The 72089-nt window shown below is 38.7% G+C and overlaps 1 protein-coding gene across 1 annotated transcript; it reads right to left on the bottom strand.

The window, feature by feature from the left end:
• Positions 1-44599: 44599 nt before the first annotated feature.
• Positions 44600-45786, bottom strand: LOC130463212 (uncharacterized). Its single transcript, XM_056832273.1, has 2 exons — positions 44883-45786; positions 44600-44799 (listed from the first exon to the last, which is right to left on the bottom strand). Exons 1-2 carry the CDS (start codon positions 45784-45786, stop codon positions 44600-44602), a joined length of 1104 nt encoding a protein of 367 aa, XP_056688251.1.
• Between the last annotated feature and the right edge of the window lie 26303 nt (positions 45787-72089).

Raw genomic sequence — 72089 nt, 5'->3', positions numbered from 1 at the left:
CCTCTCCCAATGACAAAGTTGCAATCATGCAGGAAGCCGGTCAAAAGTCGAACCCAGATGATGATGCTTTGTTTTCTGATGATCAACTGATCCATTCACCTTTGGTCCATCCATCTGCGGGTATGATTTCTCGCAAACTCCATAATAATATCCTTGAGTTTAATCGTGTTTTGGGTCTCCCTGGTCCTAGTTATGTATTTGCTCATTCCAATCCTAGCTTGGGTAGTAAGTCAGCTAAGGGGAATTCTGGGGTTCCTATTGTTGAACCTGAGATTATTGAGAAACCGATTGTGAAGGAAATAATGCCCTTGGTCCAAGTATGCATTCTATGTTAAGTCTAATAAATGCGGTTCAGTATTAATTAAACAAGTTAATAATTCAGTGAGATCAAGTGAGCTGAATGCCTAGCTAGAGGCCGCTTCAGTTCAAGTGGAATTAATGATATTAATCCACAGCTTACTCTTGACTGAACCCGTAGGGTCACACAAATAGTACGTAAACGGATCAAGTATTTAATGGCATTAAATACTCCATCTATGGATATTCGGAATCGACGGATCTTGGTTTCAGTGGGAGCTGAGATCGTCACAGGCAAGAAATGAATACTCCGGAAACGATGATATTGCCGGAAACGGAAATATGGATCGTATCGGAAATATAAATATTATCCAAGTCGTAGAAGTTGCCGGAAACGGAAACATGGTACGTATCGGAAAATATTATCGGAAATGGAAATATTGCCGGAATCGGAAATATTGCCGGAAACGGAAATATTGTCAGAATCGGAAATATTATCGGAATCGGAAAATAATTCCGGAAACGGAAATATTAAATATTTGTTCGAAACGGAAATTGATTCCGGAATCGGAAATGTTAAATATTGTTCGTATCGGAAATGAATTCCGGAACCGGGAATTTAATCGGAAGCGTATCGTACGAATAAGCATCGGACGAGGCCTGCCGGACGAGGGCCCAGCACAAAGCCAGGCCATCGCCCAGCAAGCCACACGCATCCAACAACACGCCAATGCCTCGACCAGGCCCAGCGCAAGGCTAGTCCCAGCCAAGGCTGGCGCGCGCGCACAAATGGGCTGCGGGCAGTGGGCCTGTGCGCCGTGCGCACATCGTGGGCCGCAAGGCTTGCGCATGGGCGTGCGATGCTCGTGCGGTGCGTGTGTACGTGCTATACGAATCCTAAAGCTATCGGAATTCGTGCATAGATTAAATCCTAATCCTGAAAGATTAAATTAATTATTTACAGTTCTAATAGGATTCTAATTAATTAATTAGTATTCTAACAGGATTCGAAATCCTTTCCAAGGTTCTATAAATACATGCCTAGGGTCATAAATTTATACACAAGTTTTCAAGTATTCAAAGCTAGGATTTTTAAGCAGAAAAATCAGCCATAACTCTTGCCTATTTAGCCGAAAATAAGTAGTACCTTAAGGGCGATTCTAGTTGGTCAATCTTAAGGCGGATCCGGACGTGCTGTGGACTATCTACGGAGGGACGACACTTGGAGTCCTAAAGACTTGTTCTTGTTCGGTTCGGGCCCTGCTAGGGAAGGCACGCAACAAAGAGTATGCATCTAAACTATGCTAAATAATTATGTGTAAATAATATGTTTTCCTGGCTTTATGGTTTCTCCGCATGATTTATGAATTGTCATATGTATCATAACCTAACAGTGGTATCACGAGCCTCTTATTATTTTCATAATCTAAATTGCATGAACATGTTTAAATATTACAAATTTGCAAGAATTAAAAGGGGTGATTAATTTTCGTAACTGTTAGTTAATTGCAAATTGCGTTTATTTAATTATACGTACGCAGTTTCTTCGTTACTCATCCAAATCGAGTGATTTTTGTGTCAATTCCGCATGTAAAAGGAATTCTAAAAGGCCGAACCCAGAATTCTCAAATTCGAAGCCTAACTATGACTTTTCGAAGGTTTTAGTTTTTCGAATGCAAAATTTCGAAAATTTAAGATGTTAAATTAAATATTTGCGATTCTTGTTGATAAATCTTGAATTTTTGATTAACCTACTGTATATGTTTAACAAGTTTGAATGCCTAGCCTTGTTAATTATGCAATCTAATTTGTAATTATGATTAATTTGTTGAAAATTGGAATAATTTGGAATTAATTTGATTTTCATAATTAGTTATAATTTAATTAGATACCTATGATTAAAAACCACCATAAAAATTGTAAATTTATGTTAAATTTTAAATTTTTATGACCTAGACTTGAATCCATGTTAATCGGAAATCAATTGAATAATAAATTTTCGATTTTTCGCCCTAAAATTAAGAAATTAATATTAATTATTAATTTGTCATTAATTTTGAATATAAATTTTAAATTTTTATGCGATTCGCTCATATAACTTGCACGCACAAAGCAATGGACGCTACGTGTTACCCTTAAGGGGTGTTGTATAGTGCGGGCATGTGACGACAAGCAAGGGAGCTCGTCGCCCATGCGGTACGAATGCAATGAGCAAGGCCATGGTGCACGAGCACAAGGCAGCAGCCCTGCCTTGTGTCGTGGGCTGTGTGCAATGGGCGAATGGGCGAGGGCGAGAGCAAGGCACGAGCAGTCGCGTGTGGGTAGCAAGCGAGCTGCGCCACAGCGCGCACTGCCTCGCGCAAGCGTGCGGAGCCTCGCGCGCAGCGAGCGTAAGCTCGCGTGCCACGAGTGCTGCGCCAAGCATCGATCGCTCGCGCGCAGCGAGCGCTATTGTGCTTGCGACGAGCGCTGCACCCAGCGATGGCGTGCGAGTGCTTGTTGTGCGTGCGACGAGCGCTGCGCCCAGCGATGGCGTGCGAGTGCGTGTTGCGACGTGCGACGAGCGCTGCGCCCAGCGATGGGCTGCGGCAGCATGCTCGTGCGTCGAGCGCTGGCGCGCGCAGCGAGCACTAGCTCGCGTGATGCTTTGCGATGGTGAGCAGCAGCGATGCGAGGCAGCGCATGGGCTGCGCGCACATGGCCAGCGATGGCTGTGTGCGTGTGGCCCATGGGCGTGCGATGCGTGGGGTTGTTGCGTTGCGAATAGATCGTTTTGAAATTTTAATTTAAAATTTTCAGTTTACGTAATTTTAATTAATTTTAAAATTGATAATTTAAATTATTTTCTTGGATTTTAATTTTGAATATTGTAATTATGATAAATTTTATTTATTCTAATTATTTTACTAAAATTAAAATCATGAATTAATTTAAATACGATTGAAATTAAATTAAACTTTTTGGATTCAATTATAAATTTATATGAGCTTTAAATTTTAATTAAATTTGTATGTTTCCGGTTAGACTAGAAATACATTTTTATGTTTAAAATTAGTAAAGCATATGAATTTATTGGTTTAAGTGGGAGCCCTTTTTAGTCATATACTCTTGATTAGGTCTACAAATCCTTAAGGTTAAAACAACTTGATTAGAATTAATAAGGACTGAATAATTTGTAGATTATTGGTGCCCTTGATTAATTGCTGCAAATGTTTATGTGATGCATAATGTGTTTTACTAACCAGCTATGTGGGCCATTCATGATAATGAATGGGTGAATGGTATATATTGTATATGTACTGTTTTACAGGTTATGAAGTGACTAGTATGGCCCAAATAGGATAGAAAATATGGTCTGCGTACCATTAATTTGAACGTAATTGGTCTAAAGTACCAAAGTTTTTTTTTCAATTCAAATATGGTCTGCGTACCATCAAATAGTTGTAATTAGTTTTAATTATAGCTTATCCTATTTGAAGAAAATGCTGCCTCCCACGGAGATTTTCAAGACGGACTTTGAAGTTGAAGCTTCAAGATGAAGTCGGGCCATACTAGATCACATTTATCTTATGCATGTTTTAAGTTATTTATTGCTTTTAAATATGTCTTAAAATGCATGAGATCAAAAGCTTGATTATGTTGCATGATTAAGGATTTTAGTTCACTTAAAATCTAACCAACATAGTAAGAGCCTTAAGTTCCAAACTTAAAAATTGAGTTAAAAGGTGCCATGCCAAAATATACACTTGCTTGGATATCCTTTACATCAATCTAGTAATAGTTTTCGCTCAGCGAGGTGTTACTTATTGGTCCTAAAGGGGCAAGGTACACAAATAATTGTGAGTACATGTTAGTTTTGGTGAAACTCAACGATATAAGTAAGGAGTCCTTTTATGTCGTGGCAAAATCGATAGGTTTACCTAATAAGTTCTTAGACGTACCTATCAACCAAAAATAGTTTCTAGACTATTAGCAAAAGGCTTTTGCTTACCTAAAATGTTTTAGAATTGAGTCGACAAACTGTGCTTAATTCTTCAATGGTTTTAGGATCTTGGAATCATTTTATTCGCACCTGCCGGAACAATAAATTCGAATAAAATGCTAATAACTTGTTTTAATTGCATGATTGCTTTATTTTTCAAGTTATTATTCATGATAAATGTTTAGACTTTGCATGCTTCAATGTATGTTTTAATTATTGTTTATAATTAAATATCTTGCACTGCGGTAAATCCTTTTAGAAAGGTAACAGTAAATTTCTTCGATTGGTAGTGAATCCAAGAAAGATTCACGGAAATGAGAGAAAATGAGCAATTTAAAATGTACGTTTCTTTTAGCGACTTCTATGGTTGTTTTCGAATATCAAAATCGAATGGCAAACCAATTGGTGCTTGTGAATTCAAAATACACTGTAGTTTTGAGATCATAAAGCATTGAGCTTAAACGCTCAGCTTTACCAATGGTTAACAACCTAATATCTTTGTCCATTTAATTCTCGAATGAGTCTAGTCCCTAGACATTCGAATAGATCGATGCTTAGAGAACTTTAGAAGCTTCTGGTAAGATCATCTAGTTGAAACAAAATATTCAACATAAAATAAAACGGTAAAGAACCTTGTTGGTGACATTGGACATGTCTAACAAAGTATAAAAGTCAACACTAAAGAATTCAATTCTTAAGAGTATAAGAAAGGGTACAAGAAATAGGAAAACAAAGGAACAAATGAAAGGAATTTATAATTCCGTTTCTACCTATAAGTTTATGTTTAAAGAGAAGTGACCTAGCAATCAAACTTCCTTGGTATCATATACCGCTTGAGGTTCTTACTTGGGTAATAACTCAAACAATGGAAGCTAGGCTACACTAATGACCTACAAGTGGGAAATGAAGCATGGCAATGCTACATTAGTTGTAGGGTCATCTAGTTTGTTTTAGGTCCTTTCAAAGGCTGGAACTTAATGGCTATTTTGTTCCATAATCAGCATACCTAAATTTCTATTTTTCAAACACAGAAAGACTCACATTCAAGAAAAACAAAAACAATGTTTGTTTGTTTATTTGAATCAAATGGTCAATTACAGGTTGAGTCAATATGCTTGATTAAAACAAACAACTCTTTAAAGAACTTTACTAGGTTCAAATCAACCCCTTAATTTGAGTTCCATTAATCTTTGGCATTGTTGCTTAGACCATATCAACAAGTTAACATTCACAAGCTCTATTTTAATGGACTTTTGAAAGTTGGTTGATTTCTAGATCAACTTAAGACAAGCTAGTCTTACTTGTTGAAAGTAACAAAGAATATGAACTATTGTTAGAACGCCTAGACGATAGAGTTCAAAGCTAAAGATAGGTTTTATGACTTTATTATTTCACACAGATTTGAGTGAATATAGGTTTATTTACTCAATGTGATATAAGTTTGAATCTGTTTGGCTAGTTCAAAGATTCAGAAGTATAAATCCCACTTGGTAAGAAATCATAAAGATCTAGGTTAGATCATGTTGATGATTACTTGAGACCAAATATGATCATCAATGATTGTGTGTTGTAATTTCACAATCTAGCTCCATAAGATATGGCATATCTATGTTGGAATAATCGAAGTCAATTAGTACTTGATTCGATCAATGATGAATCATAAAGACTTTTCCTATATCTTCTAAAACAAAATGCTCAACTACCACCAAACTAAACCAAATTGGTCAAAGCTATTGAAAAGTAATTTCAGAATATCTTTTCATAATATATCTAAAGAGTTCCTAAACTGAGTGGGAGCTTAGTGTTTTTTATTCAACAAACTAAGGCCCAATTATAGATATATGTTTCATTGTGATTTATTCAAATGAGACACAAGGGTATTGTTTCTACCACGAATTTTGAGAACATAATGTTTGTTTGCTCGAAATGATGTCCTTTTGGAGATTCGTTTCCAAAATGACAAGTGGGACAAAATAGACCTCGAAAGTTTTCGAGGCGAACAACAAACATAAACGGACATTCCGGAGGCTTTTCGAAGTGCTTCAGAAAAACCGAACTTATTCTTTAAGGACTTTAGAAGTGGCTTTAAAGAATAGACATCTCTTAGAAGACTTTACAAGTGCTTCAAGGAGAACAGAATATTCAAAGGACTTTCAAGTGGCTATTGATATTCTATTGTTTGATGTTCTATACCCAAGTAGGCATAGAGTTCAAGTCACTAAAACTATGAGATTCTTCTATTAGATAGTGAAAAAACATGGAGTTCAGGTCACTGAAACTATGCAATTCTTCTATTAGATAGTGAAGAAACCTACAACTTGCAGTCAAACTATTATCATGTAGATTAATGAGTTTATGACTTGTAAGAAAGCTATGACGAAACCCAGATTCCCTAAAATGGTTAGAGGCCATATATAGACTCAAATGTTTTAAATGGTTAGAGGCCATAAAACATACTCAATGTTTTGATGACAAAATTGAAATTTTGTTGATTTGCAAGAATAGTTTCACACCTATTGGTTGCGAATTGGTTTTAAGGATAAAAACCATCAAACATGAAATTGTGTTCACACACAAATCTAGATTGGTTGATAAAGGTTACAAGAAAATTCACGGCGTGGATTGTGTTGAAACCTCATGCAAAATCGTAATGCTCCAGTCTATAAATCAAGCAATCATTGCATATTCGTACATATGGCAATTGGATGACAAACATAAACGGACATTCCAGAGGCTTTTCGAAGTTCTTTAGAAAATCCGAACCTTTATTCTTTAAAGACTTTAGAAGTGGCTTTAAAGAATAGATATCTCTTAGAAGACTTTACAAGTGCTTCAAGGAGAACAGAATATTCAAAGGACTTTCAAGTGGCTATTGATACTCTATTGTTTGATGTTCTAAACCCAAGTAGGCATAGAGTTCAAGTCACAGAAATTATGATATTTTTCTATTAGATAGTGAAGAAACATAAAGTTCAGGTCATTGAAACTATGAGATTCTTTTATTAGATAGTGAAGAAACATAAAGTTCAGGTCATTGAAACTATGAGATTCTTTTATTAGATAGTGAAGAAACCTACAACTTGCAGCCAAACTATTATCATGTAGATTAATGAGTTTGTGACTTGTAAGAAAGCTTTGACGAAACCCAGATTCCCTAAAATGGTTAGAGGCCATATATAGACTCCGTGTTTGAAATGGTTAAAGGCCATAAAACATACTGAGTGTTTTGATGACAAAATTGAAATTTTGTTGATTTGCAAGAATAGTTTCACACCTATTGGTTGCGAATTGGTTTTAAGGATAAAAACCATCAAACATGAAATTGTGTTCACACACAAAGCTAGATTAGTTGCTAAAGGTTACAAGCAAATTCACGATGTGGATTGTGTTGAAACCTCATGCAAAATCGTAATGCTTAAGTCTATAATTCAAGCAATGATTGCATATTGGTACATATGGCAATTGGATGACAAAACATCTTCCTCAGTCAAATGTTGGAAGAAACTATGTACATGCTATGTCATAGGATTTGTGGATCCAAATAAATGCTTGAAAAGAAAAGCTAGTTTATAAAATCTAAGTACAGATTTAAGCAAGCAATTGGGAATTAGAAATGTATTTTAGTGAAGCTAATAAGTATTTTAGTTTCATAAAATGTACATGATTCTTATAGATATATAAGAAGTTTAGTGGGAGTACATAAAACTTAATTGGTCCTATGTGTATCACACACATATCTCTCTATTGTGAAATAACATTCAAATGCTAAATACTTAGATTTGAGATTATTCATCAATGATGGACCAAGGCGAAACTTAGTACATACTGGATACTAAGATCTATTTACAAAGATCTTATAATATTGTTTTGGATTAAGTAATGGCATTTACTAAATCAAACACGAAATACTCCATTGGAGATATTCGACCCATGTGAATAAATCTAAGTAAAAGGATGTTTGAACTATGTATAAGCATTTACTGAGTTAAACATCAAAGAGTCTAAATGAGATTCCTAACCTATATTATATATCAAAGAATTTAGCTGGATTCAGTACCTACTGAAATTAAATGAGCTAAAGTTACATGAATAGAATTCAATTGGGAATTATTCTGCAAAAGAATTTATCATGTATGATATAATATGAGGATCGCCAAAAACGTATCGTGTGACTTTGGGCCTGACGAACATACACCAATCTCTATTGATCTGAGTAAAGATCAACTAGATTGAGATCAAGAAAAACTTATGGTACTTGAAAAGGTACATAAGATTAGTTCTTGACTCAAGGAAATAAAGATATGCTAAACTTTGATGCTACACGCATAAACACTGGCAAAGGATCAAGCAAGATCCCTTTGGAGTTAACCATTGATAAGGAAGAGCTATAGAGCATAGTGTTTTGAAATGGCAACATGGATTGGAGACCATGAGTTGTTGCGTGGGAAATTAAATATTAATTTCTATGTTCTAAGATAAAACTGGAAAGTCTTCCACATATCTGTGAACTGCTTGGATAAGTAAATCCAAACAAAGCATCACTAGCAACCTAAACAGTTGAAGTAAAAGTACTTATTGCCTAAGAAGCAATAAAACAGGGTTGTTTGTTTATGTTAAAGAGTTCTTCACCGAACTTGGGTAGATCATATGTCTTCTGACTTGATGGTTCTTCATTGCAAAATGCGTAGAACTACTCTTGTAGCTAGAAGGAATAGATCACAAAATAAACACACTCAAAAGATCTTATCATCATATCTCGAAGAACATTCGATGAAAAGATATTAAGATTGGCAAAGCATGATAACTGAACCTATGCAACAAGTGAGAAACAACACTCACATTGTGGCACTGGAAATCAAGCATAGCTTTGAATTCCATGAACTGTTTTAAGGATGGGTTCGAGGCCCATGGCTGTAGAACATTAGGGTTGAACATTTATCATATATGAAATATATTTTCATATTCCATTTAATCTTGGTTTAGTATTAAATGATGAGTCCCTTCAATTTGACGATATATTCAAGATAGACTGTAAGGACCAGTCCTGTGACTAAGAAATGTCTATCAAGTGAACTTGAATGTCAAAGGTTGAAAATGGTCCCTAGTCGGAGTTTTCTATAAAATTGGACGCATAGAAAACGTTAGACGACTAGAATGCAAGATGACTAGTAGTTCTGTTTCTTGAACTATGTGGACATGGCAATGTCATAATCATTTGCATAGATACTTACTTTGGGAAGACTATTATCGGACAAGACCTATGAAACTTTACTGTAAGAGATGAAAATTTCATTAAAATTATTAGACACTAAATCCTCAATACCTGAGTGATTTGAGATTACTTGTTTGAGAACTGGTTACTTTGACGTTGACCAACTGTCGCACCGTAAAAGGAGGCTATAAAGGCAACGCTCAGGTAATTACCTATCAAACGAAGTCTAATCTCAAGATCGCAAGATTGGGATTGTCCTCCCATAAATCGGGATGAGATGCTTAAAAGTTGTACAAGGCCACTCGGAGAGCTAGAAACTGTGAAATGCATGGCCGTGCTCGGATGAATCATAGGCTATGATTATCTGTTTAATTATTTGATCAGTTGAACTCTGAAACCGAGGAACACCTCTGGACATAATAAGGATGACAACTCTTACCTTATGTTCAAGAGCAAGCATCGAGCGACAAAGGAATTAGGAAATGCACACTTGTCCCTAAGGACAAGTGGGAGACTGAAGGAAATAATTCCTTTGGTCCAAGTATGCATTCTATGTTAAGTCTAATAAATGCGGTTCAGTATTAATTAAACAAGTTAATAATTCAGTGAGATCAAGTGAGCTGAATGCCTAGCTAGATGCCGCTTCAGTTCAAGTGGAATTAATGATATTAATCCACAGCTTACTCTTGACTGAACCCGTAGGGTCACACAAATAGTACGTAAACGGATCAAGTATTTAATGGCATTAAATACTCCATCTATGGATATTCGGAATCGACGGATCTTGGTTTCAGTGGGAGCTGAGATCGTCACAGGCAAGAAATGAATACTCCGGAAACGATGATATTGCCGTAAACGGAAATATGGATCGTATCGGAAATATTATCGGAATCGGAAAATAATTCCGGAAACGGAAATATTAAATATTTGTTCGAAACGGAAATTGATTCCGGAATCGGAAATGTTAAATATTGTTCGTATCGGAAATGAATTCCGGAACCGGGAATTTAATCGGAAGCGTATCGTACGAATAAGCATCGGACGAGGCCTGCCGGATGAGGGCCCAGCACAAAGCCACGCCATCGCCCAGCAAGCCAAACGCATCCAACAACACGCCAATGCCTCGACCAGGCCCAGCGCAAGGCCAGTCCCAGCCAAGGCTGGCGCGCGCGCACAAATGGGCTGCGGGCAGTGGGCCTGTGCGCCGTGCGCACATCGTGGGCCGCAAGGCTTGCGCATGGGCGTGCGATGCTCGTGCGGTGCGTGTGTACATGCTATACGAATCCTAAAGCTATCGGAATTCGTGCATAGATTAAATCCTAATCCTAAAAGATTAAATTAATTATTTAGAGTTCTAATAAGATTCTAATTAATTAATTAGTATTCTAACAGGATTCGAAATCCTTTCCAATGTTCTATAAATATATGCCTAGGGTCATAAATTTATACACAAGTTTTCAAGTATTCAAAGCTAGGATTTTTAAGCAGAAAAATCAGCCATAACTCTTGCCTATTTAGCCGAAAATAAGTAGTACCTTAAGGGCGATTCTAGTTGGTCAATCTTAAGGCGGATCCGGACGTGCTGTGGACTATCTACGGAGGGACGACACTTGGAGTCCTAAAGACTTGTTCTTGTTCGGTTCGGGCGCAGCTAGGGAAGGCACGCAACAAAGAGTATGCATCTAAACTATGCTAAATGATTATGTGTAAATAATATGTTTTCCTGGCTTTATGGTTTTTCCGCATGATTTATGAATTGTCATATGTATCATAACCTAACAGATTGAACCTGTCAATAGGGGTTCACAATTGGGGTAAAATGGGGGTATCCGTACGGAGCCTTGGAAAAACTTGTTCACATGTTCAAAAATGGGGGCAAAAGGGGTACCATTGGGGTTTGTGACTCCTTTGGTGAAGGATGGGAAGAAGGTGGCACAGTTGCAGAGTTGTGAACTGGATAAGCTAATAGAAAAATTTCAGACCTCCATGGTCATGTTTGTGGTTGGAGAATCACCAACTATTGCTTTTGTGAGAAGGTTCATGAACTCAGAATGGCCATCAGTTTCCCAAGCAAAGGTGTTCTATCATGATGATGGGTATTTTATTCTGAAGTTTGATAGTGTTGAAGATAGAAATCACATTACTGCAGGAGGACCTTATTCTTTTTATGGGAAGCCAGTAATAATCAAACCATGGTCAGCATATTTCAATTTTTATGAGGAAGTGTTGAGAGTCATTCCTCTGTGGGTTAAGTTTCCCAACTTACCACTTCACTGTTGGGGTAGTGATTCATTAAGCAGGATCAGCAGTATTTTAGGGGTGCCTCTCTTTGCTGATGAATGTACCACCAACCAGGAGAGGGTGTCTTTTGCTAGAGTGTTGATAGAGATGGATATCACAAGTTTATTGCCTGATCATGTTTGGATTAAAAACTCTGATGGGAACATGTTCAAACAACCAGTTGTTTATGACTGGAAGCCAATGTACTGTAAGAAGTGTGGAACTGCAAGGCATGACTGCAATAAAATTATTAAGAATGTGGTGCAGCCAGTGGTGAAAAAGAAATGGGTGCCAAAGGTAACAAAAAACCAGGAGACTGTGAGGGCTTCTATTCCTTCAGTAGCTGTTCAAACACCACCTATGGTGGCCAATACTGTTGCATCAACTGACAATGCATGGAAAATTGTTACAAGGAGAGCCAAAGGGGTTACTAGACTGAGGACTATGAGCCCTAATAACCCATTTTCTAATGTTGTCTACTGATCTGGGGTTCAAGAAGATTACTGGTGAAGGGGTTACTAGATGTTGATTTTAGAGTTCTGATTGTTCCTGGACAATTTCTTCACTGTGAAGTTAGGGATAGTTCTGGCACAATCACTCTTTACATAACTTTGGTCTATGGTCTGCACACTACTGACACTAGGAAGCCTTTATGAAGCTCTTTGCTCACCCTGGTGCCTAGTGTTGTTATGGTTCCTTGGCTTATTTCTGGTGATTTCAACTCTCCTCTTTCTGATGGGGATGGAATTCATGGTACTCCTGTTTCTGTTGCTCAATATAAAGATTTTGAAGATTTCTTGAGCCAGGCTGGCTTATGCCCTTTAAGGAGTGTTGGACACTATTTTTCTTAGCATAAAGGGCATGGCATCAATAAGACTGCTAGTAGGATTGACTGGTGTTTAGGAAATGGTGAGTGGTTTCATAAATTCAGCAATGTTCCAGTTGAATATCTCAACCCTTCATTGTCTGATCATACTCCCCTTTTGATCAACTGTCTTCCTAACATGCATGAAGGTGGCAAACCCTTCAAGTTTTTGAATTACATAGCAGATCATAGTCAATTCATGCCCATTATTGAGAAAGTTCGGAGCAATGTGAATGTTTCAGACTCAGCTATGTTCAAGTTGTGGTGCAGACTGAAGGTTGTTAAAGGGGAGTTAAAAGCTCTTCATAAGAGAGGAGTTTGCTGGAATTGCTGGTAGGATTACTAAAGCTAGACTTGCTCTAGATAATGATCAAAAATCCTTGTTAGTCTCTTCTAATCACGACCTTCAGTTACATGAATCTCTGTGTGTTGAGAATTTGAGAAAGTGGTTGAAAATTGATGAAATTGCTATCAGACAGAAATCTAGAATTCAGTAGCTCCAGATTGGTGACTCCAATCATCAATATTTCTTCTCCTCAGTCAACGAAAGGAACAGAATAAATAGAATCACTATGTTGTTTGATGATAATGGTAACAAGCTTGTGGATATGGATCAAATCCAAGCTGAAATTATTGGCTTCTACAAGAAGTTGCTTGGTTCTGCTGCTGCATCTTTGCCTGCTGTTCACATTCCCACTTTGAGAAGTGGACCAAGACTTTCTCAAGAAGCTAGACACTTGCTTTGCCAAGATGTTACTGATGCAGAGGTGGACTCTGCCTTGAAAAGTATGGGTGATGATAAAGCTCCTGGTTTAGATGGGCTCAATGCTGTTTTTTTCAAGAAATCTTGGAAGAAAATCAATCCCAGTGTGTATGATGCTGTAAGGGAAGTGTTCGATTCTAACCAAATGCTGAAGCAGTACAACTGTACTACTGTTACTTTAGTTCCCAAAGTTCCTAACCCTTCCAAGGTAAAGGACTTCAGACCAATTGCCTGTTGCAATGTGGTATACAAACTGGTCTCTAAGATTTTAACTGCTAGAATGCAAGAGGTGATTGGTCAAGTAGTTAGGGAGTTCCAATCAGGGTTCATCCCTGGCAGACAGATTTCAGATTACATATTTCTAGCTACTGAACTCATCAAAGGTTACACTAGGGCTAATGTCTCTCCTAGGTGTATGCTGAAAGTTGACTTGAAAAAGGCCTATGACTCAATGGAATGGTCTTTCTTGATTAGTGTGATGACTGAGTTGGGTTTCCCAAAAAAGTTTGTTGGTTGGGTGTATTCTTGTATTTCTACTGTCTCCTACAGTATTCTTATCAATGGAAAGCCTACTGTGCCTTTTGGTGCTAAGAAGGGATTGAGACAAGGAGATCCCATGTCTCCTTTTCTCTTTGCAATTGGTATGGAGTACCTTACTAGGCACTTGCAGCAATTACATTCAGTTCTTGACTTCAACTTCCACCCAAAATGTGAAAAGCTTGCTCTCACACATATGATGTTTGCTGATGATCTCTTGATGTTCTGCAGAGCTGATCATGTGTCTATTTCCCTTTTATTAGATGCTTTGTACTTTCTCTAAAGCTTCTGGTTTGGAAGCTAATTTGGATAAAAGTAACATCTACATTGGAGGTGTCAAAGCAAATACTAAGAACTCTATCCGATCCTGAATGCAATTCATATTCCTTAAGGTTTGTTCCCCTTCAGGTATCTTGGAGTTCCTTTGCACACAAAAAAACTGGCTTACAACCAGTGCAAGACCTTGGTTGATAAAGTTGTTGCTAGAGACAAGTCATCGACTGCTAAACACCTTTCTTATGCTGGTAGATTGCAACTGGTGCAGACCATTCTGCTTAGCTTACAATCCTTTTGGTGCCAGATTTTTTTTTTGCCCAAGAGAGTAATAAGAGAAATTCAGAACTTCTGCAGGATTTTTCTGTGGACAGGCAACACTGACCCATCTAGGAAATCCTTGGTTGCTTGGCAAACTTTATGCCTTCCTAGGTGTGCTGGGGGTCTGAACCTGAAAGACATGATACTGTGGAATAAGGCACCTGTTGCTAAACTGCTTTGGGCTATTTCCCATAATAAAGATAAACTGTGGAGCAGATGGGTTCATAGTTACTATATCAAGGGTAGGAACATTGCTACTGCTCACTGGCCTGCTTCTATGTCTTGGTCACTAAGGAAGATTTTGGATTCTCATCAGGTAGTTAATGATGCTGGTGGTTGGAACTCTGTATGCAGAAATGGGAGTTTCTCTATTAAGAGTATGTACCAAAAGCTCTTGGAGTCCCATGAGAAACTTAATTGGAGAAGGGTAATTTGTAATAACAAGGCCACTCCCAAAAGCTTGTTTATTACTTGGCTCACTGTATGGGGTAGGTTTTCTACTCTATACAGATTGATCACTTGGAAAGTTGTGAGCACCAATGTTTTCCCTTTGTGTAGTAGTTCCCCTGAGTCTGTTCAGCACCTATTCTTTGAATGCTCTTACTCAACTGCTATTTGGCAACAGGTGTTAGTAACTCTAAACTTTACCAGGACCCCTAGCACCTTTGATCATGAGCTAAGGTGGATGATAACAGTTGCAAAGAGAACCAGTGCTAGATGCAAATTGCTGATGATGTTCTTTGCTGAGTGTATTTATGGAATATGGCTGCAACGCAATGCTAAAGTTTTCACTCAAGCCTGCATGAGCCCTACTGATGCCTTATAGGAGATCAAATTCAAAGTAGCTTGTAAAGCTACTGATGATCAGAAGCAACTACTTATGTCCTAGGCTAGTCTAGCTTTATTTGATTCTTTGTTGATGTTGTTCTGTTGGTTGGCCTGTTTGGTCTGTATTATTTTTTGCTAGCTTGCTAGCTTTCCTCTCTTTGGTAATAAAGAAATTTATTTGCCAAAAAAAAATATTATCGTCGTAGTTATAGTACTCAAAATCAACCCTTTTTACATGTTACTCATAGTCTAGACTTGTTAATTAGTAGTAGGAAGAACATTGTTTCCTTATCGATTCGATCCCGATTTTCCTTGCTATTTAGTTGGTGAATTTAGTTTATTTTTTATTAGGTGATCGACTTTAGCCTGTCAGATTTGGTCGTATGATATTGCCAAAGATACGTGGAACAAAAATAAAGATATTTGATATTTGATTTGAACCTTCTGAAGTTTGAATGTGAAGAGATTTGTTTGTTTATTAATCAATCATATACTCAACCCATAGATGACCATTTCATTCAAATAAAAGTTAAACGATTGTTTTTGTTTAATTTGAATGTGAGTCTTTTTGTTGCCCAAACAGAAATTTGTTTATGATGATTAATGGAACATAATTCCATTAAGTTCCAGCCTTTAGAAAGACTTTAAAACAAACAAGATGACCCTACAGCTAATGTAGCACAACTTTGCTTCATTTTCCACTTCTAGGTCAATATCCAGACTAAGCTCCCAGAATTTGAGTTCTTAACAAAAGTTAGAACCTCAAGCGATAATCTAATACCATAGGAGTCGTTTATTTGCTAAATCGTTTCTCTTTAACACAAATTTCATGTCTCTTGGAAATATTTCCCGTCCTTTGACAACGATCGCAAGACTTGACAAATGCCCAAGCATCCCGAAAAAGGGTGGGCCACCACAACATGCTTTGAAGGATCTTAGAAGCGGTTCGATCACCCCCCATATGCCCACCACAAGGGGAAGAGTGGCACATACGAAGAACACTAGGGAACTTCTCATCCGGAACACACCTCCTTAAAAGGCCATCCGGGCACCGTCTCAACAATGTGGGCTCATCCCAAATATAGCGCCTAGCATCATACTTCAACTTGCGGCGCTCTTAAGTTGTGAGATCTTCGGGGATCACCCCACAAGCCAAGTAATTCACTATGTCAACAAACCAAGGAAGAGAGGAACTCCCAACCATGTACAAGGTATCATCTCTCAAAGCATCTTCAATCGGGACATCATCCTTAGCCTCACCTCCAAGTTCTAGCCAAGAGAGATGATCGGCTACCACATTCTCGGCTCCCTTTTTATCACGAATTTCGATGTCGAATTCTTGGAGGAGAAGCACCCAACGAATGAGTCTAGGTTTGGCTTATTTCTTTCCCATAAGATATCGGATTGTCGCATGATCCGTGTACACAATAGTCTTCGACCCTACCAAGTAGGTTTGTAATTTCTCAAAGGCATGCACGATGGCGAGAAACTCCTTCTCGGTAGTAGTGTAGTTGGCTTGAGCTTGACTTAGAGTCTTAGACATATAATATATCACATGAAGCTTTTTGTCCTTTCGTTGACCTAGGACTCCTCCAACCGAGAAATCGCTGGCGTCACACATCAACTCGAATTGAAGAGACCAATCCGGAGCTTGAACAATGGGGGTAGAAATGAGTGCATTCTTGAGTGTGTCGGAGGCCTTGTGTAGACACCTACTTTTGTCCCCATTCCCGAAATGGAAGGTTCGATGATGAAAACGTAAATCTCCACTTGACAACGCATCTCCTATAAAATAACGAATCTCAATTCCCCTTTTCATTTCACCCAAAACCTGCTATTTATAGAAACCTGCTATTTATGGAAATCTGTTAAAAATAGTAACTGCCGTAATGGGTAGTTGTTAAAAGTGGCAAGTCATAAAAGATAGAAACCTGTCAGAATTAGGTGTTGCACTCCAACATAAATCCTAAATGAGATAGAAATTGCGAGAGAATCCTATTCCTAATATGATTCGAAAGTAAAATTCACGTATTAATTAAAATCCTAACGAGCCTAGAGTTCGTAACGGGCCCAGACGCATCCCGTCAAAAGGTTAATACACGCACTAAGAGACTCAATTAAATCTCAAATACTCTGGATTCTAGGAATCCGAATCTGACAAAGAAACGGCCCAAACAGCAATTTCAACGCCCAGCCCTGGGCGCTGAAATTGCCTGGATCCTATTTTCAACGCCCAGAGCTGGGCGCCGAAATCTTTGACGCCCAGCACTGGGCGCTGAAAATACCTGGTACGTGTTTTTTCCTAATTCCTCGTTGATTAGAGTTCTACAATTCTATCTTTTCACGAACTCTTTTCTATAAATAGGGCCTTAAGTTCGACGTGAAAAGAAAACACACAATTATTATTCTGAGTATTGACTCTACACCCCTAAGCCTAAGCCTCACGCTGTAAAACTGATCACGCGTTCTGTCGCAATCGATCCATAAATCGAACAAAACGTATCCTGTCCCATAATTTGAGATTCGTTAAATAAAAGGAGAAATAGCAAAGTCAAAGTGGTTAGTTTTCTGAGAACCGCGACGCACCTCTCAAGGGTGCGTCGTAATGTGTCCCTTTTCCATGGTTTAATTGCTTTCCTCGCCCTTTTATGAACTGTTAAACTAACTAAAATCTGATTGTTCGATCACGCTTAATAAATATGATATTTTTGGGAAATTGGATTATCATGCTAGGTCCCTTAAAATAATCTAAATCAGATAATCGCCCTCGATCTAGTACTATATGTTGCATATTGTTAAAATCAACTCAGATTAGTTTAATAGTTAACGCATGTCCCTTCAATTATTTATGCTGAGCTAGTAAGGATATCCTGCCTCAGGAGTTATCGAAGAGCGAGTACTCCTCTCGGTAGTTACAGTCCCCCGAACCCTCAATCTCTACCCTGCGGGTGTACGTTGAGCGATCCCCACCACCAGGGATCACAAGGGAACCTACGACCGTCGTGGTCAAACATAATTGCACTCCCTTTATGTTACGATAACCGGGTTTTGTCAGTTTTTCTCATTGTCGTTAAAAACTGAATGGCGACTCCTATATTACTAGTCAATTGGGTGTAAACTCACAGGAAATCCAATTACACTTGATTTGACAAAAAGAAGCGTCACACCCACGAGGGACGAGGTCACGCATTAGCCTCGTGCTTTTTCGACCCCCTCACAGTGGCGACTCCGCTGGGGATAGTGAAGGAAATACTCGTGCTTGTAGGTAATCAAAATAGCCGAAGGGTGAAACGATCCTACCCCGCGTTTATTTCCCCATCAAGTTGGGACGACCTGAAAATCAGCATATTAATGTGAACGGACAAAACGCATAACGAATCTCGGAGTTGGGACTAAGGATACCTTTTTTCGCCAATAGGGGGGTACACACGCCGTGCATGTTGCCCACTCGGTACTTGTGCAGGTAGTACACCTATCCCGAACCCAATCGCTCGCTCATTTGGTCCCTCTCGCCTGCATGCCCCCTTGGCTTGCACTTGCGGGTTGGCCTCTTGAGCGAAATTCGTTTGTTGAAGACACTACCTCGACCGGGGCATGTGTTGGATCTACGATAGAAGCGGTACCAAGCCAGGCGGAAATAACCACGCATAGAAGCCTTTCATAAACTACATGACATGTTATTATTGCCTCATGATGGAATGTTAGTTATGTGTAGCGAAATATATGATTGTGTGTGACAAACTATCCTAGAAAAATCAACGACCTTCAAAAATTGCCCAAACATTCATAAACCAATTTGCCAAAGAGTTATACCAAAATACGTGTTCCGCAAACCCGAACGATCGCCACAAAAATAAGCGACGCTCGGGATGGCCTGTAACGAATCCCACAATCGCTGCACAACGCGTAAAGGAAGTTATTAAGCAAGCACGCAAAATCGAAGTTGCATAAACAAAAGTAGACGCAAACAGAAAACGAGAACCAGCCAGGGACGCATTTACAACGCCCCTGGCTGGGCGCCAGAATTTCACACGCCCAACGCTGGGCGCTGAAGTTGTTGTTTGGCCTTCTGGTCAGGCGCAGCAGCCTCGGTGCCCACGAAAAAGAAAACACGTAGCAAAAAAAAACATTTCGTGAAAATTGCTGCAAGGGCTTATGAAAAGGCACTCGATTCTAAAAGCGACTAAAAAATAAAAATAAATAACTCTTTGTGTCGTTGTTAGGCCTCCTACGGCGACAATGCTCGGCACCAAAACCAAGCATGCTAATTAAACGACCTTGAATGTCACATGGGCGAAGTATTAAAAAAAAAAAAATGTTCGAATAAAGTCTTCAAGAGAAAAATAAATGTTCAAATAAAAAATAAATAAATCCGAGTCTAGACTAGGCTATGCCAAAGTACAGTCTAAATCCTAAGTCTTAGTTGTCTTATCCATAAAATCGGTCCTAATACTTGGTGTCGTTCTGCAAGTTAAAAGGTTAAACCATATTGAGTCTCCCTTCCTAACATTTAAATCAATAAGCACCCATATGTAATTGTCATCCCTGGCTAAGAATCCACGGCCTCAATACTCTCTCTCACCAATAAAAAGAATATATTATAGTATTTGCAAAATGGAAACGGTCACATTCTGAAAATCATTCCCCATAGTCGCACAACCCCAAAAGTGAACCTAAAGTGTCAATACCATAAGCAAAAGTTAATGGCCTCAAGGCTAATGATCACATGGGTCACGACTATCATAGTCCTCTCGAGCCACCCTCTCTTTTAAATACTCCTAAGTACGGACTAAAAGATTTTCCATGAATACAACATGGCCAACCATGAAAATACCCAGATCGGCATACCATAAGGATACCATTGGGGTAAAGCAATACACACTAAGAGAGAAGCCGCGCTAATGATTCTAGTCTTGCAAAAATAAAATTCGATCTCCCCAATTAACTACCTTGCCAACATTAACCAAAATGGCACATGACAAATGAACACCCAAGGGTTAAAATCTAAAGTGTCAACTAGCAGAAGTTATGGTCCAATTAGCCTAAGTCTGAGAGTCGCTTGGTCAAGTATTATAGGCTTATGCCACGTCATTATTTTGAGTCTAGGCCACCTCCCTGTGTTCATACACGGGTTATAATCAGAAAAACTAATGAAAGTTCGAGTCTAAATCACAACTTCCAATTAAATCCCAGACACTGGAGTCTGAAAAGAAACAAAAAAATTATTTTCGATGTCATTCTTTCGTTAAATTTCAATAAGGTAAAAACAACATTTTGAATCTACGCTATTTGCACATTTTAAAGAACGACCAAATACGCTTGCAAAGTAAGACAATCTAAAGGTCCACCCTAGGCCTACTAAAATTAGAGGTCCACTATAGGCCTACCAAACGAGGCTCATTCAGTCTCGCCTCGTGACTCAAAGACCACAACCATCTACCTTTTAGCCCAAATAAAAAAATTGATTGAAGGATTTATGTTGGGGAAAAATCCCGAGCAAAAAGAAAAATAGAGAGAGAAAAGGGAGAGCGAAAAGAGCGAGCCATGAAGTACTTAGCCCGTACCTCCCAAAGTACGAAATCTACCCAAGTAAAACGAAGGGAAAGAATTGAGTCAGCCCGTACCTCCCAAAGTGCGAAATTTACCCAAGTAAACGAAGGAAAAGACTTGAGTCAACCAATCCAAATCATAAAATTCTACGACGTCTACCCTTTCCAATCCTTATGTTCTTAGACTCCTTCGCTCTGGGGCCCCTGTTCAGCTCATTTAACCCATCCATGTTCTCATTGCCCTAACCCGAGAAACCATTACCTCGACTCTCGTTGTCAACCGCAAACCACGCACGGCCTTAACTCGTGCGTCATACTCATTATTCCCAAAGCCCAAACCTGCTCCTGCACCACCGTTAACATAATGACCATATAACTTGTTTGGATACATCCTGTTGATATACCCTCGAGCCGTCCCCATGCTATTCATTTCCCTCGGTTGATGTAATCCTCATGCTCGACTAATACCTATACACCTTATCCTATCTCATTCAACCCATCTTTCAAACCGTCTCGAGTCACAAATAAAAAAGAAAACAAATGAAAAGTACAAAAAATAATAAATAATAAAACAGCAAACTTTGCAAAGCGCCTCTAAAGTTAGTCTAAAAAGAAAAAGAAGCATTTAGCGCACCAAAAAAGATCCGCCGAGAAATAATTTTCAGCGCCCACAGCTGGGCGCCGAAATCTTTAGCGCCCCAGCCTGGGCGCTGATTCTCTCTGCTCACCAAATTTTTTCCAGAAGTGCTCGTCATTTTATCCGCACATGCACGGAAAAATAACGAACACTTGGAGGGGTATAGCACGTATTCATATATACGTACCACCGAAAAGTACATGTACTCAAAAAATATAAAACAAATTTTTGGCTTACGGCAAGGCAGCAGATTAAAATAATAATAAACTTCACTTATTCTACCGTTTCAAATAATATGTTTCCACCTCAGAACGTACTTGTTTAAAATCGGCATTCTAAAAAACCATTTTCTAGGCTAAGAACTACGCAAGACCTGATTCCAAATTAAATCTATTTAAGGCGGATACGTAGGCAATCCATGATTCGGTCCAACTAATTTGCAAAAATATTAAAGCCTGTAGAATAACAAGAATAAGAAATAGAGTCCCTTATTGAAATTTAATTACTTGCAATCCAAGTCTAAAGAAAAATTGAAAGCACGAAGAAGAATCCAAGTCATCAAGATGCCAAAACGAGCACACATCGAAAAATAATAAGGGCACGTACCCTTGCCAGAAGGAGCACTCACACTCCTAGGCACTTAGCCAAGACTCAAAAAGATCGCTTTGCCTCAATTAAATAGGGGGCTAGCGCAAGCGTCCATGACCTCTAAAGTACTCGACTTGACCCTCCCTAAAGCGAACTAACTCACTTAAAGACTTTCTTTCACCACTAGACATAGTTGTTCGCTTAAAGACCTTCTTTCACCACTAGACACAGTCATAATCGCCAACAAGTAGTAAAGGCAGTAAGCTTGCAATAAAGAGGATTGTTCTACGGCGTCGCCCCATCGTTCGTTCGAGCTCAAGGCACCCGTTCATGGTAACTCAAATGCTCGCGAATCCCCTTTTTAAAAAAAATCAGACATTGTCAATAGGACTTGGCACTTAACCAAGGCTCACTCTACTCAGACATCATTAATGGGAAGACATAACAGCAACTGGGGGCTAAAAAATTGAAATGAAAGAGCTAGGGAAAGAACTAAGTATACCTTGACCTTTTGTGCAGACATACACCAAGTAAATCTAAGTCAATTTGAAAACGGTTTATATTCCCGCAATTCTGGAAAAGATGGCCTTAAAAGCCTAAAGCATATGCCAAACGAGCACAAGTATATCTTGACGCCTGCACCCTGGCTTCCAGCAAATCCTTAGACAGCATTCCAAAAATCGTAACAGTATTTTGATTCATTCATGTAATCCTGTACGAACCCTTCTATAAATCAACTTACTTAGGACACCTCGGACTGTACACAGTAGGATTCTGATTTTAAATAATTTCCAAATAATTTTCAAAGACTTCTTCGAACATAATAAAGAGTCATTGGTTTAATCTAAGTATGCGTTTATCCCGATGTTGCAAGTGAGTCAAAAATATTTCTAAATATGATTATGGGTAAAGAAAGGCACCTAACTTTTGGTCAAGGCACACTTCCACATGTTCCTACCTTGACCATGGCGATGTCGCATAATAAGACATTTACAAGAGAAGTAGCAGGTCACTACTCGAACGTACCTCGCACTAAACGAGTCTGGTTCAAACTATTCATGATCCGTGTCACCATGAATGCATAAAAACGTATGCAAAGCATTATAGACCCAAGCCAATCCCGTAGCTACAATTGGGGGCTTGAGAAAAACACTCTAAAAATGCTCGGAATGACGATTTTATCGCAAATTCTCGACGCTAATGCTATACATACATCATACGGGCACAATCCTAAGATTTAATCGTGTAAAACGAACTTTAGAATGGCTACAACCCCTCCCAAATTCTAAAGCACTACTTAGAATATATAAAGTCACCCCACTAACAAGGGTAACTGAAAATCGCGAGTCACCAAAGCTCCGATCAAACTACTGCACATAACGCTCGCCCTACAAGCGCCCGTTACATAGTCTACCTAGTTCCAAAGCAAAAGGAAAAGAAATAAATCAAGGATAGGAACTGTCAAAATATACTCAGAAATCATTTTCAACGCCCAGAGCTGGGCGCCGATATCTTTAACGCCCCAGCGTGGGCGCTGAATCTTTCTGCTAGCCAAGTTTTGCCCAGATATAAAAATAAGAAAGAAACACCTACGAATCCTCGCATCGAACGAAGTAATAAGCCGTGCAAACCCACGCAGAAGGTGCCACACTTATTCAAGCACCTGAACAAGGCATGATGAAATACTCCAATGCAAATGATATCCCAACACCTGAAGGAATGTTCTAAGACACGTCGTTAGGCCGCACAAGCCTACGTCGCACCATAAGTTCAACCGTCCCACGGTACAAGTCTAAAAAAAAGAGTAAGGCATATTGCACTAATGTAGGCACGACCAAGAGCATGCGTAAAAGAGGCAAAAAACTACTTATCGCCCAAATTCAAAATGCAAGCCACACTACTTCTACATTAAGGATTAAAAGTGGCAAAACATTACCTACCACGGAAGGGATAGCTCGCACCTACGCGAGCGGAACCCCAAGGCATCTTTCTCAAAAGAACCTACAAAAATCGTACGCCAAAAGGAAGCATCCCAATGTGCATACTTGGGGGCTCCAAGCTACGAAACGACCATAGCAAAATAAAAAATCTCGAAGAAAATGTTTGAACGATCGAAAGAGCACGATGCTTGAGCCCACTTCATGAATGGGCCTGACCCCTATCAAGCTTCTAAGCAAACTAATAAAAATCAGTCATTTCTCAAAAAAAAATGATTCAAGCGAACTGATTAATGGACCGCACACAACGGCTATTCTATGAACGCTCGTTCGCACATACATATCATCATTCACGAACACGTTCAAAAAAATATAAGAGCGATCAAAGTCTTACACCTCATGGTATGTTCCTCGGGCCATATAGACTCGCCCGACTATTGCAATAACTGTACACCTTAAGAGCAACAGTTCCTTTAAATAATCGCCCCAAAGCGATAAACACCGTAGTCCACCAATCGGCTACGGCTTCTCGAGAAATCATCACGATCACTCAGCTCATTGTGATCTCTAATAAAATTCTACGTTTCACAAATAAAGAAAAACAAAAGAGAAGAGAATACGTAGAATCTCCAAGTGAAATAAGCGAACGGAAAAGAGGCAGATCTGCCCAATAATCAACTCCGACGCCAAAACCCACGCCTGACTTTGGGCGTTGAAGATTAATCCCACAATCGTTCTAAACTAAGAAATGGCGAACGAATAAGGAAATAATAAACACCGCTGGTCCACTATTAGGCTACGGTTTCTCGAGAAATAATTATTCACCAATCAATGGTGATCTCAAATGAACGGTTCGTTCCAAAAAAGAATCTCTAGACGAAAAAAAAAGAAAGCGAACGAACAAGAGGCCAACTATGTCACCAAGAAACCTCGCCAGAAATCATTTTCAGCGCCCAGGCATGGGCGCCGAAAATGAACCCAGGCTCAAAAAGGCCTTAACTTCTATTGGCCCCTGCCATATCCATTCGACTTGAAAATTGCCGACTTCTTTCCTGAAAGTCGCACCTCACGGCTTTGTAAAGAGTAGCACACCACTACAAAGATCGCTCGCACTTACGAGCACAATCCCAAACACAATCAAGGACATTAAAAAATGCGTATCCCCAAGGAACCTCTTTGACAAGAAATGACCGTCAAGCACGAGTGCTTAGGGGCTCGAAAGAAAATATATATTTCAAAAGAGAGTATGCAAAGTTAAAACAATATTCCCAGACTACGCTGTACGAAGTCCCGTGTTTGGATAACCTCAAAAGATAAAACCGGATTACGACCTCAAGACAAAGGTCGCCGTTGATGCTTATACATAGTCCCCTAATCAAGGACCCAGGTAGTGGCAAAATTGAGCCGTAAAGACTAGCTCAAAACCACGAAAGCAGACGGTCGCAAGACAAAGGTCCGTCTGAACACGTTGTCAGCCCACGTTCAGGTTACAACTAAATTCGAGCATTCCTCGAAGGAATTCGCTCTTGCAAGAATGAACAAAAGAAATTCTCAAAAAAAGAAATCACAATGAATAAAAAATAGAGACTTGCCCACCTCAATCAGGCAAGATCGCGCCGCAAACCATGCAAGTTCCAAATCAAGGAAAAAACGAATTCAGGAATGTCCACCCTTAGCGGACAGGGCTCGCCCACCTTCAGCGGGCGGGGTCTGCGTCACTAGCCGCGCAGGTCCTCAGTTTTCCAAAAATAAAATTTTCAAAATCCAAAATGGGCTCGCCCACCTTCAATGGGCGAGGTCTGCGTAACTAGCCGCGCAGGTCCTCAGTTTCCGGAAAATAAAGTCTTCAAATTCAAAATAGGCTCGCCATCTTTAGCCGGCGGGGTCTACGTCACGAACCGCGTAGGTCCTTATCTTCAAATTTAAAAAACAGATTCGTCCACTTCTATCGGACGGGGTGTCCACCCTTAGCGGACAGGCTCGCCATCTTTAGCGGGCGGGGTCTGCATCACTAACCGCGCAGGTCCTTCGTCGCTGCAGCGATAACCTTTATCGGTTTTCCCTTTTTCCAAAAATTAAAGGATCGGTTTTCCCTTTTCCAAAAATTAAAGGATCGGTTTTCCCTTTTACCAAAAATTAAAGGATTGGTTTTCCGTTTTTCCAAAAAAGAACGATGTGATTGGTTTTCCGTTTTTTCCAAAAAAGAGCGATGTGCTAGATTTTCCTTCGTTTTACGTCCCATAAAAACAAGGGGGTTTTCTCGTTTAGCTAGCCCTGAAAATGAGAATCTTTAAAAACATTTTTACCTCGTGGTTGGGCATGGCCAGGCCCAATTACACTTTATAGCTTTAATTTCGAAAACATCTGTAGCTACTCCCAATGACAAAGTGAGGGAGTTTCTGCGCACCTTTAGATCCTTCCAATGACAACGTGAGGAAGTTTCTATACTATCCGTTGACAAATCCCAATGACACGTGAGGGATATGTCGACACTTCAAGTAATGACCCTTAAGTCAAATGTTATCACTCGGGGGCTCGTGAGACCCTCGCAAAAGCAGGTCACCATGACTTGTGTGGCGCACTCCGTCTAATACTTTGACCATCGTCTTACTCCAAGACTTAGTCAAAGTGGGGGCTAACTGTAGACACCTACTTTTGTCCCCATTCCCGAAAGGGAAGGTTCGATGATGAAAACGTAAATCTCCACTTGACAACGCATCTCCTATAAAATAACGAATCTCAATTCCCCTTTTCATTTCACCCAAAACCTGCTATTTATAGAAACCTGCTAAAAATAGTAACTACCGTAATGGGTAGTTGTTAAAAGTGGCAAATCATAAAAGATAGAAACCTGTCAGAATTAGGTGTTGCACTCCAACATAAATCCTAAATGAGATAGAAATTGCGAGAGAATCCTATTCCTAATATGATTCAAAAGTAAGAGTCACGTATTAATTAAAATCCTAACGAGCCTAAAGTTCGTAAAGGGCCCAGACGCATCCCGTCACAAGGTTAATACACGCACTAAGAGACTCAATTAAATCTCAAATACTCCGGATTCTAGGAATCCGAATCTGACAAAGAAACGGCTCAAACAGCAATTTCAACGCCCAGCCCTGGGCGCTGAAATTGCCTGGATCCTATTTTCAACGCCCAGAGCTGGGCGCCGAAATCTTTGACGCCCAGCACTGGGCGCTGAAAATACCTGGTACGTGTTTTTTCCTAATTCCTCGTGGATTAGAGTTCTACAATTCTATCTTTCCACGAACTCTTTTCTATAAATAGGGCCTTAAGTTCGACGTGAAAAGACAACACACAATTATTATTCTGAGTATTGACTCTACACCCCTAAGCCTATGCCTCACGCTATAAAACTAATCACGCATTCTGTCGCAATCGATCCATAAATCGAACAGAACGTATCCTGTCCCATAATTTGAGATTCGTTAAATAAAAGGAGAAATAGCAAAGTCAAAGTGGTTAGTTTTCTGAGAATCGTGACGCACCTCTCAAGGGTGCGTCGTAATGTGTCCCTTTTCCATGGTTTAATTGCTTTCCTCGCCCTTTTATGAACTGTTAAACTAACTAACATCTGATTGTTCGATCACGCTTAATAAATATGATATTTTTGGGAAATTGGATTATCATGCTAGGTTCCTTAAAACAATCTAAATCAGATAATCGCGCTCGATCTAGTACTATATGTTGCATATTGTTAAAATCAACTCAGATTAGTTTAATAGTTAACGCATGTCCCTTCAATTATTTATGCTGAGCTAGTAAGGATATCCTGCCTCTGGAGTTATCGAAGAGCGAGTACTCCTCTCGGTAGTTACAGTCCCCCGAACCCTCAATTTCTACCCTGCGGGTGTACGTTGAGCGATCCCCACCATCTGGGATCACAAGGGAACCTACGGCCGTCGTGGTCAAACATAATTGCACTCCCTTTATGTCACGATAACCGGGTTTTGTTAGTTTTTCTCATTGTCGTTAAAAACGGAATGGCGACTCCTATATTACTAGTCAATTGGGTGTAAACTCACAGGAAATCCAATTATACTTGATTTGACAAAAAGAAGCGTCACACCCACGAGGGACGAGGTCACGCATTAGCCTAGTGCTTTTTCGACCCCCTCACACCTTGAGACACGCGGCATCAAAGTGAAAGTCGCACTCCTTTTGGAGGAGGTTGGTGAGAGGCCTAGCAATCAATGAGAAGTCTTTAATGAACCTCCTGTAGAATCCGGCGTGCCCAAGAAAGGACCAAATCCCCTTAACATTAACCGGGGGTGGTAGCTTCTCTATGACCTCGATTTTTGCTCTATCTACCTCAATAACAAGGTTGGAGACCTTGTGCCCGAGAACTATTCCTTCTTGTACCATGAAGTGTTTCCCAATTAAGCACCAAATGGACTTTCTCACACCTTTCAATACATTTTCCGAGATTTATGAGACACTCATCATAGGTGGCACCTCCCACCGAAAAGTCGTCCATGAAAACCTCCATTTCTTCCTCGAGCATATCACCAAAAATACTCATCATGCACCTTTGGAACGTCCCGGGGGCATTGCAAAGCCCGAATGGCATCCTCCTATAGGCAAATGTCCCATAAGGGCAAGTAAATGTAGTTTTCTCTTGGTCTTCCGGGTTTATGGGGATTTGGAAAAACCCGGAAGACCCCTCAAGAAAGCTAAAATACTTGTGTTTGGTTAGTTGTTCGAGCATTTGATCAATAAATGGTAGAGGAAAGTACATGGTCTTTCTTAGTGGAACGATTGAGTTGGCGGTAGTCAATGCACATACGCCACCCGGTTACCGTCCGGGTGAAAATGAGCTCTCCTTTAGAATTCTTTACTACCGTCATCCCACCTTTCTTGGGAACAACATGGACTGGGGACACCCATCTACTATTTGAAATAGGATAGATGATCCCGGCCGCCAAAAGTTTCATGATTTCCTTCTTAACCACCTCTCCCATAGGTGGATTAAGCTTGAAGGAAATAATGCCCTTGGTCCAAGTATGCATTTAATGTTAAGTCTAATAAATGCGGTTCAGTATTAATTAACAAGTTAATAAATTCAGTTAGATCAAGTGAGCTGAATGCCTAGCTAGAGGCCGCTTCAGTTCAAGTGGAATTAATGATATTAATCCACAGCTTACTCTTGACTGAACCCGTAGGGTCACACAAATAGTACGTAAACGGATCAAGTATTTAATGACATTAAATACTCCATATTTGGATATTCGGAATCGACGGATCTTGGTTTCAGTGGGAGCTGAGATCGTCACAAGCAAGAAATGAATACTCCGGAAACAATGATATTGCGGGAAACGGAAATATGGATCGTATCGGAAATATAAATATTATCCAAGTCGTAGATGTTGCCGGAAACGGAAACATGGTACGTGTCGGAAAATATTATTGGAAATGGAAATATTGCCGGAATCATAAATATTGCCGGAAACGGAAATATTGTCAGAATCGGAAATATTATCGGAATCGGAAAATAATTCCGCAAACGGAAATATTAAATATTTGTTCGAAACGGAAATTAATTCCGGAATCGGAAATATTAAATATTGTTCGTATCGGAAATGAATTCCGGAATCGGGAATTTAATCGAAAAGCGTATCGTACGAATTAGCATCGGGCGAGGCTTGCTAGACGAAGGCCCAGCACGAGGCCAGGCCAACGCCCAGCAAGCCACACGCCAAATGCTCGACCAGGCCCAGCGCAAGGCCAGGCTTAGCCAAGCACTGGCAGGCGCGCACGAAGCTCATGGGCTGCGAGGCCGCATGCGCTGTGCGCTCGGCGTGGGCCGCAAGGCCTGCGTACGGGCGTGCATGCGTGTGCGTGTGCTCGTATTCGTAACGAATCCTAATCCTATTGGAATTCGTGCATTGATTAAATCCTAATCCTAAAAGATTAAATTTATTATTTAGAGTTCTATTAGGATTCTAATTAATAAATCCATATCCTAGTAGGATTATAATTCCTTTTCCATATCTCTATAAATAGGTGCCTAGGGTCACAATTTATAGACACAATTGAAGTATTCTAAAGGTAAGATTTTGAAGCAAAAAATCAGCCAAACACTTGCAAGCTATTAGCCGAAATTCCTAGGAACCTTAAGGGCGATTCTAGTTGGTCAAGCTTAGGGCGGATCCGGACGTACTGTGGACTATCTACGGAGGGACGACACTTGGAGTCCTAAAGACTTGTTCTTGTTCGGTTCGGGCGCAGCTAGGGAGGGCACGCTACAAAGTGTATGCATCTGAATTATGCTATATGATTATGTGTTAAAAATATGTTTCCTGGCTTTATGGTTTTTCCGCATGATTTATGTTTTGTCATATGTATCATAACCTAACAGTGGTATCACGAGCCTCTTATTATTTTCATAATCTAAATTGCATAAACTTGGTTAAATTTCACAAATTTGTAAGGAATTAAAAGGGGTGATTAATTTTCGTAATTGTTAATTAATTGCAAATTGCGTTTATTTAATTATATGTACGCAGTTTTTCGGCAGAATATTCGTTACTCAACCAAATCGAGCGATTTTTGTGTCAATTCCGCATGTAAAATGCATTCTAAAATTTAGACAAAAATAGTAATTTTCGCCGAAACCCAGAATTCCCAAATTCGAAGCCTAACTATGACTTTTCGGAGGTTTTAGTTTTTCGAACGCAAATGTTTGTAAATTTAAGATGTTAAATTGAATATTTGCGATTCTTGTTGATAAATCTTGAATTTTTGATTGACCCACTGTATATGTTTAACAATTATGAATGCCTAGACTTGTTAATTATACAACCTAATTTGTAATTATGATTAATCTGTTGAAATTCGAATAATTTAGAATTGATTTGATTTTCATAATTAATTAATAATTTAATTAGGTACCAATGATTAAAATCCACCATAAAAATTTTTAATTTATGATTAAATTTTAAATTTTTATGACCTAGATTTGAATCCATGTTAATTGGAAATTAATTGATTAATAAATTTTTGATTTTTTGCCCTAAAATTATGAAATTAATATGATTTATTAATTTGTCATTAATTTTGGAAATAAAAGTTTTAATTTTTATGCAATTCGCTCATAAAACTTGCACGCACAAAGCAATGGACGCTACGTGTTATCCTTAAGGGGTGTTGTATAGTGCGGGCATGCGACGACGAGCAAGGGAGCTCGTCTCCCATGGGGTACGATGCAACGAGCAAGGTCCATGGCACCCGAGCACAAGGCAGCACGCTGCCCTGTGTCGAGTGTTGTGCGCATGTGGGCGAGTGGGCAAGGGCGAAGGGCAAGGCGCAAGCCAGTGGCAGACGCGTGTGGGCAGCAAGCATGCTGCGCCACAGCGCGCGCTGCCACATCTAGCAAGCAAGCAGACGCAAGGCGATGAGCAAGCGGGCGCGCGCAGCGTGGCCTACAGTGCTGCGTTGCGTGTGGCCTGCAGGCGCGACGAGCGAGCAAGCGCGCGCGCAGCGTGGGCTGCAGTGCTGCTTTGCGCGTGGTTGCTTGCGTGATGCTGTACGAACAATCAAGGGGCGCTAAGCCTCGTGCACTCGATGGGGCTTGGGCGCAAGCCCGAGTGCCTCGTCGTGTCTCGATTGAGTCGTTTCAAATTTAATTTTGAATTTTCAGTTCGGAAATAATTTTAATTAATTTTAAAATTAATAATTTAAATTGTTTTATCGGATTTTAATTTTTTTTTTTTTTTTTGGGCAGGCAAATTAGGATATATTGATTAGCACAAAAACAGTATTACACCCTTAACCTTTGGCAACAGCCACAAGCTCTAAGAACAGATAGGCTAAGAACACCTAGCCTAAAAAACACACAGGAAGAGCAACAAGCTCTCCTTTACAAACTGTTGAACCAATTGAGATCACTAGGCCTAGACTTCTTACTAAGCAGGTTATAAACCCTTCCTTTGACTTCTGCCTTGATGTTAGCCACTGTAGAGTGGATAGTAGGCACTTTAGCAGCCCAAACAGCTGCATTTCTGGCTTTCCATACATTGTACACTAAACTGGCTATGGCAGTAAACAGAATTGCCTTTTTGCATTTTCCTCTATTGTATCTTTGAACCCCTTTGAGGAGGCTGATTACAGTGAATCTGTTTAGATTGATCCCAAGCCAATCCAGAACCAGCTGCTTGCATTGCTTGCTGAACTCACAGCTAAAGAAAAGGTGGTCAATCTTTTCTGTATGAGTGAAACAGAAAGGACACAGGTCATCAGGAACAATCCCCACCTTGTGAAGTCTCTCTTTAGTTTTCAATCTGTCAAGCATTGTGAACCAAAGGATAAATCTGTGCTTTGGAATAGTCAACCTATTCCAGACATATTTCTGCCAAGTTACTCTATCACCAGCAGTTGCAATTTGATTGTAAGTGTCTTTAATGGAGTATTTACTAGTGGAATACCACTGAGGTGACTGTAGCTGGTGAGTAACACAATTCTTCACTTTGCACCACAAACATTACCACCCAACTGGCAGCAGTAGGAGCAGTAAAACTTTCCCAATTTTTCTTCTTGATGTAAACTGCATGAATCCATTTCACCCATAAATTATCCTGTTTTTGAGCAATGGCCCAAACTTGCTTCCCCACAGCAGCCTGATTCCATAGCAAAAGGTTTCTAAACCCCAGACCACCATGAGGTTTGGGGAGACAAAGGTGATCCCAAGCAACAGGCCCAGGTCTTGCATCATCATAAGTTCTATACCAGAGGAAGGCTCTACAAATGGAGTTAATCTTTTTTAGAACATTCTTGGGGAGTAAGAACATCTGGCACCAGTAAACACAGATACTCATCAACACTGAATTAACCAACTGAACTCTACCAGCAAAGGACAAGTTTCTAGAACTCCAGTGCCTAACTCTTGCTGTCATCTTATCCACTAATTGCTCACAATCACAGGTTTTCAAATTCCAAGGGCTCACAGGCACACCCAAGTATTTGAAAGGTAAACTCCCCTGAACAAACCCAGTTAAAATTGTGATGGCTTCAATCTGATGATCATTCATGCCACAGCAATAAAGGGAAGATTTAGAAGCATTGACCTTCAGGCCAGTGGTATTAGAGAAGACCTTAAATCCCTCCATCATCATACTAATGACCCTTTGTTCCCCTTTACAGAACATCAGCAGATCATCTGCAAAGCATAAATGATTCAACCTCAAGTACCTGCATCTAGAATGGAATTTAAAACCTGGGCACTCTCCCACAGCTTTCATGGTTCTGGAGAAATACTCCATGCATAGGGTAAAGAGAAGGGGAGAGAGAGGATCCCCTTGTCTCAAACCCCTTCTTGGGTGGATAAGTCTAGATGGAACACCATTAATCATAACTGAGTAGTGGATAAACAAGTCATGATCAAACCAATGAAGAAGGGAGGGAACCCCAAATCCTGCATCACCTCCTTAATAAACTCCCACTCCACTGTATCATACGCTTTCTGCAAATCAAGTTTCAGAAGACAATTGGGTTGAGGCTGGCCTTTTCTATACATTTTGACAATGTCTTGACAGATACGAACATTATGGAGAATGGACCTCCTAGCAACAAAAGCCCCCTGATTTTGAGAGATGATGTCTGGAAGCACACGGCTTAGCTTTTCACACAGTAACTTAGAGATACACTTATATAGAACAGAACAACATGCTATGGGTCTAAAATCTCCAACTATGGCAGGAACACTTACTTTGGGAACCAAAGTAATGGATGTAACATTGATCTCTTTGAGCATTTTTCCTGTTCTAAAAAATTCAGAAACAACAGCAAACATATCCCCCTTGACTATCTCCCAGGTGGTTTTGAAAAAATGGCTATTGAATCCATCTAATCCAGGTGCCTTGTGGTTAGGGATGTCATCAAGTACCCTTTTCAGATCAGTCATACTGAAATCACAAGCTAACTTGGATCGGTGGTCATCAGTTAGCCTAGGTCCATGATCCATTAACACAGGATCCACACTAGTCCTATTTCCAGACTGAGAACAAAATAAATTACCATAGAACTCCAAGAAAGCTTCCCGAATCTGATCTGGAGAAGTGAACCACTCCCCATTGAGGTTTTGAATAGAGTAAATGGCATTGTGTTTTCTTCTTTGCTTTATACTCTGAAAGAACAGTTTTGAATTCTCATCCCCCTTTTCTAGCCATTTTAGTTTGGCTGTTTGGTATAAGAAAGAGTTGAGATTATCTTTGGCTTCCCTGTAAGCTTCAGCAATGACTTTTTCTTCAGCAGCAAGAGTGGCATTATAGGGATCTTGGTGAAGCTTATCCTGAATTTCAGCAAGCTGTTTTTGCTTAGTGATTTTCACAGTTTCCACATCACTATAGCCTTGGTTGTTTAGGGTTCTAAGCTCACTCTTTATCCACTTGAGCTTCTGAGTGACTCTAAACATATGGCAGCCATAAACATATTTTTGCCATTGTCTGGTAACCAGGGGTAGAAAATCTGAAGAACTGGTCCACATGTTGTAGAACCTAAAAGGTTTCTTCTGACAATGGTGACTGGTGGTATGAAGAATCATAGGACTATGATCATAAGTTCCTTCAGGTAAATACATAGCTTCTGCAGTTTCAAATCTGTCACTCCATAGAGAATTGGAAAGAACCCTATCAATTCTGGTGAACACTCTATCACATCCTTCCTGTTTGTTGTTCCATGTAAAATGCATGCCAACAGTTTTCACCTCTGTGAGCTTGCAGCTAGCCATGCATTGTCTCATAGGCAACACATCATGCATCCTAACTGGGGAACCAATCCTGTCCTCCATATTCATTATTGCATTAAAGTCCCCCATTATCAGCCAAGCTGAATTATTACAACTGGCTATGTCAGTCAAAGTTGTCCAAAGATCCTCTCTCTCTCTATTGGAGAGTTCATGCCATACACAAAGGTACAATAAAAGCCAACCCCTGACAACCTGGGGGTAACAAAGCAATGAATTACTTGAGAGCTCATATGAACAATGTGCAAAGTAAAAGCAGCAGGGTTCCAAGCAATCACAATCCTCCCATTCTTATGGCAAGCTAGATTAGTGGTGAAGCACCAAGTTGGACACACATTGAGGTAGAGTGTACCCATCTTTGCAGCTTTCACCCTAGTCTCCAGGAGACCAAATAAGCCAATGTGGTGAGATTGAATCATCTGTCTCACCTCTACTTGTTTTGCATGCTTATTTAGTCCCCTCACATTCCAGCAAAGGATTCTATCCATTAGGCATAGGGGATGTCACCCCCTCCCTAATACTGCCTCTCCATGCCCCACCTTGCTGACATTACCATTCATCCTAGTACAATTATCCTCTATACCCTCAACCCCATCATCAGATACAGTTAAAGCTTGGAATGAGTTGTTAGTAACCACAGGTCTCAATTGTTGCCTCATCTCCCTACTGAATTTAGTGTCTTGAGTGAAGCCAGTTGAGGTGGATGTTGTTCCAACAGATGCAGCTACCATAGGTTTCACAGTGTTGGATTGTTGGGTTTTTGCCACCCACATTTTCTTGGTTTGCCCTGCAGCCAATCTGGTGCAGTTAGCCATATCATGTCCCATTCCCTTGCATCCCTTACAGGTGATAGGAATCCATTCATAGTTGACTTTCTGGTCAACTCTTGCACCTTTTTCATTCATGAAGTGGATCATAGTAGGGAACTGTTGATCAATTTGTACCTCAATCAATATTTTTGCAAACATCAGTTTATCTCTATTCAATGTGGCCATGTCAACTTTGATCATTTTCCCCACCTGTCCAACAATTTTACTCAAACATTTTTCACCCCAATACTTCACCTCTAATCCTGGTAACTGAACCCAAATTGGTATAGTCTTAACAGGATCCTTGCTAAAGTTCTCATCAGCAGACCAAGGCTTCACAATTAGTGGCTTATAGTCAAAGAATTGGTGTCCACTACTCAGCACTTTGGAGCAATTCTCCATAGTAGTGAATCGAACCAAGTATATCCCCCTCCCCCACCTGAGACACCTTATCTACTCCATATTTCCCCCAAATCCTTCTAACAAACCCTTCCATTAAATTTTGGGGAGGGTTTGCCCCCAAAACATAGCACACAACAGCTGACTCCCAATAAGCAACCTCTTCCTTAATGTCGTCAAAATCGATTGTTACTAGAGGGGTCAAAACAGGGTCTAAAACAGGGGATTGGGAAACAATGCTAGAATTATCAGATTGAAGCAAGCAATCATTACTAAAATTCAATCCAGACATATGCATAGGCAAAGCAGGAAGCATATCAACATTATTCGCGCCAGATTTTGAATGAGATTGAAAATGGGTTCGAACATCCTTACCACTTTTGAGGGCGGTCAACCAGGCATTAAATTCACCTCGCACCTGGGATTGGTTTTGTAGATGCTCCAAACTAGCTTTTGGAGTAAGAATTTCATTAGAATCGAAATCTCGATCATCTGGGTTTCCATCAAAAAGCGACGAAAAATCATCTTCAACCGCCAAAACAGAGGACTTCTCGATGTTAAGTTGTGGCTTGTTCTTATTTGGGACCTTTGTAGACGATTGTGGCATTCTTTTTTTACTCTTGCTGCCTCCATTGGAGGAATTTCGAGCTTTTGAGCGAGTATTATCCATGGCGACGAAGAAGGAGCGAGAGGTTTTGAATATTATAATTATTATAAATTTCATTTATACTAATTATTTTACTAAAATTAAACCTTGAATTAATTTAAATTCGTTTGATTCAACTGAAATAAATTAAAATTAATGGATTCGATTATAAATTTTATATGAGCTTTAAATTTTAATTAAATTTGTATGTTTCCGGTTAGACTAGAAATACATTTTTATGATTAAAATTAGTAAAGCATATGAATTTATTGGTTCAAGTGGGAGCTTTTTAGTCATAAACTCTTGATTAGGTCTACAAATCCTTTAAGGTTAAACAACTTGATTAGAATTATTAAGGACTGAATAATTTGTAGATTATTGGTACCCTTGATTAATTGCTGCAAATATTTATGTGATGCATACAACGTGTTTTTACTAACCAGATATGAGGGCCATTCATGATAATGAATGGGTGAATGGTATATATTGTATATGTACTGTTTTTCAGGTTATAAAGTGACTAGTATGGCCCATATAGGATAGTAAATATGGTCTGCGTACCATTAATTTGAATGTAATTGGTCTAATGCACCAAATTTGTTTTTCAAATTAAATATCGTCTGCGTACCATCAAATAGTTGTAATTAGTTTAATTATAGCTTATCCTATTTGAAGAAAATGGCGCCTCCCACGGTGAAATTCAAGATGAAGTTTCCATTTTCGAGACGAACTTTGAAGTTGAAGCTTCAAGATGAAGTCGGGTCATACTAGATCACATTTATCTTATGCATGCTTTAAGTTATTTATTGCTTTAAATATGTCTTAATTATGCATGAGATTGTGGATTGATTATGTTGCATGATTAAGGATTTTAGTTCACTTAAAATCTAACCAACATAGTAAGAGCCTTAAGTTCCAAACTTAAAAATTGAGTTAAAAGGTGTCATGCCAAAATAACACTTACTTGGGTATCCTTTACATCGATCTTAGTAATAGTTTTTCGCCATAGAGAGGTGTTACTTATCGATACTAAAGGGGTAAGGTACACAAATAATTGTGAGTACATGTTAGTTTTGGTGAAACTCAACGATATAAGTAAGGAGTCCTTTTATGTCGTGGCAAAATCAATAGGTTTACCTAATAAGTTCTTAGACGTACCTATCAACCAACAGTAGTTTCTAGACTATTAGCAAAAGGTTTTTGCTTACTTAAAATGTTTTAGAATTGAGTCAAAATACATAATGTGCTTAATTCTTAAATGGTTTTAGGGTCTTGGAATCATTTTATTCACACCTGCCGGAACAAATAACTTGAATAAAATGCTTAATGAACATTGAATTATGCATGTATGCTAGAATTTAAGTTTATTAAGAGAAACTGTGAATGGTTATTTATTTGTTTATTCTTTACAATTGTAGTTCTAACTATGGCAAACAACAATCAAAACATCATCATAGGTTCTGAGCTTATGGTCAAGCTGAACCTAACAAATTTTCTTGAATGGGAAGCTAAGCTAGTTGAAATAGTCAGACTCAATGGACTTGAGTATGTACTGTTACATCCCATGCCAAGCTACTATGCCAGAGACATGACCCCTGAAAGATTTTCCGCCTGGGATGCGGATCTCAAAAAGGTTATGAGTCTCATGCTGAACAATATCTCTGATGAATGGGCTAGAAGGTTTGTAGTTTATGAACCTTTTACGCTCATCAAGAATCTGAGGGATATCTGTCGTGGAAGCACGGAAGACAGGGACCTGAACGTCCATGAGTTGATTGAATCAATGTCTGGTCTAAAGGTTAGTTCTCCCAACAGGTGTTATAGGATGGAGGTCCAAGAAACACATGTTCAGCTCCTTCGCACTAAACAAAGGGTAGGCGTCCCACTAAGGTTCCATGTGGATCTTATGCGTTCATATTTTGATCGCCTAAGTCTGCTAGGAACACCAATAAGCGAAAGGATGGCAGTCTCTATCTTGCTCAATTCACTGCACAGTGGTTTGGTCGCTTCAAACGACTATACCTAAGTGAACCAAGAGAAGAAACAGTTGCAGAATTTGTTCACCTTGTCAGAAAGGCTGAGATAATACTGGACTGTGAAGCCAAAGATTTACTCAAGGCTAAAAGGAGACCGTTCAAGAAAGGTGGAAAGTCCAAGGGCAATGCTAAATCAAAGCAGGACAAATCCACATCAAGCTGTCTTTATTGTGATGGAATAGGCCATTACAAAAGAGAATGTCCAAAGCTAAAGGAAGATCAGAAGAACGGAATAGTCGTTCCATCTTCAGGTATTTTCGTTATAGACTGTATACTTGCTAATTCAACTTCTTGGGTATTAGATACAGGTTGTGGCTCACACTTATGTTCCAATTCACAGGGACTAAGAAGAAGTAGAAATTTAAGCAAAGGTGAAGTCGACCTACGAGTGAGAAATGGAGCACGGGTTGCTGCATTAGCTGTAGGAACTTATTATTTGTCGTTGCCCTCTGGGCTAGTTTTGGAACTGGAAGAGTGTTTCCATGTTCCAAGTCTTACTAAAAACATCATTTCTGTTTCTTGCTTAGATGCTAAGGGATTTTCCTTTTTAATAAAAGACAATAGTTGCTCGTTTTATTTTAAAGAGATGATTTATGGATCTGCTAGATTAGTCCATGGACTTTATTTATTAGATCACAACAAACAAGTTTATAACATAAATACCAAAAAGGCCAAAAAGGATGATTCAGATCTCACCTATCTGTGGCATTGTCGATTAGGCCATATTAACTTGAAACGCATAGAAAGACTTCAAAAGGAAGGAATTCTAGAACCATTTGACTTAGAGGATTATGGTAAGTGCGAATCATGTTTACTTGGCAAAATGACAAAGCAACCTTTCTCTAAAGTTGGAGAAAGAGCAAATGAACTATTGGGTTTAATCCATACAGATGTATGTGGACCAATGAGTACAAATGCTAGAGGTGGTTTCAGCTACATTATCACTTTCACTGATGACTTCAGTAGATATGGTTATGTCTACCTAATGAAGCATAAATCTGAATCCTTTGACAAATTCAAGGAATTTCAGAGTGAAGTAGAGAATCAATTAGGCAAGAAGATTAAGGCACTGCGGTCTGATAGAGGCGGTGAATATCTGAGCTATGGATTTGATGACCATCTGAAAGAATGTGGAATTCTATCAGAATTGACTCCTCCTGGAACACCACAATGGAACGGTGTGTCCGAACGGAGGAACAGAACCTTGCTAGACATGGTTAGATCAATGATGGGTCAGGCCGAACTTCCAATAGAATTTTGGGGACATTCACTAAATATAGCTGCACTCACTATAAATAGAGCTCCGTCTAAAGCTGTTGAAAAGACTCCATATGAGTTATGGTTTGGAAAACCTCCAAAAGTGTCTTTTCTTAAGATTTGGGGATGTGAAGTATACACCAAATGATTAATTTCAGACAAACTTCATCCAAAATCTGACAAATGTATCCTTGTGGGCTATCCAAAGGAAACAAAGGGGTATTACTTCTACAATACATCTGAGAACAAGGTGTTTGTTGCTCGAGATGGTGTCTTTTTGGAGAAGAATCACATTTCCAAAATGACAAGTGGGAGAAAAGTAGACCTCGAAGATATTCGAGTCAAACAACAAACTCTAGAGAATGCTCAAGATGACATTCAGGATGAAACTCAGAGATCTTTAGAAGTATCTGATGAGAATCATGGTCAATCTAGAAATGTAACCCCGCGTAGATCGCAGAGATATAGATCTCAACCGGAAAGGTACTTAGGTATTTTTACGAACGAGAGCTATGACGTTCTATTACTTGAAAGTGATGAACCTGCGACTGACAAACAAGCTATGACGAGCCCTAGCTCCAAGCAATGGCAAGAAGCCATGCAATCTGAATTAGACTCCATGTCAGAAAACCAAGTATGGGATTTGGTCGATTTGCCAGATGGCTACCAAGCCATTGGAAGCAAATGGGTTTTCAAACTGAAAAAGGACAAGGATGGAAAACTTGAAGTTTTCAAAGCTAGATTGGTTGCAAAAGGTTACAGGCAAGTCCACGGTGTGGATTACGATGACACCTTTTCACCAATTACAATGCTAAAGTCTATTCGGATAATGTTAGCAATCGCTGCATATTGCGATTACGAAATATGGCAGATGGATGTCAAAACCGCTTTCTTAAACGGTGTTTTAACAGAAACTGTGTTTATGACACAGCCTGAGGGTTTTGAGGATCCAAAGAATGCTAAAAAGGTACGCAAGCTAAAGAAATCAATCTACGGATTGAAGCAGGCATCAAGGAGCTGGAATATACGTTTTGATGAAGCAGTTAGTGACTTTGGTTTCATCAAGAACGCAGACGAATCTTGTGTATACAAGAAGGTCAGTGGGAGCAAAATTGCTTTTCTAGTATTATATGTCGACGACATATTACTTATCGGAAATGACATTCCTATGTTAAACTCTGTCAAGATTTGGCTTGGGAAATGTTTTTCGATGAAGGATCTAGGAGAAGCACGGTACATATTGGGCATCAAGATTTACAGAGATAAATCTAAAAAGATGATTGGACTTAGTCAAAGCACTTATATCAATAAGGTGCTTGAAAGGTTCAAGATGGCAGACTCTAAGCGAGGCTACCTACCCATGTCTCATGGAATGACTCTAAGCAAGACTCAGTGCCCAAAAACACTTGATGAGCGTAGACGAATGAATGGGATTCCATATGCATCATTGATTGGTTCAATAATGTATGCTATGATATGTACACGCCCGGATGTTGCGTACGCACTCAGTGCTACGAGCAGATACCAGTCAGACCCAGGAGAGGCACATTGGACTGCTGCCAAGAACATTCTGAAGTACCTGAAAAGGCACAAAGATGACTTCCTGGTCTATGGTGGAGATGATGAATTAATTGTTAAAGGCTATACAGACGCAAGTTTCCAAACCGACAAGGATGATTTCAGATCACAGTCTGGGTTTGTCTTCTGCCTCAACGGAGGTGCAGTAAGCTGGAAAAGTGCTAAGCAAAGCACCATTGCGGATTCTACAACCGAAGCGGAGTACATTGCTGCACATGAAGCAGCAAAGGAAGCTATATGGCTAAGGAAGTTCATAGGCGAACTTGGTGTAGTCCCCTCCATAAAGGACCAATAGCCCTATATTGTGATAATAACGGAGCTATTGCACAGGCAAAGGAGCCTAGACACCACCAAAGAGTCAAGCATGTACTTCGTAGATTTCACCTTCTACGAGAGTTCGATGAAAGAAAAGAAGTCGAGATAAGCAAGATTGGAACTGATGACAACATCTCAGATCCATTGACTAAACCTCTGCCGCAGGCGAAACACAACTCGCACACTGCAGCTATGGGAATCAAGCATATTGGAGAATGGCTTTGATGTCCTTGTTTAATGTTTTAAAGTTTTAGAGTTTAAATCTTTGTAAAACATTATTGGTTAATCATTCACATAAATGAATAGAATTCATTTTTCCATTTAATTTTTGGTTTATTAAATGATGAGTCCCTTCAATTTGACGATATATTCAAGATAGACTGTCAGGACCAGTCCTGTGACTAAGAAATGTCTATCAAGTGAACTTGAATGTCAAAGGTTGAAAATGGTCCCTGGTCGGAGTTTTCTATAAAATTGGAAGCATAGAAAACGTTAGACGACTAGAATGCAAGATGACTAGTAGTTCTGTTTCTTGAACTATGGGGACATGGCAATGTCATAATCATTTGCATAGATACTTACTTTGGGAAGACTAGTATCGGAAAGACCTATGAAACTTTACTGTAAGGGATGAAAATCTGTCATAAGTAAATTTCATTAAAATTATTAGACACTAAATCCTCAATACCTGAGTGATTTGAGATTACTTGTTTGAGAACTGGTTACTTTGACGTTAACCAACTGTCGCACCGTAAAAGGAGGCTATAAAGGCGACGCTCGGGTAATCACCTATCAAACGAAGTCTAATCTCAAGATCGCAAGATTGGGATTGTCCTCCCATAAATTGGGATGAGATGCTGAAAGTTGTACAAGGCCACTCGGAGAGCTAGAAACTGTAAAATGCATGGCCGTGCTCGGATGAATCATAGGATATGATTATCTGTTTATTTGATCAGTTGAACTCTGAAACCGAGAAACACCTTTGGACATAATAAGGATGACAACTCTTACCTTATGTTCAAGAGCAAGCATCGAGCGACAAAGGAATTAGGAAATGCACACTTGTCCCTAAGGACAAGTGGGAGACTAAAGGAAATAATGCCCTTGGTCCAAGTATGCATTTAATGTTAAGTCTAATAAATGCGGTTCAGTATTATTTAACAAGTTAATAAATTCAGTGAGATCAAGTGAGCTGAATGCCTAGCTAGAGGCCGCTTCAGTTCAAGTGGAATTAATGATATCCACAGCTTACTCTTGACTGAACCCGTAGGGTCACACAAATAGTACGTAAACGGATCAAGTATTTAATGACATTAAATACTCCATCTTTGGATATTCGGAATCGACGGATCTTGGTTTCAGTGGGAGCAGAGATCGTCACAAGCAAGAAATGAATACTCCGGAAACAATGATATTGCCGGAAACGGGAATATGGATCGTATCGGAAAAATAAATATTATCCAAGTCGTAGATGTTGCCGGAAACGGAAACATGGTACATATCGGAAAATATTATTGGAAATGGAAATATTGCCGGAATCGGAAATATTGTCGGAAACGGAAATATTGTCAGAATCGGAAATATTATCGGAATCGGAAAATAATTCCGGAAACAGAAATATTAAATATTTGTTCGAAACGGAAATTAATTCCGGAATCGGAAATATTAAATATTGTTCGTATCGGAAATGAATTCCGGGATCGGGAATTTAATCGGAAAGCGTATCGTACGAATTAGCATCGGACGAGGCTTCCTAGACGAAGGCCCAGCACGAGGCCTGGCCAACGCCCAGCAAGCCACACGCCAAGTGCTCGACCAGGCCCAGCGCAAGGCCAGGCCCAGCCAAGCACTGGCAGGCGCGCACGAAGCTCATGGGCTGCGAGGCCGCATGCGCTGTGCGCTCGGCGTGGTCCGCAAGGCCTGCGTACGGGCGTGCATGCGTGTGCGTGTGCTCGTGTTCGTAACGAACCCTAATCCTATTGGAATTCGTGCATTGATTAAATCCTAATCCTAAAAGATTAAATTTATTATTTATAGTTCTATTAGGATTCTAATTAATAAATCTATATCCTAGTAGGATTATAATTCCTTTTCCATATCTCTATAAATAGGTGTCTAGGGTCACAATTTATAGACACAATTGAAGTATTCTAAAGGTAAGATTTTGAAGCAAAAAATCAGCCAAACACTTGCAAGCTATTAGCCGAAATTCCTAGGAACCTTAAGGGCGATTCTAGTTGGTCAAGCTTAAGGCGGATCCGGACGTACTGTGGACTATCTACAGAGGGACGACACTTAGAGTCCTAAAACTTGTTCTTGTTCGGTTCGGGCGCAGCTAGGGAGGGCACGCTACAAAGTGTATGCATCTGAATTATGCTATATGATTATGTGTTAATAATATGTTTCCTGGCTTTATGGTTTTTCCGCATGATTTATGTTTTGTCATATGTATCATAACCTAACAAAGCTTTCGTTGCCTATCACGATGGGGGACGGCATTGTCCTCAAGCTCAATATGATGCATACAAAGTGTTGGGCTAACACCTTTCAAGTCACCAATGGTGTATCCCAAAGCACTTTGATGACGTTTCGAAACATTAGTGAGCTTGAGCACTTGCTCATCATCCAAAGTAGAGTTAATAATAACGGGGTAAGAAGAATTTGGACCGAGAAAAACGTACCTCAAGCTCGAAGGTAGAGGTTTGAGCTCTACCTTGGGAGCTCCCTTACCAATTCAGAATCCATGATCATTCTTAACTTCTTCCCGATCAAGCACAACCAAGCATTGCTCCGATTGAGCACAAGGTGAGGTGGAATCCAGTAACTCCTTGTAGTTGGCCGCTTCAACCCCTAAATCACCTAAGCCTTCTCTATTCAAAAGAGCATACTCAAGTGGATCGTTAGTAGTGAGCAAGTGCTCATGCATGTCATGCACTAGGGGATCAAAAGAGTCGAGAAACATTTCTCATTAGTAGAACTAGGGTAGCTCATGGCTTTATTCAAGTCAAAAAACAAACTATCCTTCCCAACTTTCAAAGTGATTTTCCCTTGCTTGACATCAATAATGGCCCCCTCCGTGGCAAAAAATGGTCGACCAAGAATAATAGGGACATGCACGTCCTCATCTATGTCTAGGACCACAAAATCGACGGGGATCACAAATCCACCAACTCTCAAGGGTACATCCTCAATCTTGCCAATAGGGTATTTGACCGAACGGTCGGCAAGTTGCAATGTAATGTTGGTTGGGATAAGATCACCGACTTCAAGCTTGGCGAATACCGAATAAGGCATTAAACTAACACTAGCACCCAAATCACACAAGGCATTGCTTATTTCAAGCTCCTTAATAGCACAAGGGATAGAGAAACTACCCGGGTCTTTGAGTTTGGGTGCTATTTGGTTAAGAATAATAGCACTACAATTTTCGGTGAGGTTCACCGTCTCCTTTACGCCGCAATCCCGCTTCCCACTCAAAATGTCCTTGAGAAATCTTGAGTAGGTTGGCATTTGTTTCAACGCATCCGTAAAGGGGATAGTGATATGCAATTTTCGAACAACATCAAGGAATTTTGAGAATTGCACGTCTAACTTATGCCTTATTAATCTTTGGGGATAGGGAAGTTTAAGGGTGGGGAGAGGTAGAAGAGTTGCCTCCTTTGGTCTAGGAGTATCACCCACATCATCGATGGGAGGCACCTCATCTACCACATCATTGTCGCTAGACTCAACGACTCCCTCTTGTTCCTTCCCATTGGACTTAGAAACCTTATTAGCTCTAGGAACATCACCTAAAATCCTCCCACTCCTTGTCACTATGGCATTCATTTGCTTTGGAGCTTGACTTTGGGGTGGGAGACTAATATGCACATGATGTTCCTTAATGGTATTAGCAAGTTGAGCTAATTGGGTTTCAATCATCTTCAAGTGAGTGTTGGATTTCTTCAATCCATCCTCAAACTCAATTGACCTAACCACTAGGACTTCAAGTGAGTGTTAGATTGCTTAAATCCATCTTCAAGTGAGGCGGGAGCGGTGGAGGTGCATTGCCATAACCACTAGGACTTTGTTGGAATCGGTTGCCATAGGTCCTTGGCCCATTGAATCCGGTAGGTGGAAATTGAGAAACACCATATTGACCTCCCGAGTTCAAAGGATAACCCCCACTAGAGGCACCCCTAAATTTCCCATAAGAGTAGTTGTAACCCCCTCCCAACTTGGTGGTTAGGATTATAACTACCTTGATTGTATTGGGCTTGATTGCCAAGACCATGAGATTGACCATAGAGTGCTTGGCCTTGATAGCCTTACATCCTATAGCCACCTCGGCGTTGACTATCATACCCACCTCCTTGGCCAAATCCTTCGTATGATCCATGCACAGGGGGCCCTCTAGGTGCTTGCCTAAAAAAGTTTTGATTATTGGGGTTATCATTTCTAAACCTCTCATTCAAAGCATGGGCATATTCCATATCAAAATCACCTTCATAAGAAGGACCATAATCCACAAAAGACACATTATGCACCAAAGGAAAGCATAAGGGCAATGACCATAGTCTTGACAATTATCACAAAAGGATATATGTGCCCGGAGGCATACTGTCATAGGAACTCACCTTGCTCTTCCCCTTAGTAAGAAGAGTAGCCGAAGGCGGTGGAATTGTTGATGGCGATGGTGGTTGGCTTGGAGTGCTCTCTATCTTTTCCAATCTCGAGCTAAGCTTCTCAATAATCCGTGCTTGCTCCATAGCATATACCGACCCCTTACCATCATCACTCCTACCCTTGCTATCATAGTTCCTTCTACCTACATGCCAAGCTTGGTAGTTTTGCACTACATCCTCTATGATTTCTTCTATTTGATCTTCGGTCTTGTTCATTATGGGACCACCCGGCCCCGCATCTAGACTTGTCTTGGAGGTTGGGCTCAATCCCAAGTAGAAGGTTTGGAGTAGCAACCACTTAGGAATCCCATGGTGAGGGCACTCCCTTTGGTACTCCTTGAATCGGGTCCCAATCTCAAAGTTATTTTCATTGGTGGTGGGAGCTTGGATACCGCATGTTGCTTCAAATTCTCCCGGTATACCCAAATTCTTAACCGGCAGCGCCATGGTTTCAAAGGCTTGCTCGCTTTCTTCTTGTTCCACACCTACACTCAAGGATGCAAATCGGTTGTGGCTTGACGAGCGAGTTCGAACGCCCCTTAGTCTCCTTAGTGTCCTCTCCAATTCAAGGTCAAGAGGGTGGAGAGTCCTTTGACGTGCATGACCCCTATCAAGCATACAAACTCAAAGAACACGTGAGTATTGCAAAGGAAAAGAAAGCTAAACAAGAATGCAATGTTTTTGTATTTTTCTAATGGTAAACTAGTCTCAACAAAACTAAATAACAACGAATGTTCCCCGGCAACGGCTCCATTTTGATAAGGTGTTTTTCCGTCGTTGAAAAGAAAACCACCCGACCAAACAAAATTTATAAACTCCTAACTAACCGGCTATATGGACTATAGCGGCAAGCATAGGGATCGTCCCATAGAAACGGTGTGCATTGAGTCAAGGCGTTAAGCTAGTTTAGACAAGATTTGGTTTGAATTAATTTCTAAGAAAACTAAGCTAATCAATCAACGAATTTAATAATATAGGGAAACGCTAGGGAGTCGGGGATAGGCTAGGGAATTGGGGGAAAACGATCTAAATAATCAAGCAATGATGATGATGCAATGACTTAGTACATAGGGGAATAGAATCGAATGACGTGCTCGCCACCTCTCAGATGGAGCACGCGAAGCATCTAATCTATGGAAGAGCTTTCGCATAATCCTAAACTAGATAACTTGCATATAGGAACCACTATTCACTTGCATAAAAGACGCTCACAATGTCTTGCCAAACCTAGCCTATGCAATCCAATCAATTCCAATAAATTAGTATTTGCAACTAGCTACTACTCAATTAGTCATGGATATCCTATCTCTAAATCAAATTTAATTACATCAATCAATCAACATTCAACCATCAATTTACCCTAATTAAGCCCCTAGATTCTCCCCTTTTCCTAACCTAAATCTACTCACTACACATACTTGAAACTAGGAAATTCATGAATTCTAGGCAAGCAATCATGTAATTGAAGGAGTAAAAGGAAGGAATCAAGAAGTTGAGCATTCAATTGCAAAATCAATTAAAGAATTGAGTATCAATGAAACTAAAATCAAAGCAAAGAGGAATTCAAGAAGTTGAAGAACAATCAAAGAACAATAGCAAAATAGCATGAACAAAGAACTGAGAATTGAAATTAAAATTGCAAGGAATTGAAAGAATTGAAGAAATTACAACTTGAAGCTTCAAAGCAAAGGAGTTTCTCTCTCTAGAAATGCTGGAAAAGTAATTGGAATTTTCTAATTATGTAAATGTAAAAGTGTGTCTCCTAAAATTAAAATGAAAAATCTATTTATAAGTTTCCCCAAATAGAAGCATTAATTCGAAAATCTACAGCCCGCGCACGTGTTCGGTCGCACATACCCTCTGCGCGATCGAACAGATAGAACTAATTCGAGCAAATTTTCACTCTTGTGCGAGCAAACGAAGCGAAGACAAACTCCTTCGTCATGTGCGACCGAACAAGAATTCTTGTTCGGTCGAATTAGCTTTTCTTGGCCATGTCTTCTTCGAATTCCAATTTGGTCGAACAGCCAATCTTGTGTGGGCACACAAATTCTTGTGCGGTCGAAAGAAATCATGTGCGGTCGAACACCAAAATTTGGGACTTTCTGTCTAAAAAATCCAATTTGTGCGACCGTGTAACAGAGCTCGATCGCACAATGAGGCACCTGTGCTATCGAACAAAAAGGGTTGTTCGGTCGCACATATCTGCACCTTTCCTTGAGTCCACCACTGCTTCTCTGTTCGAGCGCACGAACTCCTGTTCTGTCGCACATCCCCTGTTTTGGCTCAAATCTACTTGTTTTCCATCATATTTCACCATAATCACCTATAAATCACAAGATGGATAGAAACTTATAAAAATCATATGAAAAGCTATAAAAACTATGAAAAAGCGTAATAAACTAACATGAAATCCTAAGCTAGGAGCGACATAAATGTCGCTCATCACCAGTGAGTACATCATGTAGAGAATCGAGGGTGTAAGTTAGCCTCTCAAAGCCTCCCAGGTCCCAACAATGACCATGATGATCGAAAACTACCCCTGCAACACTTGAGACAAAGTCTTTGCTAATACACGAAGCATCCACATACACTTGGACAAAACCTAGGGTAGGAGTAGTCATGGGAAGAGAACTTGGAAGAGTGGGGGGGGACGTTGGACAAGGGACTGCAGCAAGGTATTCCCAAGTCATGGAGATGTCTGGGTGACTAGGGTCAATTTGAGACAATATATTCCTGAAACAAGAGAAGTGAGATTTGTTGGTTTGTGATAGACGGTTAAATGTGCACATCTCTCGGTGAGGGTAGAGTTTGTAATTTTGATATTATCATCATCCCATAAAATCCAAATGCCACCCGAGTGGTTTACGGGATCAATAATCAGTTTGTGCTGAAATTTTAAGGATTTAATAACGTTTCTGTTGTTTTGGTTGTTTGTCATTGTTTCTAGGACGAATAGAATATACGGTCTAAATCTGTGTTTAAGAAGGAGGAGTTCCGCGACTCCTTGATCGCACTTTCCCCCTTGAATATTCCAAGAAAAAATTCTCATTTAACACATAAGGGTATTTATAAATTGTAAAAATAATACCCCACGGGATAAATCATTTAAATTATGTACCAGATGATACAAAAATCCGAATCCAATAAAGCCAAAACTCTTAGGCAAAATGTGAGCGGATATTGATATCCGGTTCCGATAAGAACTAATGTTCTTAGGCAAGTCTTTAGCGGATATTGAAATCCGGTTCCAGAATCGAATTAAAGTTTTACAGCCAATAAATGTCCCATTGTTCGATCTTAAGATCGGAGTACATAGACCAGTTTTCCAACTATACAAACTACGAAAACAAATTTCTGAACTTAAATAGATATTCAAAAAAATAAAACTCTTTTTAGAAATGGATAAAAGGCAGTTGCAGTAGCACCAAATGGAGGGGCATGAACCAGCTAACATGCAAGCTTGACTGTGATCCAAAGAGAGGCATAGAAAGGTCCCTAAGTACATCAACACATAAGCCAAAAACACAAGTAAGAAACAATTAATAGTTCTTAAACTGATACGGGTGCAAATGAACACCATGAGCCAAGTTAAGAAAATACAAATGTTATATAGATAAAGAAAATCACCCCCATTATCCATTGAGGGTCTAGGGGCAGCACCCTCAGTCCCAAAAGAAACGCACGAGAAGGGAACATCATCGGGTGGGGACTTAAGTACGGAATGTCTCACAAGAACGAGCTTCAACTTTGCAACTAGCATTCCAAAAGCTGGGTTCCTAGTTAGGCAAAGGAGCAACAAACAGAGAGATGTTCCATGTACATAAGTATGAGTACTACTAGGGACTAAGAACCAACACATATTAGAGTTTGTAAACTCGTCATAACATAGAGGCAAGGTGTAACTAGAAAAGAAAGGAACATTCTCATTAAAATTCCTTCACTGGGCCAGATTACAATAACTTAAATCAGAATACGTAAAGTAAACAAACGAAGTCAATTACAAGTCCTAGAACTAGAATTTGAAAAGCAAGAAAAGTACAATTACTAAAAAATTAAAGTAGCCTGCATGATCAGGTTAAACATGAAACACCAACAATGATCCATGTCCAAACACTTCAGAGATAAGCATAGGCAGGGGGCAAAGGCTCGATTGAAGATAAAATATGCATGACAGCTCACAAAAAACCAGTGCAGACTAATCATAACTTAAGTAGATGGGGAGGTAGGCGGAGAGATGCTGACGGAGTCTCTCTTCCTCCGTTTCTGCATATCCATAGGTTTCTCAAACATGTCGGAGTTGAAATATTCCATATGATCATTAATATTATCCATCTCCTCATCGATCATGTTAAGAGTGGCATCAAAAATATCCGTATGAGAATTTTTAGCACATGGAGAGGGGATAACATCTTCAATATCGTTTACCATTTCAGCAAGACAATTACTAATAGTTGGCGGGTTCAGAGTCACAGTGTCACCAGTTGACACTTTGAATTCATCAAGAGTCTGAAGGGGCCGGGTTAGTAACAGAGTATGGTAATACAATTTACAAATGTGAGATTTTCTAGTTTCTGACTGTCACTTTGAGTTGATTGAACATCGTTCATGTTTATGAGAACCTGAAAATCTTGCTACTTTGTGTTCAGTCTAGCACTTGTTACTTTACATTTGTGAAATCTACAGGGAGTGTTTCTGTAATGATGCAATGAGATCAGGTTATAGACATATGTAGAAATCCGTCCTCAGTTAAAAGCAGATCCACTCATTGGGTCGTAGCTACATTGAGATATTTTTATTTGTAAGGGAATACAGTTAAACATAATAACATGTGCGGAACAATCCCCAAAGCCAGGAAACATGTATAATGCACAAATTAAGCATACTTACATTCGAAGCGTGTTTTCCTTAATAATCCGTCAACGAACACGAACAAAGAACTCCAATTGTCGTTCCTCTACTTGGTTCACCGACACGATCAGATCCGTCTTGATAATCGTAGCTTAGACAATTAATCAAGATACTTTGCTTTTTGGGAAGAACTCACTTTGGAGGCACAGAGAGAATTAGGGTTCTCTGTGTCTCTAGGGTTTTGAGTAATCTGAATTGTGATTGCAATAAGTTGGAAATTAGGTCATAAGGTTATTTACATAACCTTACTAACCGACCAAGCCCGGAGGCAAGGCCGGCCAGCAAGCCACGCGTGAGACAAGCACAGCGCGCTGGGCCATGGGCCTCGCTGCTGTGGATGTGTCGCTGCACACGCCTGCGCGCACACGCGCAGCTCCACTAGGCCATGGGTCAGCGCTGCCGTGTTGCCTTGGCCTTTGCTTGCTCGCCTAGCGCGCGCCCATGGGCCTCGAGTGCTTTGTGCACTCAGCTCGTGGGCCGCTCTTCGTATTCGCGTTTAATATATTTCCGATATATTATTTATCGTTTCGTATACGAAGAATCACCGTCGTACGATACGATTTATTCGTTTCGCCTAGCTTACGAATATTCGCGATACGATATACGATTCCGATGCAAGGTCGTATCGTATAATACGTTTCCAACTTAAATCCCGAAAAGCTATTAAATGAATTTCCGATTCATTTAATCCGGTGATCTGTTACGTGTCATTGGTGTGACCTTGTAGGTTCAGTCAAGAGTAAGTTGTGAGTTCAATATCCATTAGAACTCACTGATCAGAAGCATTGCTCCAGCTAGCTGTTCCGATCACTTGATCTCACTGAATTAATTGTTCGCAATTAATCTGAACCTTGGTATTAGACTTAATGCACCTTATGTGAAGGACATATTTCCTTCAATCTCCCACTTGTCATGCAGACAAGTGTGCATCCACATTCCTTTGTCACTTAGTGTTACTTACTGAACATAAGGTAAGATCCAAGCCATCCTTATTAGGTCCAGAAGTGTTTCTCGGATTACAGAGTTCAACTGTCAAACTTTTGCAGAAGGTTAAGCCTAACCATTCTAAGCACGGCCATGCATTTTACAGTATCTAACTCTCCGAGAGGCCTTGTTACACAACAACACCATATCCTATCAAAGATAGGAGGACAATCCATTCTTGCAATCTATGAATACTCACTTTGATTCATAGTACGCCCAATAACTTCTTTTATAGCCTCCTTTTACGGTGCGATGTTTAGCTAGTATCAAAGCGAACTAATTCTCAAACGAGCAGACATAATCGCTCATGTTCTGAGGAACGGTTTCTAATCACCATTAACGAGAACTACCTATGACATGAATTTAATCTCTTAAAGTGTTCTCATGGTCAATCCGATACAAGATCCAATAAGTATCTATGCAAAAGATTCTGACATCCAGTCACTCTAGTTCAAGAAACAGAACTAAGTAATCTACTTGCAATCTAATCTTCATTAGTCATTGGTCGTCCACCTTTCAATGACCTGGATTAGGGATTCTTTGTGACTTCAATATTCAAGTTCACTTATGGGTGTTTCTTTGTCGAAGAATCCATCTTGACATCCCATTTGAATGATTTGAATCACATGGACTTATCATTTAATACTAAACCAAGATTAAATGAACTATGAAATATAATTTCATAAATGATAAATGTTTAAACCAAATGCTTACCAATTTGTGGGCCTCTAACCCAAAATCAAGCATTTAATGTTTTACAGATATAGGCCTTTCACCCAATACTTAAAACATTCATGGAACTCAAACTTGATTCCATATCTGCATATGAATGTTGTGTATCATTCAATGCAGAGGTTTAGTTTATCATACTTTGCTATCCTTATCATCTTTTCAATCGAAAGACTTTCGATGTAAGATGAAAAGATCTTTGAATATGTTTCTAGAATGATCTAGTCTTTCGTTGCTGTTTAGAATGATAATCATATCTAAAATAGAAAATCATCCATGTAGCAGACCTGCGATCAACCTGAGTTCATTAAAGAACTCCCACTAAAAACAATTCCCTTTCATTGCTTCTTAGGCAACAATGAATTCATTTCAATTATGTAGAATTTCAAATGATGCCATCCTTTTGGAATACTCCAACCAATTCACAGAGATACATCTTTCAACTGAGAACTTGGAAACTAATCATTGATTCAGTTTCCCATGCATCACATATGGTTAACCTATGTAACCACCTTTTAATCACGACGCCCAATTGCCCGTGTATGTTTGTGGTTTGCCTAACAACAAGATTCAACTTTTTCTTAGGCAAATGTATGTAGCATCAAAACTTTAGTTATCTTCACTTCCTCTTATCAAGTGCTCATCCTACATCTCCAAATGTATTGGATGTTCTTGATACTGTTCCAATGATCTTTGATCCAGATCAATAGAGATTGGTATAAACGCGTCACGATCCAATGTACACGAGTTATCTTGGCGATCTGTATATCACATTATACATGATTGATTGTAATGCAAAAACCATTCGCATTTTAAAATCCATCCATGTAACTTTTAGCTTCATTCTGTTTCAAAAAACACTGAATCTTGCTAAAATCTTGGCATTGCCATGTGATATAAGGTGAAGGCACCTCTTCAAGGTCCTTCATGCTTAACTTTAGTGATAACAGCCTAGCTTTATACTTAGTTAAAGCATTTATAACTTAGACTTACTCATATGGGTTGAGAGTCTCTTTTGAGTCTCTCCATTGTGTTTGATTTAGTAATTACTTTTACAGAATCCAAACAACGCTTTAGATCCTATCCAATAGATCTTTAACCCAATATGTTCTAAGTTTCGCCATGGTTCTAATATTGACAAATACTTTCAAATCTAACCATTTAGAATTTGAATGTCATTTTCAATACAGAGATATGTATCTCATATATAGAACCAATAAACTTGACTTGGCTCCCACTAAACTCCTCATCTATAAGATGATCCATATTTTCATAAAGCTATGATTCCTCAATAGCCTTTAGACAAATATGGTCCAATTCCCACTTGCATGCTTTAATCTACGAATAGATTTCTTAAGCTTGCTCCTTTATCTAGCATCCAAAACTTTTACATTGTGTGATGTACACAATTCCTTTCTACAAGTCCAATTGAGTAAGGTGTTTCGTTTTCCAATTGCCATATTGCCATATGCAATGATTGCTAGATTTATCCAAAATAGTTCAAGCATTCCGACTTGGTGAAAAAGATTTCAACATTATCAACGCCGTGAAGTTGTTTACGATCTTTAACCACCAATCTAGCTTCTTTTTTGTATGTGTATACAATATCATCTTTGTATGTTTTGAAAACATGTTTGCAACCAATGGGAGTGAACCCCTTATGCAAATCAACGTTGTATGTTTAGAAAACATGTTTGCAACTAATGGGAGTGAACCCTTTATGCAAATCAACGTTCTATGTTTAGAAAACATGTTTGCAACTAATGGGAGTGAACCCTTTATGCAAATCAACCAAATCATAGATTTGATTCTTTAAGATGAAGGTACTTTGGATGAAATGGCCTCAAACCATTTTGTATGGCGTCGAACCATACTTATGTTTCTGATGGCCTCAAACCATACTTGGGAATTTTTAATTCGTCGTAGCTAACCTGTAAGTCTTATGTTTTTGAAGCACTTTCCAAAGTCTTCATAGTTTTCATTCCTCAAGATATCTATGTATCTATCTTGGTTGAATTCTATTCCTTATACGATTTACCTAGGTATTGAACATCAAACGTTAGTGTCTATAAAGACATTACTCAAGTCCTTTGAGTATTAGGATTCTCTTGAAGCACTTCTAAAGTCTTCCTGAAGCTCTTCCAAAGGCTTCTAAGTGCGGAGCTTTTCCAAAGACTCCTAAGTATCCTACATTTGTTTGTTGCTTGACTCGAAGTCCATTCGAGGTCATTTTTCTCCCACTTGCCTTTTTGGAAATATGATGGTTTCCTAAAAGACATTATCTTAAGCAACAACCATATGTTCTCAGATTTGTGGTAGAATCAATACCTTTTGTTTCTATGAGTCGCTCATAAAGAAACATATATCTATCCTTGAGTTTGTTTGATGTAAACACTAACTCCCACTGGGTTCAACAACCCTAGATATATATGTACTGAAAAGATGTACTGAACCGAAGTTCAATCCTTATGACATCTTATCCTTAGATTTGACAACCTTGTTTAGTGTGATAGTCACTTGAGAGTATCATTTAGAAACTATATAGGAAAATAGTCGTGATTATCGTTAATCGAATGAGTTCCGATTTCTCCATTTGGACATACCATATTCTTATGGAGCTTCGATTGTTATAATGCCATATAAACAATCTAGATAATCTTTCTTGGCTCATGCAAACATCACCTTGACCCAGCCTAGATGTTCCAAAATTCTTGCCAAGTTGATTTTATACCTTTTGTGAATTATATTGAAGCATTTCACACATTTCACTTTGAGTAAATATAGCCATATTTTCTCAAATTCTTGTGAAATAGGTAAGTCATAAAATCCATCTTTGGCCCATGAACTTCATTGTCTAGAAACTTCTAACAATAGTCCATTTCTATGTCATGTTCAACAAGCAAGACACACGTGTCTTAAATTAACCAACTTTCAGAAATCCATGGCATGGAATCTTAGAATGTTGACTTGTTGATATGGTCGTATGACATTTCCAAAGATATGTGGAACACAAATCAAAATGTTTGATTTGAACCTTCTGAAGTTTGAGTGTGAAGAGATTCGTTTGTTTATTAATCAATCATATGACTCACCCCTTAAGTGACCATTTCATTCAAATAAACACTCAACGAATGTTTTTGTTTACTTTGAATGTGAGTCTTTCCGTTGTCCAAACAGAAATTGATTATGATGATTAATGGAACATAATACCATTAAGTTCCAGCCTTTAGAAGGACTTTAAAACAAACACTATGACCCTACAATTAATGTAGCACAACTTTGCTTCATTTCCTACTTGTTGGTCAGTAACCAGACTTAGCTCCCGGAATTTGAGTTCTTAACAAGAGTTTAGAACCTCAAGCGGTAATCTAATACCATAGGAGTTTATTCGCTAAGTCGTTTCTCTTTAACACAAACTTTTTGGTAGAAATTGAATATTGAATTCATTTCTTTTGTTCCCCTTTCCTATCCTTTCTAGCATGTTTTCTTATAGCCCTAAAGATTTTACTCTTTGCTTGATCTTCTTACTTTGTTATGCGTACAAAGTCCCTTTCTTTTGTTCATTTTGAATGACAACATCCAATGAGTCTAATTCATTATCGAATCAAAAGAAATTTGGTTGTTAACCATTGGTTATACACGAGTCTTTAACTCAATACTTCATTATTTCAAAACTACCCAGTATTCTGAATATATGAGGTCCAATTGGTCTACCATTCAAATTTTAGTTTGAAAACAACCATGAAGATCACTATAAGAAAATAGCATTCAAGATACGCTCTCAATCTCTTTTCTTTGAGAATCGCTCTCAAAATAGTTACCAATCGACCGAGGAAATATCGCAGTTCTATCTTCCGAACGCAATAAAGTTGAAGATTTACGATTCTACAAAATGAACTAGCAAAGAAAAAAATTTATCATACATTAATAACTTGAAATAAAAGCATTCACGCAATCATCAAAGCTATTAAAACATTTCATTCATGCAAAAGCAAAAACATGGTCCAAAATGAATGAAACGATTCCAAGACCCCAAAAGTCCTAAATCCTTAAGCAGCTTTAGCATGTCTTAAGTAGTTTAAGATTTTAGGTAAGCAAAACCTATTGCTAGTAATCTCCAAATTACTCTTGGTTAATAAATTAATGCCATAATTTATCCCATTGCCACAACATAATGCCATTGTTGTTTGAGTTTAAACCACAATCAACGTGCTCCTTTAAGACGCCTTACCACCTAAGTCAACTAAAATAGCACCTCGCTTTAGCGTAAACCTACTATCTTAGATCCCTAGATTTTTGTAAGTGTTGATTTGGAAGGCAATTTTTAAAACTCAACATTACTTGGACCTAGTTGTTTCTATGTTGGTTCGATTATTTAGTGAACTTAAAACTAATCGATTCATAGGAAACAACCTGTTCATGCAAAGCATACATACATTCATACATTCACGCCTAATATATACATTAAATTGCATAAATAATTGGTGATCTAGTATGGCCCAAAACTTTTGTCTTGAAGCATCCAATCTTCATCACCTCCTTGTTAGCTTGGCATCGTCTTGAATCTTCGTTCAAATGCTAACTTAAAGTTCTAAACTTAGAAATACTTGAAAATAATAAATTACATCAAAATTTCCATGGTACGCAGACCATATTTAAAACTTTACATTCAAAGATAGAACGGTACTCATACCGTATTTAACTATCCTAAATTGGCCATACTAGTCACTTGGAGTACCTGCATTGCATAAAATATATATTCTACGCATTCACCCATTCGTATGCTAAAACGAATGGCCCATGTTAATATGCAAGTACTTACGTGAATTAATTAAAATTCACGTTCACATAAACGCGTCCTAAAAGATTAATCAATTTCCAAATTATTAATCCTTAGACTTTATTCTAATTAAAATTGAATTTAATTAAAATAATGTGACCTACGAAATAATTAAAATAATTATTTCATTTTAATTTCATTTAGTGGCTCCCACTCAAACCAATAATTATTCCGGATAATTAATTATGAAATATTAAATTAAAACTCGCGGCCCGGCCCAAGCAATTAAAATATTAAATTAAATATCCCGTTAGCCCAAATTAATGCAAATATACGAAGCCCAACTAATTAAACGATTCAAAAAAAAATTTCAATTAAACGACCTAGGCTTGCGCACAGCCCGTCGTGCGAGAGGCCCAGGAGCACACGAGCACTGCTCGCGCACCCCGCCCCATCGCTCGCGCGCACGCATCGCGTACCCGCAGCCTAGCTGCCCCTGCGCTGCGTGTGTGTTGTGCGTCGAGTGTGCTGGACGTGGCAAGCCTTGTGCTTGCTTCGTCGCAGCCCCGCAAGCAACATGCCTGCCCTTGCCTTTCCTAGCGCGCACGAGGCACGCAGCCTTGTGCTGCTGCCAGTGTCGCATGGCGCGGCGAGCACAATGGCCTCGTATGGCTCGACGAGCCATACTTCCATCATGCCCATGTTCGTGTTTTTGGTTCGTAAAACGGACCAACTTAATTAAAATTAAATTTAATTCACGAACTTGCATTAATTTTATTTTTCAAAAAAAAAGGTTACGATTTGATTTTTGAAAAACAACGATTTTTAACGATTTAATAAACTTTAACGACAATCCAATTTCGTAAAATTAAAAAATAAAGGGCTAACAATATTCAAACTTTTAAGAACGATCGAATCAACTTTAAAGTTTGAACGTTTAATTAATAAAATCTGAAACTTTATATCGTTCATAAACAATTAAATTTCAGATTATTAATAAATTGGTTTAAGTGCGATTAAAATTAACGAAACCATTCAAAATTTTAATCCAATAATTTTTAAAATTAGCCACTGATCCATGAAATTATATCCCCTTCCCCAATTAACCGAATTATTAATCCAAAATTAATTAAAATTCAATTAGGGTTGTAAATTTTACGAATTGGGGAAAGGAAAAATTAGGGTTTATACTTATTGGAAAAATCTGAAATTTTTACCATAGATCAACCATGTACCCAGAAACATTGTGTAAAAATTTCAAGCAATTCCGAGTAGTTGAGGTCGACCTTTTAATTGAATTACTGTCCGACACATTTAATTTTTAATAAATAATTAACAAAAACGCCCAAAAACTGATGCTTCGAGGCCTGTTTTCGCAATTCTATTCTCATGAGTTGATCTTAGAAAATCGTTTTCCATCAGATTAGGGTTTTAAAAATCGAAAAAGCGAATATTATTGATTTCGGAACTGCAAATTTCGCAATTAATCCAATAATTCGAAAACAAATTCCGAAAAATCAACAAAAATTTCTAAAATTTCGACAATGCAAAAGCAATAATAATCATGCTAATTCATGCTTTGAATACATAAGGCTCATGATACCACTGTTGGGGAATACAGTTAAACATAATAACATGTGCGGAACAATCCCCAAAACCAGCAAACATGTATAAAGCACAGATTAAGCATACTTACATTCGAAGCGTGTTTTCCACAATAATCCGTCAACGAACACAAACAAAGAACTCCAATTGTCGTTCCTCTACTTGGTTCACCGACACGATCAGATCCGTCTTGATAATCGTAGCTTAGACAATTAATCAAGATAATTTGCTTTTTGGGAAGAACTCACTTTGGAGGCACAGAGAGAATTAGGGTTCTCTGTGTCTCTAGGGTTTTGAGTAATCTGAATTGTGATTGCAGTAAGTTGGAAATTAGGTCATAAGGTTATTTACATAACCTTACTAACCGACCAAGCCCGGAGGCAAGGCCGGCCAGCAAGCCACGCGTGAGACAAGCACAGCGCGCTGGGCCATGGGCCTCGCTGATGTGGCTGTGTCGCTGCACAGGCCCGCGCGCACACGCGCAGCTCCGCTCGGCCATGGGCCAGCGCTGCCGTGTTGCCTTGGCCTTTGCTTGCTCACCTAGCGCGCGCCCATGGGCCTCGAGTGCTTCGTGCACTCGGCTCGTGGGCCGCTCTTCGTATTCGCGTTTAATATATTTCCGATATATTATTTATCGTTTCGTATACGAAGAATCACCGTCGTACGATACGATTTATTCGTTTCGCCTAGCTTACGAATATTCGCGATACGATATACGATTCCGATGCAAGGTCGTATCGTATAATAGGTTTCCAACTTAAATCCCGAAAAGCTATTAAATGAATTTCCGATTCATTTAATCCGGTGATCTGTTACGTGTCATTGGTGTGACCTTGTAGGTTCAGTCAAGAGTAAGTTGTGAGTTCAATATCCATTAGAACTCAATGATCGGAAGCATTGCTCCAGCTAGCTGTTCCGATCACTTGATCTCACTGAATTAATTGTTCGCAATTAATCTGAACCTTGGTATTAGACTTAATGCACCTTGGGTGAAGGGCATATTTCCTTCATTATTACCCTTTTCAGCCTCTTCCTTACTCTATTTGTATGGCTGAGAGATTTTCACCAAAAGGGAAATTTTCGCTTTCAAACCAAAAACAAAATGTACAAAAAAAAATCTTGTGTATATACAGCTTTATACAAGATATGTTTAAAATATATCAAGTAACCTCGTTTATGATCGTTAATTGGGAAGATTTTTACAAAAAATCAAATTTCTTAGATCCCTGGAGTGCTGAAGCTGATAAGCACCAGAACTACATTGTTGTTCCTTTTTGCAGCTACTAGCTGATTCTGAAGCTGATCCCGTCTTGTGAAAGTTACGGCTATTCAGTGCGTGAATCAGCTTGAGTGTTGGGTTCTTCATTCTCTCCATCATCAAATGCCATTCTGTTCACTGCACTCTGTAAAGTGTAAATAGGTACAAATAGTTGATAATCAATTGAGCTCTTAAATATTAGGCAACTCATTATTGTATCTTGCATCAGACTTCTACATCAGAATTCGACAGCACAACTGAAAATCCCGCAATAAAGAAGGGAATGAAGAGGGGATTTTACTATGTTAGGGTGCGTTCTGTTCACCTTAAAAAAATAAGTTTCAGGTCTAATAACTTCATATAAGTTCCAATAAGTTTCAATAAGTCCCATTAAGTTTCAATAAGTTCCAATAAGTTCAGATAAGTTCCAATAAGTTACAATAAGTTCCAATATTAATAATAATATTATTATTTATAATAACTAATATTAATATTATTATTTATTATTTAAAATTAATAATTAATAATTAATAATTAATAATTAATAATTAATAATTTATTTATTATTAATTATTTATTATTTATTATTAATTATTTATTATTTATTATTTATTATTTATTATCTATTATTATTATTTATAATTTTATATTTATTATTTAATATTTATTATTTATTATGGAGTATTTTTAATTTATTATTTATTATTAATTATTTATTACGGAGTATTTATTATTTAGTATTTATTATTAATTATTAATTATTATTTATTATTTATTATTTATTATTGATTATTTATTATTAATCATTAATTATTAATTATTTATTATTAATTATTAATTATTAATTATTTATCATTAACCATTAATCATTAATCATTAATTTTTAATTATTAATTTTTAATTTTTAATTTTTAATTTTTAATTATTAACTATTCATTAATTTTTTAATTATTTTTTATTTTTTATTTTTTATTTTTTATTTTTATTTTTTATTTTTTATTTTTTATTTTTTATTTTTTATTTTTTATTTTTATTTTTTATTTTTTATTTTTTATTTTTTATTTTTTATTTTTTATTTATTATTTATTATTTATTATTTATTATTTATTTATTTATTGTTTATTATTCATTATTGTTATTTGTTATTTGTTATTTATTATTTATTATTTATTATTTATTATTTATTATTTATTATTAGTAATAAGTTTCAAGATGTTCCAATGAGTTTCAATAAGTTCAGATAAATTCAGATAAGTTCCAATAAATTTCAATAAGTTCAGATAAATTCAGATCAAATAAGTTGAACAGAACGCGCCTTAGAAAACCATATAGGAAGTAGGCTTAGCAAGAGGCATTGGCAGCTACTCCAGTATTTCTATGCCTATGCGACCAATGATAAACAAATTATGTGCTGAATTTAAGGAAAGTGAACATATTAACACCAATTATAGTATACAAGTGTGTATCCAGACAGATTGTGAAAGCACGTGAACTCCATGACCAAGGGTGAGGAGTCTAAATTCTAACGAAGCTGTAGAGTAGCAAATTTGCTTCGCACAAAGACAACAATTGCAGAATACCGGGAAAGGTTATACAGTAATCTTATCTAATTGACCGTTTTCCAAGATAGTATCAGGTAGTGAGGCCTAATTTCATCCAAAAACCTGACACAAATATCAACAGCATTTAATACACAAAGTGGTAATTCGAAATTAAATGCAAGAACAAGTGCACTTAAGAAGTTAAGAAATGAGGAGTTCAAAGAATGGAATTTACAGTGGCATAAAGGTGAAAGGGTTTTGAAGCTAAAGTTAAAAGAATGTTAATGGCAGTCCTTCAGAAAACCTCTCTAACACTCTTAGAGTCTTAGAGAGTCAGAGCACAATCGGCATACTGTTTTAAGTGGTGAAAATGGAATCAACATTTGGCCGGTTTTCTTTTATTAATTCTACCTACGACATATTTTCTAATAATCCCACCTTTACTACCCAACGACTTTTATTGGGCTTATGTGACCGGTAACCGATAAAGAGTCATCCAGATGGTGATGATTTGACGGTGATGACTGAATATATCGAGAGAGAGTACCGTCACGTAGGGACATATTACCGCCTACAATAGGTTTATGACATGTTGGGCCCAATAAAAGTCATTGGGTAGTAAAGGTGGCATTATTAAAAAATATGTCGTAGGTGGGATTAATAAAAGAAAATCGTCCAAATGTTGGATTAATATTACCAAATTTTCCTAAAATATGTGGAGGATTTATAAAGTTTAATTTTTGATTTTCATAGCAACAAAATCAACGCCTGGTCCAAATTGCAAACAATAACTTGGCGTAATTTCAATTTAAAATTGAAAAAACTAATTTTTCATACTTTGAATGAGATTTACTTTATTACAATAATTACCACTAGAAATATATCTTATGAAAAATACAAAATATTTTTGAAGAAAAAATAACATTACTATTTTTTGTGTTTTTGTAAAAGCAAAGTCATAAACCATTATAGAAAAAAAGAAAACATAAAGAATTTAGATGGTCATCGAAGGGGACAAGTAAAAGACAAAAACAAAAACAAAATGAAAAAAATCATCTTCAACTTCGCTTAAAAAATGAAAAAAAAAATGAAAAAAATCATCTTCAACCCTAGTCACTTGGGTAACATAGTATTCAAGGAACCATTATGCTTCAAGTACATTTCATTGTCATTAATGTAAGTTAATTATACATAACTCAACTATTTCAAGTTTAATTAATAACCCCAATATCAATTTTACAGTTTTTTTTTCAAAAATAATGGGGGTCTCTTTGGACCCCTCTAAAGCTATGTAGGTCAGCCTCAAGTCTTTAAAAGAAAACTTGAGGCTGATCATCTAAATTCTTTATGCTGAAAAGTAACAACTTCTTAAGACATGAATTGTGCTGACAGGGCATATGATTCATCAGTCTTAAGATCAGACATATAGAAATTGTAGCATTGAAGTAGACAAGTACGTCTTATCAAAGTCTTAAAGTGGGTCTTGAAAAATTAAGACTCAACTTAAGATTTGGTATGTGAGTTAAATTAAATAATAAAATGATATTTTACATAAATTTAAAAGTCTTAAATGATTTAATGGGTTAAGGGCTAAATTTGATTGAATCTTAAGGAGTCTTAACAATAATTTAATTATTTAATATTAATGAAATGCTGACATGCAAATGAAGAAAATCTTAAGACAAGACCCCCTTGATCTTGCTCTAAAGAAAAAAAAATTAGAAACATGGCCCACCTTTAAATAAATGTGTAAAAGTGTTGCTAACTTGTTATATACTGTCAACGGTAATAAAAGTGATGTGGCAAAAAATACACTAGACATCGTGTCCGAATTGATAGCTTGGCATATGTCCTCCACAAATGCCACGAAGGCCCAACTTGTTTGACAGGCCCAGTCCTAAAAAGGCACCTTAAAACCCTTTATTTCAAAACGCACCAGATAAGGACACATGTCTTCATCTCTAAAGATCAGCCAGTCATATAGCTAGGGTTTTTGGACACTTCCCAAAACCCCTAGCCCTATATATAGTCCAATTCCCAAGGTAAAAGGGGCAATCAATTCATTTCCACCTATCTTAAACTATCTTTGCTCTGCCTTCTCTCTAAAATTACTTCTCTCTCTAGCCTATACTTACTTAGGCATCGGAGGCAATATTCCTACGGGAATATTCTTGTTTTGCAGGTTGCCAGAGGTTCGTGCCAGCTCATACTTGATACCTCCGAGGAACGCGTGACACGTCATCACCGTGAAAGATCCCACAACATTTGGCGCCGTCTGTGGGGAGGTACAGTATCATGGTGGAACTGCAATCTAAGGACGCTTAGCTCACAGGACGCCTAGCTCCCAGTCAGGACGCCTAGCTCCCAGTCAGGACGCCTTGCTCCCAGTCATGACGCCTAGCTCCCAGTCAGGACGCCTAGCTCCCAGTCAGGGACGCCTTGCTCCCAGTCAGGACGCCTTGCTCCCAGTCAGGACGCTTTGCTCCCAGTCAGGACGTCTTGCTCCCAGTCAGGACGCCTAGCTCCCAGTCAGGACGCCTAGCTCCCAGTCAGGACGCCTTGCTCCCAGTCAGGACGCCTTGCTCCTAGTCAGGACGCCTTGCTCCCAGTCAGGACTCCTAGCTCCCAGTCAAGACGCCTAGCTCACAGTCAGGACGCCTAGCTCACAGTCAGGACGCCTAGCTCTCACAGGCAGGACGCCTAGCTCACAGGCAGGACGTCTAGCTCCCAGTCAGGACGCCTAGCTACCGGTCAACACTATTCTTGTTTTGCAGAAAGGCACAGGAGGAAGACGGCCTACCACCAACATTGAGACATCCTCTCTAAAGAAAACATTCGGAGTTCCCTTCGACGCGTCAGCAAGCTCCTCATCCGGACTTACTCCCTCATGGACTTGCTCCCCATCGGGACTTGCTCCTCGTCAAGGCGCCTCATCAAGACGCCTTGTCAAAAATCCTTGTCCGGACTTGCAAGCTCCCCTAAAGACTTGCAAGCTCCCCATCGGGACTTACTCCCTCATGGACTTGCTCCCCATCGGGACTTGCTCCTCGTCAAGGCTCCTCATCAAGACGCCTTGTCAAAACTCCTTGTCAGGACTTGCAAGCTCCCCTCAAGATTTGCAAGCTCCCCATTGGGACTTACTCCCTCAAGGACTAGCTTTCATCGGGACTTGCTCCTCATCAAGGCGCCTCATCAAGACGCCTTGTCAAGACTCCTCGTCAGGACTTGCAAGCTCCCCTCAGGACTTGCAAGCTCTCCATCGGGACTTGCTCCCTCATGGACTAGCTCCCCATCGGGACTTGTTCCCATCATGACTCAATAAAGATAGTCAATCAATATCGACGCCTTCTCATTGATGGCGTCAGAAAAGACTAATCGGTTGACGGCCCGAGGAGTGGCCTAGATTAGCGCCCCAAATTAGATTGATCACCTAAAATACTAGGGTGACCATCCACATATGGGCAACAAAATTCATTTCAAAAAATCAGCATATGACTGAAAAGGGGTGAATACATAAAAAGTGCACAGAAGGCACAAAAATTCCTACATGCGCACACAGCGCGAAAACCAAAATAAATAGTGCCAAAAAGCACCAATATTAATACAAAGCGTCGGCGCCACGAAAACCAACAGTCAAAGAAAAGGTTAAGGACAAGGAGCGGTCAAACTACCATCTTGGACGTCCAGCCCGATAGAGGAATTCACTTCTTCTTCCTCTACGTCTTCCTCCTCCAAATCATGACTTGCAAGCTCCTATCATGACTTGCAAACTCCCATCATGACTCATGTCTAGCCACATGTTAGAGCCCAATTAGGTTGCTCTCTAAATGTGCCACAAGTTGAGTCGCAACTGACAAAATGCTGCCTCCCTCCATAAGGTACTATGAGTAGCTCATTAAATTTTCAAAGGCGATTTACCTTGTAAAAAGATAAGACCCCTTTGAGGGGCAAATGATGGGGCAAAAAATAAACTGGACATCGTGTTCTAATTGATAGCTTGACATATGTCCTCCATAAATGCCACGAAGACCCAACTTGTTTGACAGGCCCAGTCCTAAAAAGGTGTTAGGTTATGATACATATGACAATTCATAAATCATGCGGAAAAACCATAAAGCCAGGAAAGCAAATTATTTACACATAATCATTTAGCATAGAATAGATGCATACATGTTGTAGCGTGCCTTCCCTAGCTGTGCCCGAACCGAACAAGAACAAGTCTTTAGGACTCCAAATGTCGTCCCTCCGTAGATAGTCCACAGTACGTCCGGATCCGCCTCAAGTTAGACCAACTAGAATCGCCCTTAAGGTGCTTAGGATTTTCGGCTCTTATTGCAAGTGTATGGCTGATTTATATTTCAAAAACCTACCCTTTGAATACTTCAATCGTACCCATAAATTGTGACCCTAGGCACTTATTTATAGGAGTATGGAAAAGGAATTGTAATCCTACTAGGATGTGGATTTGCTAATTAGAACTTTATTAGGACTCTAAATAACAAAGCAAATCTAATAGGATTAGGATTTTAATCTTTGCACAAATCCTAATAGGATTAGGATTTCCCGCACACGCATCGTACAAGCCGTGCACCCGCGCAGGCCTTGCGGCCCACGACAGGCGCACAGCCCATGTTGCTGTGCTGCGCGCGCGCCCTTGGCTGGGCCTGGCCTTGCGCTGGGCCTAGTCGAGGCGTGCGTTGCTGCGTGCGGCTCGCTGGGCGATGGCCTGGCTTCGTGCTGGGCCTTCGTCTAGCGGGCCTCGTCCGATGCTAATTCGTACGATACGCTTCCGATTAAATTTCCGATTCCGGAATTCATTTCCGATACGAACAATATTTAATATTTCCGATTCCGGAATTAATTTCCGTTTTGAACAAATATTTAATATTTCCGTTTCCGGAATTATTTTCCGATTCCGATAATATTTCCGATTCTGACAATATTTCCGTTTCCGGCAATATTTCCGATTCCGGCAATATTTCCATTTCCGATACGTACCATGTTTCCGTTTCCGGCAACATCTACGACTTGGATAATATTTATATTTCCGATACGATCCATATTTCCGTTTCCGGCAATATCATCGTTTCCGGAGTATTCATTTCTTGCTTGTGACGATCTCAGCTCCCACTGAAACCAAGATCCGTCGATTCCGAGTATCCATAGATAGAGTATTTAATGCCATTAAATACTTGATCCGTTTACGTACTATTTGTGTGACCCTACGGGTCTAGTCAAGAGTAAGCTGTGGATTAATATCATTAATTCCACTTGAACTGAAGCGGCCTCTAGCTAGGCATTCAGCTTACTTGATCTCACTGAATTATTAACTTGTTAATTAATACTGAACCGCATTTATTAGACTTAACATAGAATGCATACTTGGACCAAGGGCATTATTTTCTTCAGTCTCCCACTTGTCCTTTGGGACAAGTGTGCATTTCCTAATTCCTTTGTCGCTCGATGCTTGCTCTTGAACATAAGGTAAGAGTTGTCATCCTTATTATGTCCAGAGGTGTTTCTCGGTTTCAGAGTTCAACTGATCAAATAAACAGATAATCATAACCTATGATTCATCCGAGCACGGCCATGCATTTCACAGTTTCTAGCTCTCCGAGTGGCCTTGTACAACTTTTAAGCATCTCATCCCGATTTATGGGAGGACAATCTCAATCTTGCGATCTTGAGATTAGACTTCGTTTGATAGGTGATTACCTGAGCGTTGCCTTTATAGCCTCCTTTTACGGTGCGACTGTTGGTCAACGTCAAAGCAACCAGTTCTCAAACAAATAATCTCAAATCACTCAGGTATTGAGGATTTAGTGTCTAATAATTTTAATGAAATTTACTTATGACAGATTTTCATCTCTTACAGTAAAGTTTCATAGGTCTGTCCGATACTAGTCTTCTCAAAGTAAGTATCTATGCAAATGATTATGACATTGCCATGTCCATATAGTTCAAGAAACAGAACTACTAGTCATCTTGTATTCTAGTCGTCTAACGTTTTCAATGCGTCCAATTTTATAGAAAACTCCGACTAGGGACCATTTTCAACTTTTGACATTCAAGTTCACTTGATAGACATTTCTTAGTCACAGGACTGGTCCTGACAGTCTATCTTGAATATATCGTCAAATTGAAGGGACTCATCATTTAATACTAAACCAAGATTAAATGGAATATGAAAAATACATTTCATATATGATAAATGTTCAACCCAAACGTTTTACAACCATGGGCCTCTAACCCATCTTTAAAACATTTCATGGAATTCAAAGCTATGCTTGATTTCCAGTGCTACAATGTGAGTGTTGCTTCTCACTTGTTGCATAGGTTTAGTTATCATGCTTTGCTAATCTTAATATCCCTTTCATCGAATGTTTTTCGAGATAGGATGATAAGATCTTTTGAGTTTGTTTATTATGTGATCTAGTCTTTCTTACTTAAACAGGTTCTACGCATTTTGCAATGAAGAACCATCAAGTAAGCAGACATGTGATCCAGCCAAGTTCAGTGAAGAACTTTTAATGTAAACAACTTAGTTTTATTGCTTCTTAGGCAATAAGTACTTCTACTTCAATTGTATAGGTTGCTAGTGATGCTTTGGTTTGGATTTTCTTATCCAAGCAGTTCACGGATATGTGGAAGACTTTCCAACTGTATCTTAGAACATAGAAATTAATATTTAATTTCCTACGCAAGAACTCATGGTCTCCAATCCATGTTGCCATTTCAAAACACGATGCTCTATAGCTCGTCCTTATCAATGGTTAACTCCAAAGGGTCTTGCTTGATACTTTGCCAGTGTTTATGCATGTAGCATCAATATTTAGCATATCTTTATTTCCTTGAATCAAGATCTATTCCTATGTACCGTTTCAAGTACCATAAGTATTCTTGATCGCAATCTAGTTGATCTTCACTTAGATCAATAGAGACTGGTATATGTTCGTCATGCCTAAAGTCATACGATACGTTTTTGGCGATCCTCATATTATATCATACATGATAAATTCTTTTGCAGAATAATTCCTGATTGAATTCTATTCATGTAACTTTAGCTCATCTAGTTTCAGTAGATACTAAATTCAGCTAAATTCTTTGACATATAATATAGGTTAAGAATCTTACTTAGATCCTTTAATGTTTAACTTAGTAAACGCTTATACATAGTTCAAACATACTTTACTTAGATTTATTCACATGGGTCGAATATCTCCAATGGAGTATTTTGTGTTTGATTTAGTAAATGTCATTACTTAATCCAAAACAATATCATAAGATCTTTGTAAATAGATCTTAATACCCAGTATGTACTAAGTTTTTCCATGGTCCATCATTGATGAATAATTTCAAATCTAAGTCATTAGCATTTGAATGTTATTTCACAATAGAGAGATATGTGTGTGATACACATAGGACCAATTAAGTTTTTATGTACTCCCACTAAACTTCTTATACATCTATAAGAATCATGTACATTTTATGAAACTAAAATGTTTATTAGCTTCACTAAAATACAGTTCCAATTCCCAATTGCTTGCTTAAATCTGTACTTAGATTTCATAAGCTAGCATTCCTTTTCAAGCATTTATTTGGATCCACAAATCCTATGACATTCCATGTACATAGTTTTCTTCCAACATCTGATTGAGGAATACGTTTTGTCATCCAATTGCCATATGTACCAATATGCAATCATTGCTTGAATTGTAGACTTAAGCATTACGATTTTGCATGAGGCTTCAACACAATCCACGCCGTGAATTTGCTTGTAACCTTTAGCAACTAATCTAGCTTTGTGTGTGAACACAATTCCATGTTTGATGGTTTTTATCCTTAAAACAAACTTGCAACCAATAGGTGTGAAACTATTCATGCAAATCAACAAAATTTCAATTTTGTCATCAAAACATTGAGTATGTTTTATGGCCTCTAACCATTTAAAACATTTGAGTCTATATATGGCCTCTAACCATTTTAGGGAATCTAGGTTTCTTCATAGCTTTCTTACAGGTCACAAACTCATTAATCTACATGATAATAGTTTGACTGCAAGTTGTAGGTTTCTTCACTATCTAATAGAAGAATCGCATAGCTTCAGTGACTTGAACTTTATGCCTACTTGGGTATACAGCATCAAACAATAGAATATCAATAGCCACTTGAAAGTCCTTTGAATATTCTGTTCCCTTTAAAGCACTTGTAAAGTCTTCTAAGAGATGTCTATTCTTTAAAGCCACTTCTAAAGTCCTTAAAGAATAAGTTCAGATTTTCTGAAGCACTTCGAAAAGCCTCCGGAATGTCCGTTTATGTTTGTTGTTCGCCTCGAAGACTTTCGAGGTCTATTTTCTCCCACTTGTCATTTTGGAAACGAATCTCCAAAAGGACATTATTTCGAGCAAACAAACATTATGTTCTCAAAAATTCGTGGTAGAAACAATACCCTTGTGTCTCATTTGAATAAATCACAATGAAACGTATATCTATACTTGGGCCTTAGTTTTTTGAATAACAAACACTAAGCTCCCACTGAGTTTAGGAACTCTTTAGATATATTATGAAAAGGTATTCTGAAATTACTTTTCAATAGCTTTGACGAATTTGGTTTAGTTTGGTGGTAGTTGAGCATTTTGTTTTAGAAATTATAGGAAAAGTCTTTATGATTCATCATTGATCGAATCAAGTACTAATTGACTTCGATCATTCCAACTTAGATATGTCATATCTTATGGAGCTAGATTGTGAATTTTACTACACACAATCATTGATGATCATTCTTGACTTAAGTAATCATCAACATGATCTAACCTAGATCTTTATGATTTCTTGCCAAGTGGGATTTATACTTCTGAATCTTTGAACTAGCCAAACAGATTCAAACTTATATCACATTGAGTAAATAAACCTATATTCACTCAAATCTGTGTGAAATAATAAAGTCATAAAACCTTTCTTTAGCTTTGAACTCTATCGTCTAGGCGTTCTAACAATAGTTCATATCTTTTGTTACTTTCAACAAGTAAGACTAGTTGTCTTAAATTTATCTAGAAATCAATGAACTTTCAGAAGTCCATCAAAATAGAGCTTTTGAATGTTAAATTGTTAATATGGTCTAAGCAACAATGCCAAAGATTAGTGGAACTCAAATCAAGGGGTTGATTTGAACCTAGTAAAGTTCTTTTTGTTTAAAGAGTTGTTTGTTTTAATCAAGCATATTGACTCAAACCGTAAATGACCATTTCATTCAAATAAACAAACAAACATTGTTTTTGTTCTTCTGAATGTGAGTCTTTCTGTGTTTGAAAACAGAAATTTAGGTATGCTGATTATGGAACAAAATAGCCATTAAGTTCCAGCCTTTGAAAGGACTTAAAACAAGCTAGATGACCCTACAACTAATGTAGCATTGCCATGCTTCATTTCCCGTTTGTAGGTCATTAGTGTATCCTAGCTTCCATTGTTTGAGTTATTACCGAAGTAAGAACCTCAAGCGGTATATGATACCAAGGAAGTTTGATTGCTAGGTCACTTCTCTTTAAATATTAACTTTTAGGTAGAAACGGAATTGTAAATTCCTTTCACTTGTTCCTTGTTTTCGTATTTCTTGTACCCTTTCATATAGTCTTAAGAATTGACTTCTCTAGTGTTGACTTTTATACTTTGTTAGACATGTCGAATGTCACTTCAACAAGGTTCTTACCATTTTAATTTATGTTGAATATTTTGTTTCAACTAGATGATCTTAC

Source organism: Spinacia oleracea, chromosome 1, assembly GCF_020520425.1.
Source record: "Spinacia oleracea cultivar Varoflay chromosome 1, BTI_SOV_V1, whole genome shotgun sequence".
NCBI lineage: Eukaryota > Viridiplantae > Streptophyta > Magnoliopsida > Caryophyllales > Amaranthaceae > Spinacia > Spinacia oleracea.
The sequence above is the reverse complement of the archived record's forward strand: the minus strand, read 5'-3'. Positions and strand labels throughout refer to the sequence as shown.

Bases quoted from the DNA above. Each gene is read 5' to 3' on its own strand.
- LOC130463212 (XM_056832273.1), bottom strand. From the start codon at position 45,786: ATGATTGAAACCCAATTAGCTCAACTTGCTAATACCATTAAGGAACAT. The intron at 44,800-44,882 runs GTTTGTTTTTTG...TTGATCCCCTAG, and splicing joins TTTGAAAGTTGGGAAGGATA to TGCATGACATGCATGAGCAC.